At 48.2% G+C, this 71,468-nt stretch overlaps 1 protein-coding gene and 1 long non-coding RNA gene across 2 annotated transcripts; one reads left to right on the forward strand and one right to left on the reverse strand.

Moving 5' to 3' along the window:
• Positions 1–11,417: 11,417 nt before the first annotated feature.
• TMEM260 (transmembrane protein 260) lies at positions 11,418–47,581 on the reverse strand. The gene is made up of 16 exons (XM_076345837.1): positions 47,440–47,581; positions 41,531–41,562; positions 40,641–40,792; positions 26,988–27,165; positions 24,483–24,596; positions 21,921–22,100; positions 19,230–19,270; positions 18,782–18,865; positions 18,238–18,355; positions 17,895–18,067; positions 16,556–16,727; positions 15,394–15,542; positions 14,333–14,509; positions 13,713–13,766; positions 13,201–13,291; positions 11,418–12,106 (listed from the first exon to the last, which is right to left on the reverse strand). Exons 1-16 carry the CDS (start codon positions 47,579–47,581, stop codon positions 11,834–11,836), a joined length of 2,130 nt encoding a protein of 709 aa, XP_076201952.1. The 3' UTR covers positions 11,418–11,833.
• A 3,602-nt stretch (positions 47,582–51,183) lies between these two features.
• Positions 51,184–60,187, forward strand: LOC143163809 (uncharacterized). Its single transcript, XR_012995969.1, has 5 exons — positions 51,184–51,411; positions 52,219–52,410; positions 56,202–56,303; positions 56,611–56,749; positions 57,443–60,187. It is a non-coding gene; the product is annotated as an uncharacterized LOC143163809 (long non-coding RNA).
• Positions 60,188–71,468: the final 11,281 nt, after the last annotated feature.

A 71,468-nucleotide genomic window follows, 5' to 3' on the forward strand; every position in this document is an offset into this window, starting at 1 on the left:
ACAGAAACACTGAAGAGGCCAGGGAGACTCTCACCAGGAGCACTGCCTGCAGCGAGTGAGACCAGCAGCGGGAGCGTGCTGTATGGGCGGCTGCACGAGCAACCCGCGGGCAAGGATGCCCACCTGCACAAGGGCAAAGACAGACCTCCCAGCATGGGTCCTGGTGCAGCTTATCCTTGCGTGGCTTTTGCCACCCGTGGGTGACACCCACTGCATGGGTATCGCTCACAGGCACAAAGCTCTGCTCCACTCCTGCGTCCTTGGACATCCCTTCCCATCTGCAGGGATAGCTGATGAATTTTCTCCAGGCTAATGCTACGGCAACGTGCCTCAGTGGAAAGCAACATGCGATTTTGGAAAATGTTTCCTGTCACCTGGTGAAACCTGAGCTCTGGAGGAGAGCAGAGGAGCATTTACCCACCCACCCCTGGCTTTCTCCTCTGTTTCTCAGCCTCCAGGATGAACCAGGGCACACCACTCTCTTCTCCCAGGTATTCAGAGCTGGGTTGTGCGGCTGCCTGCTCTGCGCACACCTTCACCATAACCATGGGCAGCTCTCAGCACACCAAGCCTTCCTCAGAGGGACCGGGAGGCAGTCGTGTGGGACAGGAGGGACTCACAAAAATTGCCTTTGCCTCATCACTGACCACAGATCACTTACCTGTCTTGTGCACTGGCTAAGACTTTCCCTCCCTGGACCCTCTGTGCATTTCTCCCTCCCGCTCAATCTCTGCTCTGGCCACTTGTCGCAGTGCTCAGGGCAGGCCCCCTCCTCTTTCATCTACTCTTGCCACCATCTTGCACCGGAAAAGGTAGTTTCTTGGTGCCACCAAAACAAAATAACAGAGAGGAAGATTCTTTTTTTGCCCTGCGTAGCAGCTAAGCCCATGCAAAGTTAGTACAAGGCTTTGCCATGGCACAGAGCAGTGGAGAATAAGGCCAAAGAAATCAGCAATTGTGCTTATTTTCTCCTCTTAAAAACAGCTCAGTTGGTCCATTGCAACTTATTCCTGCTGTCTCTATTCATATCTTTTCCTCTAGGCAGCTGCCAATTGATGCTGCACGTTTGCTTTGAGTGGAATATACCAGCAGGCCTGAGCTCTAAAATGTTGTTTCAGTCATATTTCAATATTTAGCTTACACGCAGGTCTGTATAAGGCCTGGTTTTTCACAACCTTGTATGCCAAGAGAGCTAAACAGTGTTATTTGCTTGCGGTCAGAAAATGCAAATTGCAGCTGCAGAAGGGTTTGCCACCTTGTGTGGGATTTCCTACACTGCAGATGCCCGCGCCTGAGCTGGCAACCTGGGCTCCCTCCAGCACTGACCGAGAGAAGGCGACCCCCGACCACGCGATCCCCCCGATCTCCCTGGTATCGCTGCGTTGGGATGGGATGAATCACCCCATGCTGTGCCGGCTGGGGTGCAGCCTGGTCCCCTTCCAGGAGAGGCTCCCCTGGGCTGCTGGGGAGAAAGAAGGCTGAGCTGCAAAGGGGAGCTTGCAAGGGGAGATTTGGAAAGGTGCCTTCATACCCCACTGCTCCCACCCTGGAGACCCAGTCAGGAGGCAGGTCAGGATGTGTCCCATTTTCCATGAGACATCAGTAAAGCTGAGGAAACAGAGGCAACCGTAGGAAATTCAAGGAAAACCTGCAGAGATGTGAAGTTACTATTGCAGGGATGTGCTGACCTTCCAGAGTCACCTTCCAACCCGAGCTGGACATGACTGGGAACCACGGAAGGGTTTCCATCCCGTACCTCAGGGTCAGGGCAGGAGTGGGAGAGCAGCGACGTGGGGGGGTCCCAGCAGACAGGAGCGGTAAGGCAGTTTGGGGGAGTGTGGGCCAGCCACGACAGCTCGGAGACAAGCCGTGTCAGCAAAATCCTTATCCTCTCCACCACCTCCCAGCATGATGCTTGTGACCCTGGAGAAGACCATAAGGCAAGTAAACTAATGTTTATTCTGCTTATATTTTTGTATTTTTCTGCTCTGGTAATAGAGGACTGGGAAATATATCCACCTGCCCCAACAAGGACGTCAAATCTTGTTTGCAGTGGTAGGTAAAGGTACGTAAGACATTTTGAATAGCCACTAGCTAGATCAAAAATAGTCCTAGGACACTAAAACCATTGCTGTATTCAGGTTGATTTCAGGACATCTCAGCCACAAGAAATGCATCAGAAATGTAAAAAAAAAGCACAAGCCAACATGTAATTATTATGATTTTATATTTTCAGAATTTAGGTCTGAAAATTCAGGGGTGTTTTGTTTTTTTTTTTAACAAAATGTATGACTTCTCATTTTGAACATGGACAGTTTCCATTTTAAAATGGACCTATAAGGAAGAAGGCTGTGAAACCAAAAGGCTCAAATAATCCTCCAAATGAGGCAAACCATTTCACTGCTGGCTGAACGGAGCATCACAAGGAAATGTTTCAACAACAGAAAAGATGACCTAGTCTAATCTAAACTGACTGCCCTCCAAAACCAATAATTGCCATAATTCCTAGTGGGAATTCTGTGTTGTCATTGCCATGTAAATGGCAGAAATACTCACTACCATCAACCTAACCTGGATACCTCGGTGGGAGATGGACAGCCCTGGACACGAGGACGTTCACCTTGGCTAATGCTGGAAGAAGAGCTGCAGAGGGAAGGTCTCCGATGGAGGATGCGGACAAGCTAATGAGAGCGCTTTGCCAGAGCATGGGCCCCAGTGCCATGAGCTTGTGGAGGGCAAACAGCCTCTTCTTACCAAGGGAAGGGGACATAAAACCTCCTTGTAATGGGTTCAGTCAATCTCCACGGCTTTTGTTCCCTCTAAGGAGAAAAGGAATTACCTGCCAGCAGGCTTACAGGGAAGGCACTGCTGCAAATTTCCAACATATTGGATGAAACTCCACCAAAGGGAAGGGCAAGAGCAGCCTTCCCTCCTCCTCGGACCCTGGACCTCCAATTTTGGGGGTCTCAGGTCGGTCACAACAGAATAGCAGCACCCGTTGCTTTCCTGCCTCATTAGAGCTGTGGGTTTCCACTTCTCGCCAGTCTCAAGCTTGGTAGAAGACGTGGGAGGCATTTGGGATCTGAGGGACAACCTTGCCAACCCAACAATGATTGCACAATGGCTTGGGATTGCGAGAGCTCTTGGCTGTGTTCTCCTTGTAGAGATCTCCAAGTAGATCTTGGACCCCAGCCTAGATTGGGGGACTCGGTGATCTCTGTCCCTAAAAACAGAGTCAACAGAGGTCCAGGAGAACTTGCTCCTGCAGGCCTTGTAGGCACTACCACCAGTTATGTGATTAAACAGCAGCACCGAGTTCGCAAAGCTGTCAATCCCATACCTTTCATCAGCACTTAATTCACAAAAAAAAAAAAAAGCCATACCAGCCCTTAAAAGCCTTGGAGCTGCATTTCTCATGGCTGCAATAATACTTACTTACAATATGGACTCTAGCTGCTTTTTATGTAACTGCTGCTCTTAATCAGCTCAGTATTAGCATCTCTAACCTGCTCTTGCTTGATTTATTTTATTTTATTTCTAAAACAAACATAGATTTACAATCTCACTGATTTCCCAGCTTTCATGCCACTCCACTGAGGCACTTTAAACATCTCATTTATCTCCCATACGTTGGGAAATTACAACCCCCTCCTCTCCAAAACAAACAAGCAAGCAAAAAAACCTCCAGCTAAAATCTACACAGTTGGAAAGTGTTGATTTAAACAATAACCCTGAAACAAGATAGGGAGCGACTAGAACATGAAAACAGACTGGTTTTTTTTCCTTGCACAAATTGAGCTCTGGGGTTGTTTGCATCAAATGTTGACTTGTTCCAAGGCAGCATCTCTTTATGTTGTGAAACTGGAAGGAAGCAGCGTGAAATATATTTTTCAGTCGTTTGAGAAAGACTGCGCTCTTGCATTTGTTCTAGCGCACGTTTCCCTCTCCTTCTCGTCCTGCCCACTTCATCTGTACTTGTGCAAAGGGGGCTGGAAGCAGTGGGAATAATTTGAAGTATCGGGCTTTCCGAATGAGGTTTGGGTGGGAAGCACACGTTAACAATTTTTCTGATCTGCATCATTTCTGAAAAAAATTCTTCCCTAATCAGACAGATGATGTAAGGGTTATGCTTGTCCCTGGTTGATGTGTTTGCTGAATACAAAGGACCGTACTTAAGAAGAATAGCTACCCATTTTGCACTAGCGAAAGCAATGCTGGGCACCAACATCCCGGTCCGTTTTGCTAACTGCGTAATTCATTGAATGCAAATAATAGCGGGGGTTTTTAAATTTTTTGTTGTTTTAGACTTCTCTTACATCTTTTCCCCATCTCTCTCCTGCCTAATGCAATCACAGATTCTTTATGCTATAGTATGTGAAACTAACGGGAAACTTTCTCTTCCCAATGACTAATTTGTTATATATAAACAAGCAACTCACATTTTTCCATAAATAAAATGGACTATATTCCCTTCCTTATAACTATCTTCAACCTTATTTTTTTTCACTCTGTAACGACATTTTTATTTACCCACAGAAAGCCATGTAAAAATACTGCTGGAAGAACATGATACTACAAGATGCATCACCTCCCTATTAGCAGTCAAATTTTTAATTCAAGATAACATCCAAACGCTGAAGCAGTTCACTGTACTTTAACGAGCAAACCCCGCAATTTAACAAAACATAAAGCGGGCAAAACATGAAAGTCTCCTATGTATTGATGGGGGGGGAGGAATAGTTATAAATCTAAACCCTCCATTCCAGGCCACATCCCCGAATGTAAATAAGCACACAAGCATGTTGCTACATATTTTTACAGAAATAATTACAAACAGCCTTATCAGCGGCGGCGAATTCGGCAACGCACACATCATTTATCCGTTGTGCCCTCTGCTGGATAGAGCACACAAGGCAAGCAATATTATTTCCAATTAATTTTTGGCATCATCACTTGGCATCTGCTTTAGGAATGCAAAGCGTGAAATTTGTAGTAGCAGGTTTAATATTTGATCCAGCCAAAAATATTTTTGCTACAAGGACTTACCTTTGGTAGTGTTTTCCTCCCCGCTCCCCCCTCCTCTGCTCCGTGTTGTTTCGTTGCCACCGAGCCTTGTTTACGGTCCAAATGAAAAAATCTGCCACCGAACGCCATACGTGGCAGGAATAATTTCATGCTGTGCAAAATTTGTTTCATTTCACATCCTGTAAGAATAATTACTTAGCATAATGCCACTTAAGCTGCATTTCTAGCTGCAAACATTAAGGAAATAGTAAAAAGCTAGATCCCATTTGGGAGAAAAAAGGGTATTTAGGGGTCACTGGGGTTTCTTAAAACCAGTCGCTTTTAACACCAGGGACAACAAGAAAAATGAAAATGTTATAAATTATGTCACTGAATTTAAAAACGCAATAAATCCCAATATTTTCAATGATATTCGAGGTCACCCATGTGCTGGGGCACATGGATAGGACACTGCCTTCAGAAATACAGGACAAAACACCTGGCCCATATTGCCCACGTTTCTCATGTTTCCCATGTTTTTTGTAACTAAGTTTATTTGAAGGTGACAATTACCCAAATAGTTCTAAATAAAACAGCAACTGAAGAAGCTGGATCCTCCTCATGTCATGTTGTTGACTCTAATTTTTATGTGATGGAAAATAGGACTCAGTAGGTTTGGAGGAGAGTCGATGCGATGGATGAGCAGGGTGTATTGACCAAATATCAGCATAAGTTGTGCAAAAAATACCTTAGCACTTCGGGGCAGTGTGATACACCGTGCCAAAGGAGGCTCCGACCTCCCTCCTGGGCCCCACAAGAGAGAAAAATCCTCTTTCATATGTAGTCTGAATTAGTCACGGTTCGCTCTTACCTTCTAGAAAACCAAACTGCAGTCTTCAATCAAATGCAAGACTGGCACGGCCTAATTGAATTAGTTCAATTAAGTTTAAGGATCAAAATTATGATTGTGGATTTTCTAAAGAATCTGGTTTTCTCGATGCCAAACCACAGTTTGCAATCCAGTATCAAATTCTTACTTTTTCTTTCCCAAGTGTTGGCAAGAAATGAGCACTTACAGAGAACTTCTCTTGAGAAGTACCTTATCCCCCTCATTTTTTTACCAGCAATGACAACGCTTGCGTACACCAAGTATCCAGGCTGACCTTCATCTTCCTCGAGGCCATTGTGTCTCTTCCTCGCTCACCAGCAAAACCCACTTTTGCTGTAGTTTGACCAACAAGGATTTACTGATAAAATTCACTGATAACCAGTATGATTGTGTTGGGTTTGTTCAACCTGACAAAAGGCAAAATCTCAGATTTGTTGGAAGCAGGCTGTGAAGGATCACTGGATGGATGGAGGCTGTCAATCACAGCGCACCATCTCCAACCAGCCCTCCGCCGGCACAAATTCCCCCAGCTCCGCTCATCTGAATAAAGTTATTCCAATTTATACTCATTCCTTGTTTTCACTCTGGTTTGAACAAGCCTTTATTGAAATGTCAAGTGTGAATATAACAGGGGTGTCAAGAGGCAGCAAGGGAGAAATAATAAATTTTAGGAAAAAAATAGCAATGGTTTGGGCACGCAAGTCCTTATTTTGGCCTGAAACAGGCAGCAGATCCTCCCTGGGGAGGCTTTATGAGCAGCAGAGTTTTTCGGGTGCCATTTTTTCACGTGGTTTCACTGCTAAATCAAAGGCCATGACAAAAAATGCCCCTAAATCCATCCAAAACCATGCTCCCCTTATGTTTTTTTTCCCCAAAGTTCAGCAAGCTGCTGCTGTATCTGACCGGCAGCGGTGTTACCACTCTAAAATACCCGAGAGTGCTCAAACGCTCCTGCAGAAGGGACAACGTGTGGAGGACGCGATGCCACCAGCGCCCTCCATCCTCCCTGCGTGGTCCTTCGTGGCCACGGAGCCAGGCAGTGTCTCGCAGCCGCCTGGCAGCGGCAACGCCGCAAACGCTCGCTCCGTCTTTGTCGGGCAGATCCAAACCAAACAGCCTTTCGGAGGGTACTGAAAATGACGTCTTCATTCCCTACCGCGAGCAGTGCTGGAGCTTTAGCGGCCTGTTTGCTCACGTAGCGCCGTGCCAAGCTCCCCAGAAAGGTGGCTCCGGCTCTGGCATGGGTGGGCTTCGCCGGGGTACACACATTGGCATCCCAGGGGAAGATGCCATCCTTAATGTGGGCACCTTGTTTCACGAGTCCCCCCCAAATGCAGAGGCTGGGGAACACATCAATAGGATTTTGCGCTCTAAAATCCCCAGCTCGACGTCTTCCAGGCAGAGGCAGCCCACAATGTCGTCACTTATGTACTCACAAACGGGCAAAAGTTTCATTCTTTATTTAAAATATGCAGTGGCGGACACGGGGAGAGAGAGCAAAAGGTATGTTCAAATTAATGCAGCGTTTACCAAAATCAACATTAAAAAACAATTCACATGAGAACATCCAAGTGCCTCCACGCTGAAATATTTCCCGTCTATAAATCCCATCACCAAAGCCAGGGATGACTCGAGGGCAGCCAGAATCATCCCTGGGCATATGCAAACCTCAGCACCGCTCCGCTCGACCTTCGAGCAGTTGCAAACTGTCAAGAACGATGGTGACACCTTACAAATCATCTCCCAGGCTGCTTGCAGGAAGCCTGGCCCGTGAGCAGGGTTTGGTCACGCACGCGTACACATGTAAGACACGTGGATTTCAACTGCGTTTCAGGATGGATCGCCCCGCGCGGCGTCTGGCTCCATGACTCTCTTTTACAGAGCAAATATAAGTTGCCAACATCCTCATGAAGGACAAGCCCAACAATTTAGCAGTTGCCTTTTTTTTAAAAAAAAAAATTTTTTTAAACACCGCATTGAATCCCAATGGGATTTTGGGGTTTTGTTTTAATGGCGAGGCAAGAATTTGCTGATCCTCCCCGTGGCGAAGTTACTTTCAAGTCAGTGAAAGTTCTTGGCCCGCGATGAAAAGTCTTTGCCAATTAGCGCTCAACAACTTCAATTCATCCCTCCTGGTTCAAGATGAGTAGGAACCTAATAAGGCTGCGATAAAAGGGCAAAAGGCACCGAGTACCCAAAGGGGATTAATGGGCTCTTCCATTTATTTGTCTTCCTAACAGCTGAACTGTTACAAGTATTGACGGTCTTCAAACGACCCGGGCGCTGGGGTCTCCAATGGCCATCTCCAGCTCCCCGGCCCCGAGGGGCGAGGGCTTCCCCCTGGGCGATGCCAAAACCAACAAAGCCCCGGGGATCAGGTAATGAAACTTCGGCTTTTTCCCCCTCCCCTCTTTGAGATTTATTTACTGGCAGCTGACAAGGGGCAAATTCAGCTGGAATTGTGTAGTCAAGGCCCTGTCAAGCCTTCAGAGGCACCCTTATGTCGAATCACCTTCCTGACTGGCATGTCGCTGAAAAGCCCTCGGCGCTGGTCCTTAACAGCTCCCGACAGCACAAAGGACACTCCAGACAGATGCCTACATGGCATCCTGCAGCATTTTAAAAGAGAATTAGTGGTTTTAATTATGGTCGTCGTATGAAAGGAAACCATGCAAGCTCGGCAGGAGACCTTTGATCAAACCCTTTTGCTAGCACAATGCCGCGGAACTGTGACTATTCCTAGCAAGGGGCCTTTTCTCGCTGAATGACTCACCAGTGATCTTTGAATGCAGACAAGTTCCTCGCCCTCCCTCTTCATTAGCGAGCATTTCTATACAGGCCCTATATAGTGCGCGGAGTCTCGGAGCTATACAATGCGGGGGAAAAAAGAATCCCTACAGATTCTGGCCTCTACTTAGGAAGTGCTAAAGGACTCTGAGTGACTTTATTCATTAAAACAGGTTGCTATTAATTAACTGTCATAATAAAATAAAGAACTATTATTTGCATTTCTTAGTGCGCTCCCTTTAGTAATATGTATAAAAGATGCTTGTAACAAAAATGAATTTATAAGGGAGAAAAAACCCTCAGAAGTCTTTTTTTCCTCCCCCCCCCCCTTTTGTTTTTTAAGGTCTAGGCAGCGGGACCCTGACTAATTATTAGGACCAGTTTTGCAAGAGAACAAATAGAGGTAAAACACAAATATGAAAGTAATTAGGAAAATGCAAAATCCTGTTTACTTGGCAACCAGTTCATGCAACTGAGACTAACGAAGAGCAAATCAGCTTTGCTTGTTTGATAAACTTAAGGGTGCCACCTAAGAGGAGCTGATAAAAATTAAACTTCTGCCAGCATCCCTCAGCACTACCTTTTAGCGAACATCCACGCAGCTGCTTCGCTTACAAGCACCAGCAAATCTCATTTGAACAGATTCAGGGGGAGGAATTTTGTATCTTCCGTCTCTGTTAAATATTTTCACCTTCGCGATAGGCCATTGGTGATATCTTGGAGCTGAACACCCAGCAACGGACACCCCGTATCGCACGTGCACCCGATTTATACGGACACGGCGGGCGTGAACGGCGCAGTTGCAACCAGTTCTGCTTTGCTCCCTAAAAAAGCCTCACGCTTCCACTGCTCTTCGCACCTGGGAAGGCTTTTGCCAGTGGGAAAGTTCTCCTTGGTAGTTTGCATCACTGCTTATTACAATATATGACGATACGTTACTCGACGCGGGCTGCCGGCTGGGATACCTTTGTCCAGCCCCTCTTTTCTCCCGAGTAGATAGTGGAATCCACAAAAGCTTCCAATTATTTCAAGACTATGCAGATAAGGAGGGGCATCTAATCAAGATAAAGAAAACCCTCAGCTCAGTATATTTGCTTGAATGGATTTTCAATAATGCAGGTAACAAAAGCATTCAAAAATTGGATTCCTAATGCTTTTCTGCTAGGCTGAAGGACTGATTTTTGAGAAGGGAGAAGAAAGCCAGCCCTGAGAAAGCTGCACGGAGGAATGTATGATATCCCCCGGCTCTGTACAAACACTTCGGGGACTGAGAAGAAGGAAGATATTTAAGTGAGGCACGGTCGACCTGAAATATAGTCAATTACAACACAAAGAGTTAAAATGACACCCCTGAACCGCTCCTCTTCCTTCTCTCCCCTGTTTTGTGGCTTTGCAACCCAGAAGCCGTAGTTTTATTTCTTTTTATTGCTCATTTCTCATCTGCTGTTTGTAGAGGAATCGTTCATAGAAGTAACAGGGGGAATTGCTATGGAAATCATACTATGAAAATAAATCAGAATGAGAGGGAGAAAAATAAAGGATGTTGTTTTGCAACCGGAGTTAGAGATTCCTAGACGGCAGCTTGATTTTTATACAGGCAGCATTCAATGAAAGTCCATCTGGGAAAATCAGCACTTGGAGAGAACAACAAAAGTAGTCGACTTTTAAAAGGACCTATTGGGATTAGCAGCCACGCGAGCCTAAACCTGCACCTACCCGCACCTCAAACTACAGACCAACAGAGCATCCACATGCAACACCCCTCGCTCCTGCAGACATCCTGATCTGCTCCTCCAAGCCTCTGGGAAGCTCGATAGCATGGTCTTTACCGAAGTACTTCTTTCTTCTCTGGAAATTTTACTAGTCCAAATGAAATCCTGGCCTGGCAGCAATTCGTCTCCTATAAAACACTGGGCTGGAGATCTCACAGAACAAAGTAGGAAAGTTTAGATGAACACAACTTCCCAGTAACAATACCAGAGTTTTGGGTCTGTTTTAAGCATTTGAAGTACATGTTAATTGACAACATTTTGAAAAACATGCTATTTTATGACTTTTTTTTGAAAACAAGTAGCTGAGCTCTTGTCAACCAAGTTGCTTGGCTTTTGGGGTAGCTTGAAAAGCAGGATGGATTCACACGCTATTCTTTTGGTTAAAGCTCCCGACATCTCTAAAACTACAGTTCTGGCATCCCCAGGACCTGCGAGGACGTGGCAGAGTAGACGAGCGTTACGGGCTTGCACAGAAGGAGCCCACAGCACAGATGTCATGAGCCACGGGGAGAGCAGTGTCCCAGGGGAGCTGCTCTCGTGTCCCCAGTGCGGGATCTCAGCACCGCGGTCCCTCTACCCCAGGTGGAGGCAGCGCAGGAGATGCCACGCTGCTGCCTACGGTTGCGCTGCTCTGCGAGGGAAAATACACAAGTTGCTTGCTCGCTATTGGAAAACTAGAGCAATAAAGTCTATCCCAACATAAAATCCCAGTGTAGTGAAAGTAACCATCCCTGCAAAGCAAGGGAGGCAGAAAGAGCTGGGTTGGTCTCTGCCCACCATCCCATGCCAGGGGAACATCGTGTCTGCAGCACCACTGGGCACAGGCACAGCCAGGGGACAGAGCACATCCGAAACAGCGAACGATCACGGTCCCGTGAAGGGCACCGTCCCACATGCTTGTCCTGATGGAAACCTACCTAACCACGCTGCCCTGTGACCGCAAAAACACACAGACACAGCACAGCTAAAGAAAAATCTCTGTAGAAAACTTCTTGGCTCAGTAACAGAAGAAACATTTCAAGGCTAAATACATTTTTTGCATCTATAAAGGATGCTGCATTCATAACCAAAATTAAAAGATCTTCACGGTACTACAGATCCACAGGTTTCCTTTAAAAGACAATTCTCCTTTTTGAAACCCAGCATTTTATTTAGTGATGAGCTTTTTTCCCCACACAAACAATACAAACAGTTCATTTGCCAACAGCAATCAAAGACCAAACAACAGTACGTTCCCGCGGAGGCAATCACGCTTGACTTCTTCTCCGCTGCCATTTCTGTCGTCTTTTAAAACCGTTCTCACGTTGTCAAGGGCTAATTCAGATTTTAAGTCCTGACTTCAAAATTTCAGCACTCCAGCAGGCGGGTGGAGGACCGGGCGCTACCCAGCTCGCCGCCTCAGGTCTTCTTTCATTTTCCTCAGCCCCTGCAGCTCTTTCTTCAGGTGCTTCACAGCCTGCAGAATACCCTGCCGCTGGGGATCGTCCTCCGCTTTCTCGGTGTACAGAAGGAAATGTTTCACAGTTTCGGAGAGCAACACTTCGGGATCCACATCCACCCGACGGAGACGCAACATCCTCTCGCAGGCAATGGCGTAGTTTTTGTGCCAGTTCACCGGGTGATTTGGATGAGAGTTGACAATTTCTTTGTACGACTGTTAAAGGGACAAAAAAAAACAAAGGGGGGGAGGAGGGGGACAAATTAATTGAATGAAGGGGACCAAGAGCTCTTAACAGTCCTTCAAAACTGCCCGTGAAGGAACAGATGCTATTTAGACATCCAAGTCCAGAGTCGGAGCGTTTCTGTACCTCACCCCGTGTTTGCCATGCGATGCGCAATAGCGCGGATCAGAAATCCAAGGGGGGCTGAAATGTTTCCCTTCCTACAGCAGCTGTTTGTTTAGAAACGTTACAGATGATCGTGATAACCCCACCGCACATTATGCGCTTCCCCAAGAGAGGTGTTACACCAGGCCGGGGGAAAAAAGAGATTTAACTGCTGCGCCTGGGAAGACATTTACTCAGTACTTCAGGAGATCAGGACATCTTCCACAGGACTTAAGCAGTCTGTTGACTTGAGTGGGAATATTCATAAGCTCAACAGCAGGCACGCGCCCAAGAACTCTGCAGAACAGCAAAAATCACAGCAAAACGGGCAAGAGTTGAAACGAAACTATTTGTTGACTCTTTGCTGGGGTGTGAAACACTCCTCCTCTCTGCTGACACACACCGATCGTTTTGTGCATCCGTTGGCATCTCGGGCAGTCCAGTATTTCCAGAGATACCTACACCAGCTTACGGGTGTTATTCTTTGGTGTGAAATGCAGCAGAATTAATTTGCAGCGAGAAGACTGTCGGATTTTACACTTGCTGGCTCAGATGCACGACTGTGTAATGACAGAGGGGACAAGTGCATAGAGGGGACTTCAGGACAAGCGATCTCTTGGCATGGGTTTGGAGCCCAGCACAGACAACGTAATTATAGCAAAAGCAGGGTGTCGACTGGTTAGCTTTCGGCATCCTCCGTGACCGAGGGGGCAAGCAGGAATGGATAAATCCCTGAACAAATCTCTCTGAATCTGCTATGCTCCCGGTTTGGATGAACAAGGGAGAATGCAGATTACAGGACCTATATGGAAACACTGTATTTCTATGGAGTCCAGAAATTTAAAAAAAAAAAAGGGAAAAAAAAAGGAAAAAAAAGGATGGAGACTGCAGGGAGCGTTCATAACCACAACATATGACTTACGGTGTACGCAAATGTGTAAAGTTGTGACTTCATTTCTGCAGTCACGCTGGCAGTTTCTGCAAGGTCGAATATAAAGAAAGCTGTTTTCATCCTAGGAAAACAAGAAAAACTTCCATATAATAACTGCTTAACATAACCAGCTCACATCACACGGTTATACACGTCTTCAACATGCCCACGTATGGGACAGTACACCAGCATCTCTATTTAAGTCCTCAGTGATACAAATTTCTCTCCTTGACGTATTTCCTCACCCTATGTCCCAACTACCCTCCGCTCCTTCGAGATACTTTGAGCAGAACCTTTCGGTGAACGAAACGACTGCTTTCCTGAAGGATTTGCCGGAGGCCATGCACGCTTCACCTCATCCTGCCAACCTTTTCCTTCTACAGCTTGGCTCATTTAGATCCAATACGGCCATGCACCATCAAGCTGCCCTCTTTGGTGTGTATTTCCACGCCAGTGAGTTGGCATTGCCCACCGGCTGTTGGAAGGGAGCAAAGGAGCATCACCTGGCTTGCCACATCTCCTCGTTGGCGACAGCTTCCCAGGAAGAGGGCTTGAAACTAAACGGGAATGAGAATAAAATTCAGCCATCAGATCCGTGCCACCGTGTTTCACCCACCACGCAAATCAACCCTTCTAACTCAAGCAGACAGAGACCTTCCAGGCAGAAGAAAACCCGTCATGAAGCCTACGGCTCTGACAGCAGGGAATTCAGCTGATCCTCAGTCATTCATAAAACTTTATTCCTCTCTCTCCATAGAAGGAGCCTCCGGTATATCAGGTGTTTCACAGCATCCTAGCTATCCTCAAAGTGAGAGATGCTTTTTACCATCCATCACGGTTCAGTCTATGACATTTAAATCTTTGGATGTCCCAAGTCCTCAATGTTTTTTGGCTCCTGATCAAGTTTTAAGATCGGAATTGGACCTGGTATTTGACTAGAAACATCCTCTCTAATTTTAATACTAATAAAAATACCACATGCGGATTTATTATATATTCCAAACCACAAACTATTATGATTACGGCTCATGTTTAATTTCTCTAACACTGCAATGGATGTGGTTATGCTGCTGGCAGAAGAATGATGAGCAGGAAGGAGCAGAGTCCTGCCTCTGCCTCGTACCTGCCGTAGTCTTCAGTCCAGTTATACAGATTTCTTGTAAGATGAATCCACTCTCCTGGGTCAAAGACAACATCGGAAGGAACCAGCTTTTCACACGTACCCCACGGCCAGAGCAAATAGCTCCTTCTCCAGGTTGAGTCCCCTTCATGAAGACCTATGCAGACAAACACTTCCTTGCTGCCAAAAAAACCCCAGAGAGAGCAATCGTGAAGCCATGCCAGAGACCGCGGGCCACCCCGCGTGCTTGAGCAAACCCCGCGCCCCGCGCCAGGGGACAGGTCTTAAGCAGCACAACATCTTCTGCGGCACGGATACCTGTCCAGACCATTTCGCGTCGGAAGGGACAATGTCTCCGGGTCAGCCCGCAGAACAGCTCTCCCACTGCAAGCGAATACCCCACCTGGCATTGCACATCTTGTGCAGCCAGCACAGGAGACAGATCCTCTCCCCTATGTTGGTCTTCACAAACGTGCCAGAAGCTGTAGGAGAAGCCCCTTTCTTCCCGACGGCACCTGGCAATGCTCTTCTGCCTACCCACGCTCGCAAGGCTCACCCTGGCTAGTCTAAATGCAGATGCTATTTGTATTCATGTGAGTATATAATCCTTTCTCCACTCTTACTAAGCTATTTTTATACGATGATTATTCCCGGAATACATTCATTCTATGCTAATCAGTTGGCCACAATGTTCACGAAGGAGAAGCAGCGGCAATCTCCTCTCCAACCGTCGTCATTTTGAGTACACGGGAATGTTCCTTTTTTGGTGATGAATTGTATCAACAACAACAACAAAAATGATCAGTAAATACTCTGTGCCGATCACCTTACTTTTCCTTCCTGAAAACCAAACCAACCTCAAACCAACAAGCAACATTATATCCAGATGGAGTTACTTCTGCATAGATATTTGCTTTAATTGCAAAAATAATCTCACCACCGGGGAGGAAGTCAGTGGAGAAAATTGGTCTTTTGGATGCAGTACCAAGCTGTTCCGTAAACAATTTCAAGAAAAAAAGGTTGAAGATTTTAGGAAAGCTGTTACATATGAAAGAAATACTTACTGTTTATTTACTTTGAGGAAACGGTGGAGATTAAAAGCAAGTGTCCCATCGGGTAATACTCCTTCCACAGGATTCCACCGGTTCCCAGGAAAATAAACGCCAGGTAAATGCTTTGCCAGCTTGGGTAAATACCATTCATAAGTCATCATCTATCACCGAAAATATAAGCAAAATTAAAACAAGAAACAAAGTTTTCATTCATTTTACATCCAGAAGCTGCAGAAAATGGTTTCTGCAGGAGGAATGACTCTATTTGCTCGGCAAGGTCACCTCCTGTTTCAGCAATTGCCTGGGACCACACCATCAGACCAGGTCACCAGTGGTTTCTGATCAGAGGCACGCGGTCCTCCCTGTCGAGGGGGCAAAGGAAACACAAAATAACTACTGCTGGTAAGAGACACAACAAGGTTTTGGTTTGGTTAAATATAAGGCGTTGGGTTTTGGGTTTCTCAGCAAGTCACAAACCCTTGCTGCAAAGCCAAGCGCAAGGACTGATGTGGCAGTGGCAGTGTCGGTGTCCCCTTCTGTAAGGGGGATTTTTCTTCTCCCATTTCTCAGGAAAAAAGGAAGGAGTGCAAACACCACCCAGGGACACGCAGCACCTCCGTTTTAATGTAAAAAACCAGAGGCAGAAACCTGCAAAACCACCCTTGGGTTGGGTTGGGTCAAGATAACACAGGGGATGCAGGGAATGAGCCTCAGCATGGTAAAGTCCTTGGGAGAAACCCCAAAGCGGCATTGCCCACGGGGCAACTGCTGACCTGCTGCCCTCCAGGCTGCTCCCAGAAGCCTTCTGCAGCCCCAACATCTGTATTTCGGGGCAGCCGCAGAAAACAGCAGGGACAAAGCTTCCTCAGCAAGGCAAACATCAGCCCTGTGCCCCATCTGGATCTCTGCCGCGATGAACAACTTGGGCTTCCCCTTCTCTCTACCCGCTATTGCCTCCCTGTTGGCTTTCTGGGCTTGAATGGGGCTTGCGCACCATGCTCCATCCCAGAGCCACCCGCAACCCTTTAAAAAAAAAAAAATCAATTTTATTTCCGCATCGTGAGTTTTATTTGAACAAAGAGACCCCCTCGAGAAGAGAAAGGAACAACTAAACTTTTGCTTCCTATTTTTAAATCTGCCTGTTGCCTCTTTTAATATTACTTTCTGAACCTACCTCCTGGTCCACTAAGGTGATATCTGGCCTCATCCCTTCGCAATAATGAACATAACGAAGAGCATTCCCGGGTAAGTCTCCTCTTAGCAAGATCACTGCACCCGTCGGCATAGAGGACAGCAGATTCCTTGCAAACTTATCAACAACATAGTTGTTGCTCTGATCACAAGCCCTTAAGAGAACAGGTAAAGAACAGTATCTGAAAAACGGGTATTTGCATGGCTTTGCATATCTTCAGAACAATTTTATGCAATACGCATCGACAGGTGAAGTCCTTCACCCTGGTTAGATCTTGCTGAAAAGCATCATCTCCGTTTACAGAGAAACCAAGATACAGAAATGAAGCATTTAGACTACAGTCCCCCAGAAACCAGCACCAGAGACACGAGCCACTACAGTTTTGCAAAAATACACACTCATTGCATGCCTTCACCTTAATTCTGACTTTTTCTTGAGCTAAACCTCAAGACTTACTAGTTGGAGCTCTAAGTGCCAGTACAATGATGGTTCTGTAAAACATTTGAAATCTTCCCCAACCTTTTAATGCTTTCAATTATGCACTAAAAAGCCAATTTTTTGTAGCATCAGGCAGAAGTAGACTTACATTACCCGAGATTAGATCCTTTTTGTTACGCAATCGTGTGTTGCACGTCCGGGTATGGACGCAAGAAGAGGACACTCCATGACATGGCTCAGGACATGAGCTATGACTGGCTCACCTACGGACCAGCCTTTGGGAAAAGAAGTGTGCAAAGGAAGGATCCCCGAGTATGAAGTTCTGCATGTTCTACACTTCACCAGTTGGTCAACCTCTACCTGAGCATCCCTACTACTACACTGATTCCTACCCAAGCCGCTGTAGAGTCTTTGGTGTGGTTATGGGAGAAGGAAGCCCTACACTACAGATGTAACTCTTCAAAAAGGAAAAAAAATAAGAAAAACCAGAAGCACAAGGTTTCCTGAAGCAAAGCAAGGGAAGGAGGTGACTGTTCAGGTCAAATGAATTCTGCAAACCTTCTTAGGAAATAAAGCACAGATTTATGAGTTCCTTTCGTGAGAAGTTTACGTATCTACACAGGTTTCTTCCTTCAACCTACACGACACCCCCATTTACAGCCTGCAGTTGGTGCTTGGTGATTTTTAGGGAGATCAAACAAGGGAGTCCCGCAGGCTGTGGCCACACAAGCTTAGGTGGGACGTGAAAAGTGCCTTTCCCACTTCAAGACAAGGACAGAAACCCCAGGAGCAGGGATGGGGTGTTTACCGCAGCACCCCAACCGCACGGCACCCCACAGCCCTGCGAGTCTGCAGCAAGACACGTGCCCGGGGGATTCGTTACCTGTAATTTGCCCAAACTTGAGAAGCGACAAGAGCGAGAGCAGAAAGCCACTCCAGCCACGGCAGCGCCCGGCTGCCCTCCAGCACGGTGCTTCCCACCGAGGGGAGCGCGGCCAGCCCCAGCCCCGCCAGCACAGCCACCGCCGCGTTGCTCTGCAGCCAGAATCGCTCCACCTAGGAAACAAGATCCCAGAGACCCTACTTCTGTTTCCCCGGCTATAAGGAAACAGAGTAAGTAGCTGTATTTTAGGCAGCTTCAAGACAACCACCTGCTCCTGGTTAGGTGGTTTTAGGGCTTCTTCCAAAAGTTAACAACCCAGAGCAATTTTTGGAGTGCAACTTACCACGCCCAGAAACAGAGGTTTTGTAATATCCAAATTTGCTCTCCAAGCGAAGAAAAGTGAATAAACACAGAGCATTCCAGCAAAGACCCAGATCACGGGTGATTTCTGCTGCTTTGTCCTATAAAAAAAATAACGTAGCACTCTAGTTGCATGATGAAAAAGGAGACAAAAGTTATACGAGCACAAAACCAACTATCTCTCTGCATACCTAAATGCATTTAATACAAGGAGCTGACGACCAATAAAAGGAGCTGATGAGCCTTTCTTTACCTTTGCAATTTATAAAGCTTACATTTTCAAAGCACAAAACCATCAGGATTTCAGCATTTTTAAGGATTTCAAGATTTTTAAGTCAGCCGCCGACAAAGTCATAGGGTTACCAGGAGCAGGGATATTTTGCTCTTAATTAATACATGACCACAGCCAATTACTGAAATTTTTGCACTGGGAAGCAGAATAGCTCCCCGTGGCACAAGGCAAAGAAAGCTGCCCGTGCAGCCAGTCAGGGAATTCACGTCGGAGCAAATATTCTCCTCCAACTTACGGCAGTGCTGTGCTCACACAGGCCATGAGCGCCAGGGCGAGGACGGGAAGGGAGAGCTCCGACTTCATCTGTGCCAGCTGAAAACTGCGGAGAAATTAGTGCGTCATCCCCAAATCGCCGCCTGCACTCAATTAAAGTGTCAAGAGAAGCAGGGAATAAGCACAACGTAACATATTCCCATTCCGGTGTGATTAAGTCTACCAGAAATGGGAACAAGCTCGGTTTACATGCCAGGACTTTGAATGAAAAATCACTGGGGAGGGGGATCCAGCATTTTTCCTTCAACGGGGAAGACAGACGGACATGCATGCTGTTCCCGTGCAGGGGACACACGGCCCCAGCTCTGGACCAAGCCGAGGAAAGGCAGGACAGGAGCCACCTTGGCTAAAACGACAGCGGCAGCAACAGGTTTCTCTCCACTAAAAGGCACAGTCGAGATTTTACTCACACCAGTATCTCTCTCATACTGGATCCTGTCTCGGACTTGGCCTAGATTAAAAAGAAAGAAAACCCATGAGAAACCCACACGCTGATTGCCGTATCACTGGGGCAAGGAAAAGTCTTTTCATTTTCTGGTTGCAGAGCCCTGAGCGCACAGGGGTCCTCAAAACCCCCTCAGGTGGTACCCCAAAGGGGTCACAGGGAACAGGAATTGCTTCAACAACAAGACAGCAAACTCTACTCAAACCTTCATTGCAAGATTTACTTTCAGGTTCTTGTTTTACACTACGCAACTGTGCAGTGTTTACCACCCAGATAAGCATTTTTCAAGGTGCTACCGACCCATCACCCCGTGACTCGAGCACATCGCATGGTTTAGAATCATAGAATCATAGAATCATTGAGGTTGGAAAAGACCTCTAAGATCATCGAGTCCAACCGTTGACCCAACACCACCATTTCCACTAAACCATGTCCCTAAGTGCCTCATCTACACGTCTTTTAAATACCTCCAGGGATGGGGACTCAACCACTGCCCTGGGCAGCCTGTTCCAATGTTTAACCACTCTTCCAGTAAAGAAGTTTTTCCTCACATCCAATCTAAACCTCCCCTGGCACAACTTGAGGCCATTTCCTCTCGTCCTATCGCTTGTTACTTGGGAGAAGAGACCGACCCCCACCTCGCTACAACCTCCTTTCAGGTAGTTGTAGAGAGCGATGAGGTCTCCCCTCAGCCTCCTCTTCTCCAGGCTAAACAACCCCAGTTCCCTCAGCCGCTCCTCAGAAGACTTGTGCTCCAGACCCCTCACCAGCCTCGTTGCCCTTCTCTGGACAAGCTCCAGCACCTCAATGTCCTTCTTGTAGTGAGGGGCCCGACCTCCGCTCTATCTGCACGGTGCGATTATTTTCTGGGCCATCTCCCCACAGTCTGAGACAAGCACATGGGCCTCAATTCCTGCTTGTTTACCAGACTCGCCCCTGTCCCCTCTGCCCTGACGGAGGCAGTGCTGTATGGATATCTGAAATTTTTTACTGCGGAGACTTGCAATCCACGGCACGAGCCTGGGAAACAAGACATGCTCGGTGGAGGTGAGGAATTACCTTCACAGGTGCTTGTTGGGGAAGTGGTGGCTACCAGATAAAAGATAAGGTAAACGGATCCGGGAGGTCTGGAAGGAATATTTAATCTGAATAAAAATGGAATAGTTAATTGCATTCAAGATTTAATTAAAAACTGAAAGTGTTAGAGGACGGAGAGCCAGCCCACAGCTCCTGATGCACCACTGCTACCTCTCTGCTTCTTGCAAAGCCCCACCTTGCTGGCAGCCGACGGCTTCTGGCCCCAGACACATCCCTCGCAGGAGATGACATTTCTGACCCTTGGCTTATAGGTGGAACCCTCTCCCGAGTCTTTTCTCTCTGTTTTTTTGGACCCTGCCCGCCCTTAAAAGCGGAGCCGTGGGATGCAAGGGCTGTCTGTCCATCCAGGCAGGGCTCTGGCATTAGCCCAGCTGGCGTCGGGACCAAACGCTTGGGTCTTGCTGCATTTATTGCTCCTGCTTCAGACAAGTTCGTCGTAAATGTGATTTGTGGTGTAGGATTACATACAGTCCATCCCTAAGCCTCCTGAACGTCAGCTTGAATTCCTCACGTTTGATGGAGAAAGGAGGTAAGGGATTTGCATGCCTTGGTATTGCTCTGCCCAATGGAGTCTCATTCTCAGGAGACGGCTGGGAATAGGACAACAGGGGAAATCTCAGAAGTCCTTCAGAGGGTGGATCTTATCTCTGTAGGAGTTTTGGAAAGATTAAATGGCAGCAGCAGGAATTATCAAGTCTTTTGTCTCACATCCTACAGAAGAAGGCTGTAATGCAACGGCGACGGTGCTCGCCGCGTCACGCCGGCTGGATGCGGCTGCTGCACGCACGGGGCTTAATTTATGAGGACGTGGGGCTTCAGGACCCCAAGGAGTGACACAGTATGTAAACCATCCCTTTTTCTTTTTTCCCCTCCCCGGTGGTGCGATTTCCCAGCCCTCTGCACTGAAATCTCTGCAGCAGGAAGGGCAGAAGGGGTGCTGGGCACTTGCTTTCCTTGGGTGGCCAGAGCCAAACATCTATGTCAGGGCTGGAGGAGAGAGATGCAAACCCTACGCCATACCTCCCTCCCTTGGCAAGAGCACAGACCAGTCAATAACTCAGATCAGAGGATTCTGAGACCCCCCAAACCTACCATTCATTTCAATTCAATATTAGTATTGAGTTATTCCTCAATATTAAGTTGGAGGAATTTCTTTTAAAGCTAAAGCAATGCGACCTCTTTAAATAGCTGAGTTTAAAATAAAAAAAGAAGAGAGAATTATTTGTCTTAAAACAAGAAAAACACAAAATTGATGCCACCATCTCCCTGTAGCACAGTTTGCTCTTTGGGCATTTATAAACACGAGACACCTGTACAGCTCCCAGTAAATAATACGGCTCACCCTGTAAAGGCAAAGAGAATTATTTCTTTGCTTTCCCAGCCACGTGATCCATTCCCAGAAAACCTGACAGATCAGAAGGTCAAAATCAGAAATAAATTTTTAAAAAAGGAAACATTTTCAATTTCTTCCCCTGCAAGCCATTAATCGTCACAAATAGAAAGGTTCTGCTATTGCATAAGTTAAAAGAAAGTCATTTAGAAAATGACCCTTATTTACCAGATTGAATGTCCCATATTCTTCCCTGAGAAAGTGGGTCAAAAACCCTTGAAAAGTCGTCTGGTCTCCCCATGTCCAACGGGCTCGATTGAGGTAGGACGAAGCCGGCAGATAGAGATAAGGCAGCAAACCAGCCAAGAAGCATAAACCCAACTTCAGCAAATGGCCTAGGGACAATTCCTGCACCAAAACATGTCATATTGCATAACAATGTTTATTTTAGTTTAATCACGCTGGAACTTCAAGAACAGATAAAGAAAAAACATCAAATATATTTACACAGAGCTGATCTCTCAATTTATAGTAAGTCCCTACAAAATGCTATGTTAAACCTTACGATTTTGTGGATTACTAGGAAACTGCATCATACTGATCTCCTTTGCATGGCAGGGTGAAATTTAAGTGAAGCAAATAATATTAGCTAGGACTCATGAGTATCATACTCATTGCATCTTTCACATTTAAATCATGGCATGACATGCATAGATGGCTGAAGCACTGCAAGGCTGAGATAACCCACTTTGCAGCGATTAAGAGTTGGCTGGTATTCCATCTGGCAAAAAAAAAAAAAACGACTATGCTGCTCTAGTACAACTACGCACATCACCACCATCATCAGGAGTCAGTTTTGCCATTTACTTTATCGTGATTACACTGGCTAAATTGGATAGGCCAACTTTTGGGGTGGGATTTTCAAGACTGCCTAAGGGGTCAGGAAGACAAGACTTTCAAAGGGACTTCTGTGCCTAACTCCTTTAAGTGCTTTGGAAAATCCCACCCTAGAATATTGCACGCTTGCTTTATCGTTAGTCGCTGCCCTGTCAATCAAAGCACTTCTTCAGCAGTTGGGGTTATGGGGAAGAGGCACCATTCAGAGTCATGATCTACAGAGCAGAAAAAGTAGCTTGATAACAGTGGTGGCCAGAGCTCCTTCAGAAGAAAGCTGGCTCTTTTTTACTTAAAAAGGCACTGTTTTCCACCACTTATCCTTCTTATTAGGTGTTTTTCAGCAGCAGGCACTACTGGGCTGCCTAAAGTATTTCCCGGGAATATTGTATTGGCACAGGATTGTCCTTGCTGGAAATCAGAGGTCTCTCTGGACCTCCCCTGTTAAAAAAAAAAAAAAAAGCTCTGTTTAAAGAACACAAATATATCGCAGAAGTGAGTCTTCACTGTGTTAAAGGAAATACACAGTCAGAAAGGGGTTTGCTGGAGACGCTGAACAGATTTTGGATCAAGCGTGCCTGAGTTGCATCTTATCTCTTGCAGCCGGCATGCTTCACTCCAAGCTTAGTTATACCTTGTGCCATTACTTAGAACCACGCCTGATTTATCAGGTCGAGGGTGGAAAAATACAGGCAGGACTGGCCCAGCAGAAACCTGCCCCACTGTCACCTTCACAGGAGCAAAAGTCGGGGGGGGGGGAGTAGGTGGAGGTTTCTCAGGGCCATTTGCAAAGCGATCAGAGCATCTGCGTCGCTGAGATGTGCAGCCGTTTTCAGGGCAAAGTAGAGTTTCTACAACACGTCTGCATCCAACCTGATGCATTGACTCACAGGAGATCACCTACAGAAGACTAGAGCATTGCAGGGCCCCTGAACGTCACCCGGGAGCCTCATCCAGACAGACGTGTATCGCCTTCATAAGCCAGGCATGCAAAAATGTGTTTTCACCTTCTTACACAATGAGCAAGTTTAATAAAGAGGTGTAAAAGGAGGGACATCTTCACAATGGGATCTCTCTGGTAGGAGATGAAAGGGACATATTTGACCGGATCAGAGGCTTGCTGTTTCGCAGAAGGTCAGCCTTCCTTTAGCCTTCTCCAGCTGGCACGAGCCAGGCGCTCTTCACCTGAGAGCTGATCTCTTCTAGGACTCTCCAGTCCTGGCTGCATCAGAGCTGGAGGCCACCGAGCCTGGCACATCCCAAGGAGATGCTGAAGAGGACTTCCCCCTAGAGACAAGCCTCTGCACTCTTCTTGCCGTGCTGCTCGTTCCGGCTGCACCTTCAACTACCAACAGCAGTCGCAAGATGCTCTGCAACGGGTGGACGTGACTTTTGTTCCGTCACCGGGGAATCAACATACAGAAACTCATCTCCAGACGAGTTGATGGCATGAGAAAGCCAGTGCCATCAGCCAGAAGAAGCAGTGCCCAGACTGCACGTGCCTGTGACTTCTCACCAACAGATATTTATCTGCTTTCCTGTTTGGTAGGTCATTGAACAAGCTCTTATTTCCTACACACTGAGCAGTTTTTAGCTCCGAGTATCGGTCTCGTGGCTGCGTACGGGGTACTTGCAAGCAGCTGGGGCAGAGCGCTCCTGTGCCAGGAGACACGGGCGGGTCGCAGGTTGCTGGTGTGAGCAAAGCCCCTAAATCGTGATCGGTGGCTCCGGTGTCAGACCGATGGACTGTAACTTCAGTGGGTTATGACCGACTAGTTTAGACAGAGCATTGACTGTCCCTGTTTGTACCTCAACATAAAAGTGGCACAAGCGCTTGGAAAGAAGAATTACTCACTGCCTTACAAAAATAGAGGTATGGGTCAGCAAAATACGTACCGTCTTTCTGAAAAGCCGGGAGAGAACCCAAGGCACGATACAAGCGATATAAAGCACTATCGTGTGCTGATTGCACAAACTGAGCCCGCAGCAAAAGGCACCAAGTTTAGAGATCTGAAAGGGAAAAAAAAACCCACATTCACAATTACTCTTTACAGTTTGCAAAAACATCCAGAGACCAAAAGAGCTTCGGTGCAGACCCCAGCACGCTTACAGGAGAAAGGCAAATACATCGGCCAGCACCGGTCAATTGTAACACAGATAACACAGGCTATTTTTGATTATTTACAGGGAGATTTCATTTGTTTAACAGAAAACATTATTGACGAAGTGTCCAGCGCAACGGCTATGTCTCCATGTATACAGAGATCATCTGTAGCACCATCGTGTCGTAACGATGCGACGGGGTCCAATTCCTGAACCTCTGCTGCACAGGGGAGACTGCCCAGCAGTTAACTCCGAATGATGCAAAGTTTTCAGCAGCCATAGCCTAAAATAATGCCATTATGTACAGAGACCTCATTTTATATAACAGGAATGATTTTTTTCCTCTTCTTCAGGCACAGAGGGCTAAAGTCAGGGCTACACAAACTTCCTAAGCAAAGGGAATTATCTGCGATATCCCTCATTAGTCTAAAAGCTCATTTTCAAGCACCTTTGAAAGAGTTTTCTGATAAAACGGGTAACGTATCCAGACTATGCAGCACGGCGCAGGGTATTTCTGGTACTCATCGAGGATCATTCACAGGCTCGTTACTGGTACCACGGCCATCCCTGGCTGATGCTAAGGAAAGCCTCTCTCTGCCCCATGCTGCCATATGCTCTGCTCTGTCCCAACACCGTCAGACCAGTGCCGAGTCCTCTTCGTTCAGTGGGGGAGGATGAGGCTACGAGAGCAACTCCATGTAGAAACCTTGGGTCAGTGCCACGTACGCCACTGGCCACGCTGCTCCTCCTCTGAATTTGCCTCCTTCTCCACCATCACTGCCCACTTGGGCCATGTTACAACCTGAAGCCAAGCCCCAGGGCAGCTCCTCGGTGGGCAAAAAGCCACCAGAGTCCCACAGACGCTGTTGGACAGGAGCTGACAACCCATCCTCACCTCCTCAGCCATCCCCAAGGCGGGCAGCACTTCCATCTATTGTAAGAGCATTGTCCCTGCTTATTTCAGTCACTGGTGAGGATGGCGTGTGAGATGCAAACACTTGCCTCGGGGTGGTGATGCGATCACCTGGTAATTTTTAATTGACTGCCCAGCATTCAACGCTGAACGCTGCCTTGCCATGGAAACACCTGCCATAACTTCTGAAAAATATCTGTGGGCTTCAGAGCTGCCCTGCGGGACTCAGAACAACCTCAGTAATTTTTCAAGTATATCGATGAACTCCAAGCACACCCCTGAAGAAGTTTGCACGACCAGCTTCATTTATGAAAAGTGCTGGGAGCTTGCTGTTGGCAGCCTGGCTTCTTCAAGGCATAGGATGCCAGACACCCAAAAAACATTGAAACAAGCTCCTTAACTGCTTCTGAAAATCTCATCTGAAAATCCCATTGGAAATTGGGCACGTGAAACGTGGAAGCAGGTTGGAAAACGCCCAACTCCATCTTCGTGGAGTTCAGGTTGTAGGGATCTTGGGATGGTACTCATCAGAAAAGAAAAAAAAAAAAATCCCATGGTGAAACAAGGTCTCTATAACCACTGATAAAACGTGTTATTTGAGAACTTGCGAAGCTGAGTAAACTACCACTGCCGGCTCCTGAAATTCTAGCCTAGCCCGACAAAAATCCTTTTATGCACACAATTTACAGGAGTCACAGCGGGCAAGTCTGTGAGAGGAGACGAGATCAGATGTTCAGGCAAATAGAAGTAGAAAGAACAAGACTGCTGAGTAAAAATATCATTTGGCTGCCTAGTCTGTTTATAAAGTAGAGAATATAGCATGAAATTTAAAGTCTCTGTATTTAACAATGCCATTATTTTAGGGGCACATTTAATTTCAAAAGAAGAACTGATTGAAAATTTGGTCGTTTCTGTTTTTCGGTAGAAACCTGGGTTTCTGACTAGCTGAAGTTTTCTGTGAAATATATCTATTTACCCCAAGGAAAAACATCAGTTCTGAAAACCAAAACTTGAACACCCACAGCCTAGTTTGAGTCTTTGATGCGGGAAACCAAACTTTGCACTAAAACATTGAGATGAAAATGATTTTGCTGTTCCTGTTTCCACCCTGTGTGTATTAAACCAAGCCCAAACCCATCCAAGAGGTCCCAACTCAACCCTTAAGCAAAGCAGACAGGGTTTTGCAATGTTTGGCACTTTCGAACACCCAGGTAGGGCAGGGATCGACACCACCCCAGCACAGGTGCTGAACCCAGTCCCAAAATTTGGCCGTCTTTATTTAAACAAAACTAAATCAACACTAAACGAATAGGAAATTCAACAGGCGTGGGATAACTAATTGGAAAAAAAATAAAGAACTATTCACTTTGCTTGAGATGTTTTACCTTTGATCTCTCCTTTGCAGTGGATGCCTCCTCAAAATGCGCGGTGAGAGCCATCAGCAGCCCCACAAACAGATTGTTTAAGCTAAAAACCTCCGCCGCGATGGACCACTGCCATGTTAGACGAGAAAATGAAAACACCCCCGCAGCAAGGATTCCTCCCGCATATGAGCCAGAAAGCCTGCAAACACAGATAACATGAAATCTTCTTTTCCAACAAAAAAGCCTACTTTATTGTCCTCCTTTTTTTAGGTTTTTTTTTTTTTTTCTAAACATACAGCAGAAATGGTGACTGCCACCCAGCACCCTGCCAAAACATTATATGGTTAATATCTTCCTAATAATTTCTTTGCACTGAATTGCAATTAGGAAGAGCAGGCGTTAGCCAGCCTGTCTATTTGCAAGCCACCCAACACCAAAGAGTCGGCTTCTTCTCGCAAGCGCCATGAAAACTTCCAGCGTTGAATTTGGTTCGGAAACCCCGATGAGCGATGGCCCAGCAGGTCATGGTACGCCGAGCCAGGGAGTCACGCCTCTAATGGGATACTCTCCGCTGGAGGAGATGCCAGCAAGGGTGCAGCCTTAAATTCATCAAGGCGCTCAATAGAGTGGATTAGAGCTTATTCATGATGGACAGCATTAGCAGAGCTTTCCTTGGGGGGGGTTGTTTAGTGTCTCGGGGGTGGGTGAGGATTGTGGCGCCCATGGTCCCAGCAGGGAGAGGCACCCGCCGGGGTCAGGAGTGGGGGAAAATGGGGCTCAGCTCCAGCAAGGGGGAGAGAGCGGAGGAAGCAGGTGAAGCACCCGCCATTGGGATGGCTGTGAGCCCGAAAGCCGGGCACCTCTGCGACTCCCAGATGGGATTACGGCACACGCTCCCCACGGAGCCGCCTGCCCAACTCGGCTGGATGCCGCAGCCGGCGTGGCGAGCCCACGAGGTGGGATTTAGCCCCGGAAACCTATTACGCCCGTTCTGCAATCGCGGCTCTTCCCACCCAGTCGCATCGTGGGCAGCTCCGGCTCTGCCTGTTTGGAAGGTCTCCCCTTCGGGAAGTCACCCTGAAAAGACGCCATGTAGGGCACCACAACCAGCTCAATTATGCCTTATCCAAAGACATAAACAGCTGCGGTTATAGTCAAAGCTCCTCTCCAGAAATTCATCATCCTGCTGTGAGACTAAGCCAGGTTCTACCACAAACTGGGTATTTTTCTAGTCCCACCCCAGGTGCACACACTTCCATTTAGTCCTAACGTTTCCAGCAGGTTTAAAGCAAAATTATTATAAGAAAGCCAATTTCCTCATCAAGCTACCCGTGTAACTTGCTCCTAAACACTGGCCATATCCTCTAGCACAGCCAAAGTCCCCAGGTGGTTTGTTCTGCCCATCAGGGATCAGAGAATGGACATCCATGTAGGACTTGCTTATGGGGTTCCTCACGTAACTCTGAGATAAATAGAGACCAAGTAAACAAAACCTACAGCCTCTATGAACAGAGATGAGGGAGCTGCTGGCGCAGCACTCCCTAGCCGGGGCTCCTCTCCTTGGTTATGCTTTCTTTCCACCTTCCCGAAATGACCTCAGTAGACTGAAAAGCCAACCTATTTCTGTAGACGTCAAAGAAGGACTTGTGCAGTCAGAACGGGAATTTTTAATCCATTAAAAATGGGAAGCAGGGTTCACGGGGAGGAGAGGACTGGGACGAGGGCTTGGGAAGACCAGGTCTCTATTCCTCCTCCTGCCACCGACACTGGACATGCTGGGTGGTCTGGGACAAGCCACTCTGCTGCTGCTGCCCCAGGTATCTGCAAAATAGGACTAACAATTTTTATCTCCTTTGTAAAGTGTTTTCAGATCTGCAGCTGCAGGAGGGCGAGAAGGAGGGCAGTTCAGTTAACACCGGGGAAAAAAGAAACCAACTCTCAGGTGTCTGAGGCCAGAGCGAGACAAGCTCAGGGTGACACAGAGCTTCAGCATCAAGGCTGTGGGAGGGGGTCTTGAAAAATCAATGGAAGGGGAAAAAATTGAAAATCCCCAACTGGCAGCAGGTGGGACTGTTTCAGACCAAATCTGTGTCTGCAAAGCTCCCTATAAGAAGAAAGGTGAACGTGGGGCCTCTTCTGTAGGAAGTCAGGCAAACTTTGAAGCATCTACTGTTGCCAGCTGAAAAGCCCAGGCGCGCTGGGCTTGCCCATCCCTGACCCTGCCATACAGGTCGCTCCAATCCAGTCCTTCTACACAAAAATTGTATCATAGGATTATTTTTTCGTGGTGAACACTAACACATCTACAAAATGAGTTGTTACATCCACAGGGTGGCGAGGCCTCGTTCAAACGTGAAGCTCCCAGCCTGCAAAGTCATCGGTGGAAGAACTGCAACGTGGATTTCCACATCTCACCCCCTCTGCCCACTCTCACTCCAGCCTGCTCAAGCCACCATGGCTGCAAGATCAGCAGGGGGCCCATCAATCAGCATTCACCAAATTCACCCATGCTGAAGGGCCCTGAAGACCACCCGTGTTTTCAGTAGCATCAAGACAGATTTGAGGCTGAATCTGATGGCGCTGAGTGACTCCGATGCAGCCCTGGTGATTTGGTTCACACAAGTGTATCTGTCTGCCCCATCATAACGGGAAGTCCAAGGACTTGTTCATAGTCATTAAAGCGACTAATGATGAACCCCACGCCTCCCACATCTCTCTTGTGCTCACGAATGCATCACCACCATGCTGGACTCTTCCAACGTCTAAACTTCACTGCCGTTCAACACAGGTCTGGGTATTCGGCATGAAATTCTCCAAGGCAAGACCTGTCACTCACTGCATTAATATAACGTTTCAAAATCACACAATCGCATACAGAAAAGGCGTTCACAAGCATGAACGCTGCTCCGTCCGTTTTGCTACCAAGCCAGCCCAGCAGCCCTGAGTCCACCTCCTCCAAGGGAGAGGTGGGACACACATGACCTGTCTGGCAAGGTTTTCGGTCTCAAGGGCTCTGGTTGTGCTCTCCTCCTCCCTGTTACTAGAAAGATGTGGCACCCGAATAGAAAAGGGAAAGATGCAATGGAGTTTACAGGAATCAAGTCAGGAGTGGTTTCTGCTCTTCAAGAAAAATACCGGGAAAGGGCAGCAGGACCATGTGTATTTAAAAACTGAGAGATCCCCCAGTACACAAACCCCACTACACAACAGCCCTAAGTTTTGACTAAACCCTTTAAACAGCACAAACTTTTAGTTATAAAGAAACAACTTTGTAAATCCCTTTGAAATTCTTGCAGGGAAATAAGATAAAAAAAGGTAAAACAACCTTCCCAAAAACTTGGGATGAAAAGCAGCATTTTAGGCAAACATCCCAATCATCTACCCATTCTCCTTGTCTTTCCCAGAAAAGACTCGAGCGTATTAGAGTTCAAATGAGATGAAAGAAACCCCGCCCTCTTGATAAAAAGTCTCAAACCTGCGATTCAAGTTTTATGAAATAAGGCTTTAGCAAAAGCTACTCAACCCAAAGCTTAAAGCCTTATCCCAGCTATGCGGGGCAGGGGACATCTCTGCTCACTGTCCAGCGCAGGGTCAGGATCCAGCACTGAGCACGGTCCCCAGATCTGTTTGTCAGCAGAGCCAGCGTTGCCTTTAGTTTCCTGCGAAACTCGTGGGAACACCAGGCTGCTAAGCTTACTTTGTAAAAGCACGTTGCGTGCATGGAGCACTAACCTCCTACAAGTATACTAGACGCTAAAAAACCAAATGGAAATGTGTTGCGTTCTTGAAGAACATCGAGACAGAAGCTTTGGGAAATGCAAGCTGGAGACCAAGAGTTTTTTGCAGGTTCTGTTACCAGCAATGGAAATGATGGATTTACGAGTCTGCTGATTTAGAAGGAAACGCTCTTGGAAGTGGAAACGATCAGAGCAGGTATCTCCAGATAAGGATGAAGACCACCTGACAGAAAAAAACCCAACACACCCAGCAGGTCTACCCAACGCAAGAGTTCATGATGCAAAGTAGCACCAGCAGGACAAGCAGAAATGAATCCCATGCGACTATGTCAGCACGATGCTGGGGCCAAATTAAACCAATCCTGCCTTACGGCTGGACTAACATGGTTATACTGCTCATTTTGATCGACACGAGGATCTCCACGCGCCACTGCACTCTGCCATCTGGCAGCCTCTTGGACTTCTCCAGCATGGAGTGACACTGTGCTGTGTCTCTCCTGCCTTAGTGCCAAGACAGCCCCAAACCCACACAGTTGGGTTTTTTTCTGAAAACACCTTTTAGTTGCTTAACACTGTCTCTCCTTTTGACAGCACATCAGGGCTCCAGAGCAGAGAGCAGCAGAGATTTATCCTCACTTGACTTCTACTCGTGCTTCTGTCTTCAAACACAACATTTTTCAAACACAGTTGGGGTGCTCCAAAAACACGGCAAAGACCCATGACAGCTGGATCCTCGATTGGCCTCATGTAAAAGCAACATCTAGGAAGGCTTTATCCCATTGCTTCTGGGGAGCAAGGAGGGTACCTTCCCAAAGCCAGCAATTCCCCCCCCCCCTCTTTGGAACTGGTATGAGAAAGAACAGATGACTGGAGCAAGAGGACCAATGGGTTGCCAACAACGAAGCCATGGCAATCGTAATAACCATCCGGTGTTCATCTGTCAACACAGCGTAGGCATAAAGCTACCTCGCAGCGACTCCCTCAAGAAGAGAAGGCTTTACAAAGAGCAAAAGGTGGGCAAAACCCCGCTACAAGGCTCTGTCCAGTGGAGGGGAGCTCCTGAGCTTGGGCTAGGTAGGGACTATCTCTTGGAGAAGGCGGCTGAGTCACCTAGACGAAAGCATTCAGAGTAGTAGTACCCTGCCGTTGGAACGGCCTCAGCACACAGAAGTCGGCTCGTGAAAGAAGGAAAGATTTACAGCCAACGCAACAGTGGGAAAGTCTTCACAACTTCTCCCAGGGGTATTACAGCTCTACCACAGCCAGGCCCACTTCGAGAAGGATTGAAGCACCGAGCTTGAATAAAAGCTGCCTTCTAGGCTTGTTTATCGTACGTGGAGGAAAAGCCAAGGGAACAGCTTGTATTTTTGATTTTGCAAAATAACTCGTTTGGGGCAAGACCTGCTCAAAGCACATGGAGCGCTTTATCAAAACAAAACAAGTGGGAAGAAGGTCCCTTCCTATCGGTCAACCAACTGTAACCTTCTGAACATCGGCAGAAATCCCCATCATCTGAAAACGCACTCAGAAGGGGCAGAAGCAGCCAGCAAAGGAGAGGTCACAGTCCTTTGTGAGAAATATTTTCCCATGGCGTCCCGAAACATAAAAGGAAAAGACTTAAAAAAAAAAAATAGTATTTTGTTTGCCTTTTCAGGCACCAAAGTGAAAGAATGTGCGGCTGGGCCTCAGCTCCAAGGACGCGGGCAGTAGAAACTTGCTTTAACCAGGCATATTTTAGCTGCAGGTTTTTATTAAGAGTTTGCAGGAACAAATCGGGAAAACTGAAATTAGGTATTTTAGGCTGTTTTTGCAATTACAGTTTTTAGCTTCTCATTTGTTGGCAATTGCTAAAACATGTCAGTTTGCCATTTAAAACTTAGCCTCTCCTCTAAGTTTGGTAGAACTTTTTGTTAGCCAAAAGCACAGGTTACACCTATATGCCTTTAACAAAGAACTCGATCAGCGTTTTTACTTTTTATTTAGAAAATAATGGCAGACGTTTTGTATTTAACAATTTGTAAAAACTTATTAAACGATTGGTATAAAGCTATATATGGACGGGAATTGGAATTTAATGGAAATGTTTTCCTTACATGCAACCTTCAGTGCGCTGGATTCATAAAGAAGTAAGATAATCGGAACGTTTTATATTTGAAGTTGATGTATTAAACACTGGAAACACCTATCTGTACCTAGGGAAATAAGCTGATTATTTCTGCCTTCTGTTCCCTCCAAAACTTTACAGGTAGCAGATCTCACTCTCGCATCTTTTTTTTTTTTTAAACCCAGTGGAATAAGGCAAAACTCTCCCGCTTTCTAAAATCTCCACTAATAAACTAATTAATGGATTTTTTTTTTTTTCTTTCCAATTTCAGTCTCTCCCTGCACCTGCAGGTGACGGCCCTGATGTCAGCGGTTCCCTCTACACCTGCACAGGCTCCAGGTACATCACCAGCAACTTCTGCCTCTGCAATGCTGCGACTTCGCTGCGCAGTAGCAAAGATATATCCCTTCAATGCATTTTTATTTCATGGTATAACAGACTAGTGCATTAAAGGTTTAACATTTCAAATTCAACTTAAGGGGTTTCACTTGTTTGATTTATAAAAAATGCTTTTTTTTTTTGGATGTAGGCTAAAAAAGAATGGGAGTTAGAAGACTGAACAACCAAGCTTGCCACAGATACATTTTAGGTGAGTACGTGCATTGGTGCTGAAACAGAAGAACTATTTAAAAATAAAACACAAATAAAAATCCGAACATGAGTTTAGGACCTAAGTAGTAATAATTATCCCAAAAACCCCCAATCCCTCTGGGTTTGCCTGCCTCTTCGTCACAAACACTCAATGGACAAAAGGCGGTTTCTCTTGCTCTCAGCGCTGAAGAGCCAGCGCAGGTACTACAGGGAATAGCAAACTAGGTTTTATTCTTCCTCAAGGACCTGGAGCTGAATAGCCACTTAAGCCCTGCCCGCAGCCTCCGCTCCCGGCGCTGGAGGAGGAGGTAGGAGAGCGCGGCTTGGCTCGCCGATCCCGGTTGAGTCTTCATGGCCACAAGGAGAGAATAGAAACCAAGCAAATGGGCAGGACCACCATAAAAAAAGATACCAAAAAGCAAAGCTGGTTATAACTGACTGCTGTCCTTTGCGTCAAAGGGGACTTTAGCATCATGCGACTTCAGCGTTCCCACGGACCCGCAATGTCTCGGGGTGGGGGCGAGCAGGCAGCATCCTCACCACCCTCCACATGCATTCAGTGCCACGTCTGCTCGACGCACCCTCACATCCAGCTAGGGACTGCCACCACTTACTCACCCTGTTTTTAAATTCTTTTATCGAAACACCACAAGTTGAAGACTTGAAACACCACTGCCCCATCCCTGGAAACATTCAGGGCCAGGTTGGACGGAGCTCTGAGCAACCTGATCTAGTTGACGATGTCCCTGCCCACAGCAGGGGGGTTGGACTAGATGGCCTTGAGAGGTCCCTTCCAACCCAAACCATCCTATGATCCTATGATTCTATGAAGAGGAGAGGCTCCAGCCTGGATAAGGAGTATTGAGCTAGTGAGGATTTTGGCTAAGGGGAGCTGGTCCTCACACCCTCTTGCATACGTCCTCCTGGACTGGATGTGTCCAGTAAGGACACTACCATGGACGTGTCCAGTAAGGACACCACCTCTGTAGGATAATACTGAGTCCCTGCCTGTCCCCTTGGTAAATACGGGCCCGTGAACATCACCAGCACGTGCAAGAGGCATTTTACATGCCACCCCTCGGGTGCCAGGGCCGTGCCACCTCAGCTCCTTTCACCGAGGGGACCAAGCCGTGGTGAGGTGCCGCAGGATGGTGGCAGTGGACACCGGTGGGTCTGGACACCGGGGACGGGAAAAGTCCCTGCGAGGGTTTGGCAGGGGAGCGAGGAACGGGACTTCCCGACCTCAAACCTCGCACGCTCCCAGGCACCTGGCACCACACCAGAGCGGAGCCTGCCTGCAGCCGCCCCTTCCCAAGAAAGTTTGGTAATTAAATTCAACGCCTCCACGCCAAGCTACCCCAGAGCAGTTCAACGAGTAGCACAATTCACGACAGATCGATAAAATGGACGTACAGCTGCGCTACTTAATAAATACCGCCCCGTACTCACACCTTTCTAATAGCGAGTTGTAAAAACTGTGCTTCCAGCCATTAAAAATGAGAATTTCTCTCCCAGTGTCTTTGCAAGCAGAAAGGGTATATTAGTTAGAGCCATTATTTGATTCACAATCCTTAGAAAATAGGTGCGCCTTTATCCCGGGTGCCTGTAATAACCGGTGCCTACTTCCAGCAGCCAAAAACCCCAACCCTCGGTAGGAACCGACTTTAGCTATTTAAATGTTTTATAAGTTGGTTTTTTTTTTTTGGTAATTGCAGAAACTTTTCCTAATCTGACATTTGTTAAAACCCCTTATTAGAAATTATGCAGCCGCGGAGGGGGGAAAGAAAAAAAAAAAAAAAAGAAAAAAAAAAGAATAAAATATAAAATAAAATAAAAATGAGCTGGCTTCACAATTACCAAGTCAGCCCATGCAGCCCTTCGCTATTGTACGGAGTGGCATAAACCCCCCGGCGGCCTATCAGCTCCCTGGCAGGCAGGGGGCTGCGCTATTCAAAGCGAGAGATACAAGCTGCAGGGCAAAAACCTGGCAGCTCCCATCTGACCCCCCAATCCCCGGCTGGTGACAGCTCCAAGCTCCATGGCAAATTAGCCCTTCTCACATTACAATTGCAGGAGACAGATTCCATTAGCGGTATCTGAAATTGAGTGGAGAGCTGCTCCGTTATCAGACTTGACTCATAAGCGCCGCTATTAATCAGAGCTATGATAGCATTTATATATTTCAAGCTATCTGCCGCCGCTGTGATATTCTGCTACAAAGGGTTGATGGGACTTAGGGAAGGGAACAATGGAGCTTTCTGGGAAAAGCAGAGTAAATCAAGAAAGTCTGTGACTTCCGCACATTCTGAAGGGATTGCGGTTTACATAAATTTTCTCCCAATTGGAGATTGAGCTCTTCCTCATCTTACACATGGGATTTAGTTGTCACTCAATGGTAACAGCTGTGAAAAGGTGAAGCGGCCCACCGCTCAGAATATTGCCTCCGCTTTTAAAGCAATTAACCCATGAACAGGAGGATACCTGGTGATATCAAAGGGATTAAGCCAGGCAGTGCATTATTAACATTTCCTTGAACTAATTCTAACTCTGACTAGCTGTCAGAAAAGACTCTTCAGTCTTTAAAAAAAAAAAAAAAGGGGGAAAAAAAAGAGAGAGAGAGTTTTTTTGCCCTGCTTTCCCCCCCTCCCCGTTCAAAACGAAGCAGAGTTATTGCAGCCTAATGTGCCTACTTTAGAGCAAAATGCAAATGAACAGATTTGGTAATGCCTTCAAACAGACTGAACTCGGTGCCGGTTTATTATGGGGACAAGGGGGGGGGGGGGAAATAATATATATATATATATATATATGTGATCAATTAGCCAGAGGTCACGGTAGATATTCTTCTAAAAGCAAATTAATACTCGAGTACCTTCTTTCTTCTCTCCCTCCTAAAACTTCGTAAGTGCTTGTTACTAAGCACAGCTGCTGTTGAAACGGCCAAGATCTTCGCGCTGTGCTACAACGGCGATAATCTACGCTAATCTGTAATCTGGAAAAATCCACATACGCCCTGTAAGGAGATTCCTCCTTCCCCAAAGCCCAATTATTTTAATTTCCCACGATGGTCGAGGGGGCACCGGCACGCCAGGCGGGAGCGCTCCTCTCTCATCCCTCCGTCTTTCCCAAACCATGCCCCCCCAAAAAAAGGAGTCAAACTGTTTGGGGACGACTCCTGCTCCAGCAAACCCGCGTACCCCAGGGACACGGAGTATTTCCCCACCCGTCGCAGGCAGCAGACAACTTTTCCCAGCACCGGTTAGTTTTAAGGGAGCGTCAGCCTTGAGGTCCCTCTGGGGCTGGCCATGAAGGTGACCCATCCTCCTGGTGCTCCCAACACGCCTGGTCCTTCTCAGGGACCTTCCCACGAGAGCTCCAGGACACACATCACCGGAGCGAGAAACCTCAGAGCCGTCAGGATGGTCAAGAGCCACTTCCAAAACATTTTGATGATTTCATTATACAACATGACTACCGCTCCTTTTTGTTGGCGGTGGGAGAAGAGTTGGTCCCAGTTTTCATATACATCCACAGTGTGTTGCTGGGAAGGCTTGGGGGGCAGGCAATATATATATATATATTTATACATATATATATCTCTCTCTCAAAGTCCAAAACTTAACATGATACCCAGAACAGCAAACCAGAGAGACGTGAACTGCTCAATTTAATGCAACATTTTCCCCCTTTTCAAAAACCCGTGTGCAACTCAGCCAGAATAAAGCTGGCAAAAACTTACTAGAAGTACGTGGGCAATGACACCTTCCACTCTGCTACTGCCCCTGCAAGAAATTACCTTTGTCTATTTAGGTACAGCAAAGCAGCCAAGCTATCAAAGGTATACACGGGAAAAAAAAATGCACTTAAAGGAGGGGAAAGCATCCTATTTCTCTTTGCAACAGAGAACGCAAAGAATGCATCATCTGTGCAGAAAATGACACTTTGGCAATCATATTATAAGAAGATAATTGGTTTACTTTGTCAACTTGCTATGCTTTGCCTCCCACAGTAAAACAAATAAATAGTTGTTTAAGGAAACAATCCTATAGCCGCACTCGCTGCGTCCTAAAAACATAAAGCAGCTCCCCCCTCTTTCAAAGCAAAGATGAATTATTTGCCTCAGCTACAAGCAGTCCGAGAAAACTCTTTGTAAATGCCATTTTACGATAATTACAAGCAATTTATTAGGACTGTGCAGACGGGGAAAAAACCATATTCGAGAACTAATTCAAAGGAGTAAACCGCTCGTTCGGCGATAGTCTGGAATTACTGACAAAAGGGCTTTTTGCATCAGCGCGGTTTGACATAAGTTTGTTTTAAGAAGCACAATCCGGGCTTAAAAATAAATAATATAAAGAAATTAATAATATAATGAAACTAATAATGTAATGGAATTAATAATATAATGTAATAAAATTAATAAACAAAGAAGACGCCGGGGTTGCTTCCTATCGACCCCAGCGGTGCCTGCACGGAGCATCCCGCCAGCCATCACCTGGCAGAGGAGAAATCTCTTTAAGGAATAAATTCGATCCTAACCCCGCACGCGCCGTAACACCCCGAACGCCACCCAGCCGCGGAGGGAACAGCGACTCTTTCCTTAAGCAGTAAAAGAAATTGTCCCGACCTGCCGAGGAATAAACTCGGGAAACGCCTCTTAAACGAAAAAGAGTCACTGGGGGGGGGGGGGGAAAGGGAGAGATTCACCGTACGGGGATGCTGGGAGGCACAGAAAAACCCGGCGAGGGTAAACAGCAACCCTGCCCGGCTGGCGGGGAGAAAAGAAAGGTTTTAGAGGTTAAGTTCAGGTCAGACGACAAATGAAATTGTAACAACCCAACTGACATTGTATAATGTCTTCTTCCACTCGATCAATAGGGCAGCGTCAGCCCCATTACCATAGAGATGGCTTCCTCCCCGCTGAAGGGTGGCTATTGTTTGAGGAGAGAGGTTTGCCACTTGAACCGCGTTGCTCCCCAAGGATGTGTACTTCATCAATTATTTGTATTCCTAACATCTACATATTTTCATATTAACATCCACATTTCGTGCGGCAAGAGGAGCAGGTGCTTATTTTTCCTCTGGTACCTCGCGGGGGTCACCCCGTCAGCTACATTTTAATTAAAACACAAAAATGCGGGGGGATTTGACAGACCGGTTTAGATCCTTTGTGAGTACGGACAAGCCCGGTTAAAACCAAAACACGTCGCCTTCAGATAGTTACGGCTTTCACGCAGACGGTGCCAGTGGACACTTTCTGAAAGACATTTTTTTTTTTTAAAAGGAGATGGCAATAGAAAGAAAAAACTTCTCTTGCTAAATGAATGTCGTAAAAAATAAATCAATTTTAAGTTGCTTAAAAGGAAAAATGTAACATTGCAATTTGGAAAGAAAACTGACCCACAATACCTTACAATTCGTTTCCAAAAAAATCAATCGCTGCTAGGCTGAATAATTGATTCTGTCAGTGCCTTGTGTCTATGAAATAATTTTCTGTAAGTCCTAATAGTTTCTAGCAGCTCTCCGTTCCAGGTTTTCCGTTCTTTCGTGCAAGTTTTGAATTTGACAGAAGCAACATCTTCCAAATCCAATTAAACGACAACAACAACAACAAAATTAAACCTCTAGAAGTGTAAAAACAATTCCCAAATTTAGCCTGTCATTTCTCTCCCGTATTCTTATTTCTCTAAAGCGACGATCGCATCATTTCATATCCACGGAACGGGCACATAAGGAACGGTCACATTGGAGTTAAAACTAAAAAGCGGGGCAGATCTTCACAGTAACTGTAATAACGGGAATAACCTCCATTAAAAAAAAAAAAAAATAAAAAATCAGAACCCAATATTCAAAACCTCTAGCAACTCCTTGCAGGAGTTTTTAATATAATCAAAACGAGTTGTGCTCTGACGCTGCGCCTGGCACTGTGCACGGGAGGGCAGCGCCGCTTCCACCTCCCCAAATACGCTGTAAAATACAGGATATTAAATTAAATAACGCCGACTTAATTACATGTATTACCCAACAGTAAAAGCGATCGCTTTAAATGCCTACAGATGTATTTAGGAATTACTCGAGCGATTCCAGTAGTGTGCTTTGGAGCTGATGCACTGCTACGTGAAAGGTGATGTGCAAAAAGCAACCCCTCTTCAGCAGAGGAAGATGCACCCGGACAGACGGACCCCGTGGACCCAAGCTTAAGCGAGCTCAGGGCTCTTGGGCTGTGCAGGATCTGTCGTGGCTGTGTGTGTGTGTGTCCCCCCGATTTATTCCTGCTTTTATTTCCAGGTTGCTCTCGCTCTCTGGGAAGGTTTCCCCGAGGGGCGACGCAGCTCTGGAAACGGGTGGGAGAAAAGGGCTTTTGTCAAAATAATCTCGGTAAGGAAGCGCCCCCGTCTCATCCTGAAGCACCCCGATATCGTTTCAGATTTCACTGCTTGCAGCCCAGAAACGTGCCCTATTTTCCCCTGCAAAAGAACATCAGAAATTGTTTGTACGGGTTGCGATAATCCTCTCAAATATGGGTCAGGCCGAGGTTAAGAGCAGCCAGAACTCGCACATCAAAGACGAGGGGGGTTAACAAAATCCCCGACCACGTGCGCGTCCCGATTGTTCCCTTTTCTCCCGACGTTAGAGGTCCGGAGAAAACGGATGGGCCGGGTGGGCTCCGGCCGCCCCCCCCGCCACCCGCCGCAGACGGCGGCACCTACGCCGGGCGGGAAGGCGGCCGGCGCCGACGCTCACCCTGGTCCTTGGGTACCGCCGGCAGGCGACTGCCCGCCCGCCTCCGCCGGGAGCTGCAATTAAACCAAGTTCACGGTTTCCCGATAGGTGAAGCTCATCCTGTTAATTTAAACAGACCATCTGCATCTTTCGAGAACGACAAACTTCATTAGTTCTGCTTAGTTAAACCGAGCGGTGATTTGTGATAATGAGCCCGAACAACCTGTCACGTCTGTGTAAGGGAAAGGGCGCACTTTTTATTATTACTATTATTATTTAACAGGAGGAAAGGAAAGAAAAAAGAAAAAGAGGGGCCTTTTGTGCAGGAAAGAAGGTCAAATTCAGATTAAACCGCTGTTAGGTTAATCAGAGGAACTAATTACAGCTGGAAAGGGAGGGGGGAAACGCTAGTCCGAAGGCCAGAGGGGAGGAGAGGGAGCCTTCGGAAACATCCCGAGCCGACGGGGGACGCGCCCTGCCAGCATCACGCCAAGGAGAAAACACCCCCAATGACTTTACCTGAAAACCGTGTAAAAAAGCAAAGAGGCGGCAGCTGCTCCCAACAAGCCGCAGAGGAGATTGACTCGGTAGGCGGGGGAGCCGAGGGGCACCAGCCCCGTCGCCAGTTTGGCCAGCAGCGTGAACAGGGGGTAGCCGGGCGGGTGGGCGACCTACGGACAGATCGATACGGGCTTAAAAAGGGGTGAAATTCTACGAAATCAAAAGGAGGGCGGCACGCCGGGGTCCAGCGGCAGGAGCCGGGGGGATCTCCGAGCGGCGCCTCTCCCCGACCCGTCCTTCCGTACCAATTTTAACTCCGCAAATATTCTTCCTTAGTGGATTTGGCTCCGCGCCTCGCCCATAATAATGAGGCGGCGAGAAAAGGAGGTGCCACGTTTCATTAGCGTGCCTTAAAGGGCTCCTTGTTTGGGTTCACAGTATATTAGGGTCATTCAAAAGGCTGTTTTTTTTTTTTTTTTTTTAAAAAAAAAAAAGCAGCTTCTCAACTATTTTATTGGTTAGCAAGTTGAAAGACCACACTGCTATCGGATTACCACCGCGCTGACAGTCCTAAGGTCTTGCCTAAAGGGATCATGCACCATAATAAAGTTTATTAAATAATAAAACTTATTAAAATTGTTAACCCGATTTATTTTATTCTCCCCAGCTTATACAAAATTTGGGTTGATAATAAGCCAGCTACTGTATATACAGTAAAGCCTTTGCTTTATAATTTAGTTTAATTGGATTTAAAACTTGAAGTAAATTGTCGCGTGCTGTACTTATAAGTTAGTAAAAACTGTGGTTTGAAAATAAATTAATCTACTTTACTCCATGCTTAATTAAACTTCCTTAATTCCTAAAACTGTTAATGAGAGCATTGATTAAACAATAAAACTAATACTTACTCCAAGCTCATATGCGGCTGTGATCAGCTCCCCTGTGAAAAAATAATGTAAAACCAATAATTACTATTAGGAAATGACACTCCTCCAAAGTTTTCAAAATCCAAATGCTTGCATTGGGGTTTTGCATTAATTTGACTGGATAAAACTGTAAATCTGTAGAGATTTAACAGCATGAAATTTTCTAAGAATATTTTCTCCCTCTGATGTCATTGCACAAAATATCTTTTGTATGTTTTCGCGAGACTTTTGCGAACAGATAAGTGAAAGTATAGGTAGGCTGGGGTAAAGAACGGCCCGAGATATTCAAAATGCAGACATTTGCGCGCGTGTGTATTTTTAATTTAAAACCAATTGACTCAATAACTCTCAAGCACTACAGACTGCAACGCTTAAGCTGCATTGTCTCTTAAGCAACCCGGTTGTTTCTCATTGAAAAAAAAAAAAACCCCACGGCTTTATAGTTTTAAAGAGGGAAAATATAATCATTGATCGTGCAAATCGGCATCCACCTATCTGGGGACGCTGCGCTCCCTCGACGCTCAAGCAATTCTTGCAGCATCCGCTTCGCAAGTAACTCTCGTACCTGTCAGGGGATGCTGCATCCAGCAGCCGCTCCCGTTAGAAACACCGTTTAGATTTTGCATTTCATTTGTATTTTACGCCAGGACAAGTAACCGCCACAAAAAGATCCACGATAGCGTAATAGTTAATAATACTTGGCATTTTTAGAGCACTCGACGCTGAAGAATTTTGCAATGCTCCCGAACGGCGTATATTAAATATATTCAATAGGCGCAACACACGCAGGGATGAAGGGCACGACCGAGGGGGGACAAAATTAAAAATTACGGCTGGTTTTCCTTCTCTCCTTCAAATTCCGTGATCCAATTTTGCGGAGCCTGGTCTTACTGATCCTGCTAATTTTGCACGTGGCAAGGTCACGGTAGCTTTGTCCCATCGTTAGATGGTAAAGATGCAAAACGAAGGGCGCTGTTGGCTTTAAACGCTGAATTAACAGTATTTTAAATTTCTGCACACGATTACTTCCTTACCATCCAACGCAAAGTTTGAGGATTGTACAAACGGCACCTTTAAATCTTGACATTACAGCAAACAACGTATTTTAAAAGGAAAACGCAAGTCAACCCACTATCGACGTTCGTCACTGCTGTAAAATTACAGCTATCGCCCCACGCCAGCCCGGGGACAGCCCGCGGCTTTCTGCACAAAAGCCTCTCAGATGTGGATTTTACCGCGCTTGCAAACACCGGCTATTTTTATTGCTACTCTATTTTAGGAAAGTTTCAACCTACTGCAAGACAGCCCCCCAAAAAAAAAAATCGGATGCAACGGGAAAACCATCCATCCCGAGCCGAGCCCTTTGGTGTTCAGCAGCCCCGATGTTCCCAGGGCATGGCGAGGCTGGGAAGCGATCGATTCCCCCTGCACGCAGCAAAAGACGATGCTAATAAAGGAAACCCTAAATTTGGCGTCGCGGGGGGTTCCCCAGCGTGCCGGCACGTGCTGCTCTGCGCAGCGGCTGACGGTGGCTGCCCATCGCCCGTCGTATCGCGGGGATGCTGCTCCCGAGCCAGGCACGGCTTCACCTTCGTCCTTCTGGGATACAGCAGCATGTGCATCTAAAACGGCTAAAGATTTAAGATTAAGTTCATGCACGTTGCTACGGTATTGGTTCCTATCACGGGCAAGAATAACCCCAACGCAATACAGACACAAACCAACCAGAAAGCTGCAAAGAAACAAAACCAAACCAAACCAACCCAAAAAACCTGGTGGATGCCATTGCCAAGCTTTGAAAGCCAACAGCACAACTTTGCCTCGTAAGAATTAAGGAGAAAAAAGAAAAGTAAGAAAACCTGCAAAAATAAGCTCCCAGGCTGCAGGCCTGCTGAATTCCACTGGGAAAACCAAAAGGCGCACGTAACACCCACCACTTCAGATAAGGTTAATTCTCCACCTCCCACCCACGTACCCGGGCATCGCTCACAGCCTCTGCGGGCTTTGTAAGCGAAGGTACGGACTGTGTTAGTGCAGACCACGATTATTAAATGACAGAACACACAGAGGAGGACTACAGCATCCACAAACTTGATTTCGATATATTTCTCGTGAGAGAAAACGACCTGCGGCATCTTCAGACGCCGGCTCCAACTGAAGAGTTTATTCCTGCGTCGTCTTGGTGTAAACACGTTTCTGACTGTCTGGCTTCATTCCCCAGTAAAGGCGTTCAGGCAACGGGCCCAACGCTGCCTGAAAACCGGTTTATCCCCAGCAAGGTTGGGAGCTGATGTCTGAAACATCAGAGGGAAGGTTTGGGTTGGGTTGTTTTTTTTTTTTTTTCCTTTTAACCTGAGTTTATTTGATCCCTTTTTAAGCTGTTTTAACCTCTGTGGATGTTTCCGAATTAGCTCTAAAATTCATTCTCTCATTTCTTTATTATAACACTAAGTAACACGAGAAAGCTGCCAGTGAAAATACCTATTGCCTTTTACGTTTTAGGATTACCGCAAACTTCAGGAACAATTAAAAATATACTTAGCTTAAAAAAAAAAAAAAAAAATATATATATATAATAATAGGCTCTCTGCCTGAAAGCAGATACAGCAAATCCTTAAGCACCTCTTTACTCACACAAGTAGCTTCAGTGCTTTTGATGGCGTAAGTTTGAGCCCCGTGCTCAGGCGCGGGCAGGTTAATCGCCTTGAGCGGGGCGGTGCAGAGACCTTCCAGGGGACTCCGGCCGGGCGGCAGCGCTGAAGCATCCCGTGGGCTGCTCGGGCCACGAGAAACCGGGGGAATAACCCAAAAAAGTCTTAACGCAAGGCTGGGCGGCTGCTGGCGGGGACAGGCGCAAGAGGACGGCGGGGACGAGGCCGTCTCCGTTCAGCTCCAGTAAACACACACAACTCAGGCAGCGGGATTTAGAAGAAAACGCAAAAAAAAAAAAAACCCTAAGTAACGAGAGACAGGGAGCGAGGGCATGGGCCCAGCCAGGGGACACCGTGCCGAGAGACTTCCTCTAATATAATCCCCGATAATGTGGGTTGCTGGAAGCCTGTTAAAGCACCCAGTCCCCCAGTCCGGCCACTCCCGGGACATCCCTCTGCGGCGCCCCTGTTCGCAGCACGCACCTAATTAGCGTCCTTGATACCTCCCACAAAAGTTATTAGCAGAGGGGCGATGCACGCTGCACGTACATACGTGCATTCCTATACAGGCAGCTGCTGTGCTAGGAAGAACCAGGATGCCTTCGGAAATTAGGGAAAGAGCAATCCCCCTCCTGCCTCCAAAATGGGATAAAATAACCACGATAACCCAGGGAAAGTGGGGCGAACCCATGCCTGTGCTGCTTGGCCGCTCGCTGTATCTACTGGGATAGTCCCCAACAAGCGAGGAACGGATCCCAGCATCGATTCCATCGCCGAATCAGGAGAACCTGCACCCCACTTTGTAAAGGGCGCTAATGGTTATTCGCATCCCGCAGGCAAAACCCAAGCTCAAGTACAATTAAAAACCAGGTTCCCGAGGCTTCGCGCAGCATGAACAGCTCGGAGCACGGGCACCCTGCGCATTCATAGACGCGCGTTTCCCGTCAGGGAGTACCTTAAAAGGCAAGATGGTAATAACTGTAAATATATCGATCATCCCGCGTTAGCTGACGCGGCCAGAGGGAGCAAAGCCAGCCCTTTTACAAACTTGGGAGCAGAAGCAAAAGCCACCGGGGTGCAGACTGGCCAGCCTAGCCAGGGCACGCTTGCACGCCTCGTCCGGAGCGCGGGATGCAAGCTGTACGGAGAAGGGATTTTAAACGAAATTCTTTTACTACAGCTCTGACAACGGGGTCCCTCTGACCCAAACACGGGAACGGGGAAAATGGACGACACAAGGTTGCACCAGCATCCACCTACACGCCAAAATCCCTGCTCTGAGAGCCAGCTAGCCAGGACGAGCTTGGTGTGCTGAAAAGCTCCGTCATGTTACCTTTAAATCAAATACCCCTCACTTCAATCACTGCTCAACTTTACATTTCTGTGCGAAGAGCTACGCTGAATACACACTGCCTTAAACCCGGCTAGACAAAACCATCCTGCTTTTACCAAGTAGCGCCGTCTTCCACGTAACTAAACAAAAACTAACAGCAAATTTTAAAGCGTTGTAGTTAAAACATGTCTCTCTCTCTCCAGACATACTGAAGCTGTAAAATATATGCGTCCCTTAAAAGCCCATTTATTTATAAGGAATTTTATGCACTGCTTGGATCCGAGACCAGCGATGGCCAAGAGGCACGGAGTTAAACAGACCCACTCAACGCTCTTCTGGGATACGAAAGAAGGAAAGTACGCTGGGTATCTACTCCACTGAAAAAAAAAAATAAATCAAAGCATCACCTAGAAAATCCAAGCCCTCCTATCCCCAAATCACAGCTGCACGCGTGCTACAGAAGGAAGGCGGTTTTTAAGCAAGACCAGATTAAACCAGCAAAACCAGTGAAGGACCGAATGGGAGAATTTTGTCCTGCCTGGTGGGATCGGCAGCACGAAACACAAAACATCCGATAGTTTGTCACTGTCGGCAAGTCGCAATTCCAGACAGGCAGACCCAGAGATTTCACTGCTGCGTTGGCTGCGGCTGCACAGGCCAGAGAAAGCGACGGCCCGAGCAGTGATACCACATCTGGCAGGACGGCACATCTGCCTTCGGACACCACCAGCCGTCCCCAAGGCTCCCGACTAAATCCTTTGCCGAAAGGCTCACATAGAGGCAAACTATTTGCTGCGAAGTAAACAGGCGGGGTGGGGGGGAGAGGATCAGGTCAACACGGGGTGGCCAGAGGGCTCCAGCCCCAAGGGGTGACCATGCCGCACCGACCCCAAGGGGATGAGCCCCCCGAGGTGTGACTGCGATGCACCAAGCTCGGTGGGGCAAGCACCCCATGGGGGGGGATGGCAATGCCCCAGCCCCGAGGGGTGTGCGCTCCGATATAGGGGGCCTGTGATGCACCAGCCTGTGGGGCAAGTGCCCCTATGGGGAGGTTCAAGCGTGCCAACCCCAATGGGGTGAGCACCCCACAGAGTGACTGCCATGCACCAGTGCCTATGGGGGGGCACAACCTTATGGGATGAGCAACCCTACGGGCTGACAGCAACGCACCAGCCCCTGTGGGGGAGAAACCCTGTGGGGTGACAGCAACCCTGTGGGGTGACAGCAACACACCAGCCCCTGTGGGGGAGAAACCCTGTGGGGTGACAGCAACCCTGTGGGGTGACAGCAACCCTGTGGGGTGACAGCAACGCACCAGCCCCTATGGGGGAGAAACCCTGTGGGGTGACAGCAACCCTGTGGGGTGAGAGCAATGCACCAGCCCCCGTGGGGGAGAAACACTATGGGGGAGAAACACTATGGGGTGACAGCAACCCTGTGGGGTGACAGCAACACACCAGCCCCTACGGGGGAGAAACACTATGGGGTAACAGCAACCCTGTGGGGTGACAGCAACGCACGAGCTCCTATGGGGGAGAAACACTCTGGGGTGTCAGCAAGCCTGTGGGGTGACAGCAACACACCAGCCTCTATGGGGGAGAAACCCTGTGGGATGACAGCAACCCTGTGGGGTGAGAGCAATGCACCAGCCCCTATGGAGTGAGCAACCCTATGGGGTGACAGTGATGCACCAGCCCCTATAGGATGAGCATCCCTATATGGTGACTGCGATGCACCAGCCCCTAAGGGCTCAGCCCCGCCCCCCCCACCCCCCGAAGGGTGACCGCGATGCACCAGGTCCCTGTGGTGCCACCTCCCCGGTGGGGTGACCCCACGCCCCGGCCCCACGGGGCGCCCCGCCGCCCCTCCCCCGCTCGCGGGCGGGCTGGCGGCGCTGGGTACGTTACCCGCATCCCCGCCGGGCAGGGCGGGCGGCAGCGTGGCCGTGTAGAGAGCCGCCACGGCAGCGCCCAGCGCCCCGGCGGCACCGCCCGCCCCGGCCCCGGCCCCGGCCCCGGTCCCGCTCCCAGCCCCGGCCCCCGCGCCCATGTGCGCCGCCGCGCCCGCGCCTTCCGGGTTCGGCCGCGCGGGGCGGGCGGACCGCGCCACTCCACCGCCCCGCGGGGGGAGCAGCCCCGCCCCTCCGGCCTCCCCGCTCCCCCCGGGCCGCCTCCCGGGAGCTCCCGTCATCAACGACGCTCGGATAGGGAACAGGTAGGGCCGCCGGTCCGGTGGGGCGAATCAGCCCGGCCTCCCGCCCTCTTCCCCACTCCCTCCCCCCGCGGAGAGGAGTTGGTACAGCCGGAGAGGGCGGGGCGGAGGAGCGCGCCCCTCGGTGAGGGCGGCCGTGCGGCAGGGCGGGACCACCGCGCGGGGGGGGGGGGTGGAGCGGGGCGAAACCACCGCGGAACGGCGGGGGCGGCGGGGGGGAGAACCGGGCCGCGGCCTGTCCCCGCCTGCCCGGGGTCGTCCCCTCAGCGGGACCTGCCCCGGCGGCCTCCCGATACCCGGGGGTGTTCGTGGCCGAGCAGGACACCGGCCCTCTCCCGGGGCGGGGGCGCCGAGGAGCGGGCACGGCGGGGTGTGGCGCGAAGGGAGGTTGAGGGTGCTCTGGTCCCCACGGGCCGTGGGCTGGGCCCGGGCCTGGGCTGGGCCCGAGGCCTCCCGAAACACCAACTTTTAAACCTATTTTAAACACCCCGCTCCCGGCCCGGCTCAGGGCCTTCTGCCCGCTCTCGGCCACCGCGGGCCCAGGCTCCTCGCCCAGCGGGGCGGGTGCTTGGGTGGGGGTGCGAGGCCCAGCCCGAGGGCGCAGGCCGCGGCCCGCCCCGCCGGGCTCCAGCTGCCTCAGGGCTCCGCGCACGAGTGTGGCAGTACGCAGTGGTAAAGGTTTATGCCCTGAACGGGGTGACGCGAGATGCTGGCGGAGAAAAGGACTGAAGGTGTCGGCGGATGGAATGTTGAAAGCAGCGATTCCCGCTGCGGGAGTGGTTACGGAAGGCAAACAGCATCCCGAGACCTGTCGACAGAAGACTCGTACAATCCCGTAACGATTTCCATGGATGTGTTCTAAAGAGTGGCGAGGCCATACCTGGAGAATTGAGACGGATTAAAGAGAGGCATTTCGATACGAATGAAGAAGGTATAGAAGAGGGTAACTAGGATGATAAACAGCCTTACGGATTGGATCTAAGTGGGGACGTTAGAAAATTAGGCTTGCATTTATTAAAAAAAAGAGCAGGGTTGAGGGTTGACACGACTGAAAAACCGCGCATCGTGTTCTGGGGACTGGAGAAGCTGGTGCCGAAGGACCCTTTTGAAACGGCCAGCACAAAAACCCCGAAAGGGCACGAGCCGAAACCGAGAAAGGTGTTAAGGGAATTTAGGGAAGGTCTTTTTACACACTCCAGCCGGTATGTACAGAGACGGCAGAAGGAGCTGAAGTTGTGACCCGCTCGGAAGTTAATCGGGTTGCTTGAAGGAACTGGTATTTGAGGGTATAAACACCGGCCGAATAACGGCTGGGCCCACGTGGCTGCCTTCCACCCAGAAGGCAACCGCTTGGCTCTGTGGTGACCAAGTGAGCTTCAATATACTCAACTCGTTGGCAGGCTTCTGCCGTTATTGGCTGAGGTTCATCGGGGAGAAGAAAAAGATACGTTGCAATCACATATGTCACTATGGTAATGAGAGGGGTCATTGTTCCCGCACCCGTTGGGGCTGCTCAAATGTAATTTTAGCAGCAAAGCGCGCAGTCTGTGTGTGAAAGCAGGCTGGTGGCGAGGCTCTTTATCCGAAGCGTGGCTTTTTTCTTTGCGGTATTTTTCTTTCTTTGTATTTGACTTGGAAAAGGCATCCAAAGACAAATGTTAACCGTGACTGATTACAATTATATTGATGGGGGAGGTAGCAATTTAAAGGCGAATATCGAAATGTGGAAGAATGGCTGGTAATAACATGGTAAGGACAAACTATTCTTTAGTTGTCCTGCAAGTTGTTTTATATCTTTGTCACACAGAAACTGGAACTTTTAGGGTGCCAGTGAGAAAGTACTTTGCTGTAATATGGTAGGGCAGGCTCACAACAGCCTTTATCTTATTGAATAACTACCACCGTTTCAAAGGCCAGGATTACAGACACACTTTATGCCGGCACAAACGCTTTGGAGAGTGCGTTTACAGTTTTCTTCTGTAAGCAGAAATCTTACTAATTCATGAGATTTGACCCCCCCCTTCTTTGCCAGGCGTGACCCAGGGGTCCGGCCAAGACCCTCTTTTTTTGGTTTTGTCAGAGCCAGGCAGATGTTTTTTAACCGCACGTTTTCGTTCGTGCTCTGGAAGTTGAGACTTGTCCAAACCCAAGTTAGATTCACCTTGGCGCAGAGCAACGCACAGCGACCCTCCGGGCTTTCTCAAAGCCTTGAGGATGGCCTCGACGGCAATAAAACCAAAATACTGCTTAGAAAAAAAACTGCACTAGGGCAAGTGGAAAGCATTTGAAAGATGGCCCTGTGCTATATTGATTTATTCAAAAAAATTCCCTGGAACTTGTAGCACGAGAGCATACTCTAGTGGCAACTGGGCAAAGAAAGTGCTCATGGTTTGTGCAGTGTCTTGGTGGTGAGACGCCTCCCACCTTTCCACGGGAGGCTTATTCTCACCTATCCCCTCTTGCTTCGGGCTCTGGGCTCAGCCCGACAGGACATACCCAAGGCAGGCAGAGAGAATAAACAAGAACTTCTAAAGGAATTGAAAAACACGGCTTGAGAATATATCTCCCCAAAATGGCTGTGTACTTAGAGAGTTGTCTTTTCACCAGGCTCTGTTGCAGATTTTCTCCTGAGAGACACAGTTTAGAGGAGGCAGGAGATAGGAAAAGGGAGAATAATACTTAAAGCAAATTCTGTTCACCCATGGCAGTGTCATTACAAACTTGAATGAGCACAGTTATTGCAAATAAATAAAAACAATAGACCAGAACCAGTTTTACATAAGAAAATACTGAAATACTGTTCAATTAGTCCTAAGCTTTAGTTAAACCTTTTCTTTTGCCCATCAGGTGATAAGGTTAATACAGAAAGCACTCAACTGCTGTACTTGTGTAACAACAGTCAGCATCCATTTAATGAACTTATGTGTATACACATTTAGCAAAGCTTCGATATTGTCAGCGCTGGGCTGGCGCAGAATTTTAATGGCAAAGTAGCCAGCCCGGTCTTCATCGTAAACAATATCCCCGTGTAAGGAAAGCGTGTCCTCGTGGGGACCATCAACAATACAAATAAGCACAGCTTCTATATTTAAACAAGAAGTTTGGCAGTGTTTCCACTGACGATATATGCCTGCCTGTGAAGCACGAAAAGGAAGATTACGCTACTTTTATTTGTTCTTAATGGCTTGAATAAGCTGCATTTTATGACTTCTTGGGGTTTTTTTTCGGGGGGGGGGGGAGGGGGGAAGACCAGGCTCATATCCCACGTTAACAGCAACGTGACTGCAGTAGCTAGACACGGTGCAAAAGGAACTTCCAAGTAGAATAAAGTGGAATAAAAGCAGACTTGGTCCAGCGAGCATCCCTCTGGCCCTGAGCGTGGGGCTTTCACTGCCCCATCCTGTAAGTGCACACGTTTGGTATGGCTGAAGTGAGCGGCCTCCGGCTGCACCCAATTGGGCTGTGAGCGTGGCCCGGGATGGGCCACCAAGGACAGGTTTGGATGTGGCTGGTCATCCAAAACACGTGGGGACCTGTGCGCCTGGATACGCCACGGAGGTGGCTCCTTGTGTTCCCCCCGGGCCATCTGAGGGACCGAGCTTCAGGCGATTGCACTGTCCGTCCACCGTGATACCCCCAGTGCCTTGTGAACCCACCAAAAGTCAAAGGTAAAGGTCTCCCAGATGTTATTGTGGTCACAGCCATTTCTTGCAAAGCTGTGCAGAGGGGAGGTACCCAAATCAGTGCGTGCGGTGGGAGGAAGGAGGAACGCGGCTGTAGCCGGGGCTGCTGGCCGGGCTATCCGCACAGCCTGGCCGCTAGCATCGTGCTGGCTGTCGTCTGGCGTGGGGAAGAGGACCCAGGGTGGTTGTGGTCAGAGGGCTGGGAGAATCTGGGGGCTCAGATCCATGGGAAAACAGACTTGGTTCCACCACTTGCAGGACAGCTTGTTTATTACTTCAAAAATCAGTTTCATTTTCTTCCCCAAACAAAAAAATAGACTGAACTGATTTCCCTGTGCAGACCTTGTTTCCCACAATTTTGCAACTTTGTAAGGCAGGCTTTATTGTCTTGCAGAAGACCTCCAGTCCTTGCCTCCACTGGTCTTGGTGGCCTTCCAACTGATTTTCTGACACACTGAGCAGTCACAGATCCCCTTTCTCTCAGCTGGTTTTCCTAGAACTCTGACAATCATCAGCTCTTTGTTTTCACACCTGATTTCCTTAAACTAATGTTATTTATTTATCCGCATGCCTTACTGGCAGACTCAGATCTGGCACCTGATCTGCACAGTGACTCCACAAACGTGGTAGAGACCATCTTCTCACGAGTGCGGCTGATGCACCACATGAGGGCCCTGTTCCCTTCATCCCCTGGACCGCTGAATTACTCTGTGATTGGTATTTGCAAGAAGGGAACACTTTTTACCACCGCAAAACACATTTAAATGCTTTTCATCCTTCTTTTAATTACAGGTGTGGGACATCAACTGCCATTTTGCGCCTTGGTGGCCAAACTCACAGCCTGGCCCGAGAAATGCCCAAACACAGCATGTAGCTGAAGACCTGCAACAGCAGATGGTGCTTCAGGGGTCTCCAGTGGTTTAAACTCTCCTTTCTTCACCTACGTTCGCAGTTCCAGTAAAACTCATCACATAACTCATTTAGGTAAGAATTTTTCACGTTACATCCAGTCCTCTCCGTTTCATTCCCATTTACTAAGCTGCGATCAGATTGTATCAGCTGAGGGTCATGCTCAGGGAATTTGCACAAAGGGTGAGTGTCAAGCAGGACGCACCCTCCAAAATCACTCTCCTTACCTGGGTTTACCGCTGTCTTCCTACCTGGCCCTGCCATATCTTCATTGTGCTCTTGCATTGAACAAATCCCTGGTGCTGCTGCTGGTGGTTAAGCTACCACAGGTTGTCTTTTATTCTAGTTGGAAACTGATGGAGCTCCAGAGTCAGTTCAAAAATCTGTGTTCTCCCATAAGGTTGTTGTATTAGTCTCATTATGGTAAGGTTATAGTAGGAACCTTTTCTCCTCCAAGCTGTTCTGCGGAGATGAGGTTACTGGCCAGGACTGTGATGTGTTGATATATGGCCAAAATTAACTTGTGAAGATGCTGAACAACAGCAGGTAGTGTAGAACAGCTGTGATGTTCTACAAGGTGATGTAAGATGCACTTCAGTCAAGGTCTTACAGAATCATAGAATCACAGAATGGTTTGGGTTGGAAGGGACCTCTCAAGGCCATCTAGTCCAACCCCCCTGCCGTGGGCAGGGACATCTTCAACTAGATCAGGGTGCTCAGAGCCCCGTCCAACCTGACCTTGAACGTTTCCAGGGATGGGGCATCCACCACCTCTCTGGGCAACCTGGGCCAGTGCTTCACCACCTTTATCATAAACAATTTCTTCCTTATATCTAGTCTAAATCTACCCCCCTTTAGATTAAAGCCATTCCCCCTTGTCCTGTCGCAACAGGCCCTGCTAAAAAGTTTGCCCCCATCTTTTTTATACGCCCCCTTTAAGTACTGAAAGGCTGCAGTAAGGTCTCCCCGAAGCCTTCTCTTCTCCAGGCTGAACAACCCCAACTCTCTCAGCCTTTCTTCATAGCAGAGCTGTTCCATCCCCCTGATCATTTTCGTGGCCCTCTTCTGGACCCGCTCCAACAGGTCCGTGTCTTTCTTATGCTGAGCGCTCCAGAGCTGGACGCAGTGCTCCAGGTGGGGTCTCATCGGAGCAGAGCAGAGGGGCAGAATCCCCTCCCTCAACCTGCTGGCCACGCTGCTTGTGATGCAGCCCAGGAGACGATTGGCCTTCTGGGCTGCGAGCGCACATTGCTGGCTCATGTCCAGCTTTTCATCCACCAGTATCCCCAAGTCCTTCTCGGCAGGGCTGCTCTCCATCCCTTCATCCCCCAGCCTGTACTGATACCGGGGGTTGCCCCAACCCAGGGGCAGGACCTTGCACTTGGCCTTGTTAAACCTCATGAGGTTCACATGGGCCCACTTCTCAAGCTTGTCCAGGGCCCTCTGGATGGCATCCTGTCCCTCTGGCGTGTCGACCGCACCACTCAGCTTGGTGTCATCTGCAACCTTGCTGAGGGTGCACTCGATCCCACTGTCTATGTCATTGATGAAGATATTAAACAGTACCGGTCCCAATACGGACCCCTGCGGGACGCCACTCGTCACCAATCTCCATCTGGACATTGAGCCGTTGACCACTACCCCCTGGATGCGACCTTCTAACCAATTCCTCACCCACCGGACAGTCCACCCATCAAATCCACACCTCTCCAGTTTAGAGAGAAGGATGTTGTGGGGGACCGTGTCAAAGGCCTTACAGAGGTCCAGATAGACGACATCTGTAGCCCTTCCCATGTCCCCTGATGTAGTCACTCCATCACAGAAGGCCACTAGGTTAGTCAGGCAGGACTTGCCCTTGGTGAAGCTGTGCTGGCTGTCTCGAACCACCTCCCTGTCCTCCATGTGCCGCAGCATAGCTTCCAGGAGGATCTGTTCCATGATCTTCCCAGGCACAGAGGTGAGACTGACTGGCCTGTAGTTCCCCAGGTCTTCCTTTTTTCCCTTTTTAAAGGGAAAGACTCTCTTCTTTTCATCAATAGACTGCTCCACAAAGAAGAGGTTCATGTCCCATCGCCAGGCATGTGCCTGCTAGGAGGAAGCCAGTGAGAAGCCTTATGTATAGGCAGAGCTAGGACTGTGCTTATAACTGATCTCCGGAGACATATAGCCCTGCCTGCTCCTACAGTTGCAAGTTAGAGCTGCTGCAACTTTGAACTCTGGGGAGACAATGCTGCTAAACCTTCAAGAGAAGGGACTTGCAAGGGACTCCCATTTTCCCCATATACCAAGCAGCCCTGCTGATGTGAGGTCTGTTAGAGGTGTGTCAGCATGCAGGACATGCCATTTCTGCAAAAGTTCATGTTACCTGGAGAGCTCTAATGTAATAAATCCAAATTTTGGAGGAGAGAGGGCTGGAGGGTTAGCCCATGGGCAGGATTTTGAGTTTGTTAGGCTGAGCGGACTGGTTTGCTTTTCCTAGGCCAACTCGGGGCAGATCTCTGGCTCAGCCCTCTTAATGCTTGCTCCAGTGGGAGGCAGTCCTAGAGATGGTATTTTTATTACACAGGAGCAAAACACAGTCATTTTTCTCTTACGTTCTCAGTAATGGCTGAACCATTTAAGCATAAGTCTCCCATAAAATTCAGACTGGGACAGTGAGATTCTCCATAGCTTCAAAAAACAAGCTCTTGCCAAACCTCACCCACGTTTCCTTCGGCATGCTGGTGGCTGAGAGGAGTATGTCCGAGCTCAGCAGCTACATATCTGTGAGTGGCAGCAGGATCCCCACAGCTCGGATGGACCTCCGCCCTCTGTACGTGCTCTTCCAAGCAAAACTCCTGAACGTGCTCCATCCACTTGTTTCAAGGTCTGTACAGGTCCTGCAGTTGTTCTCCTTAGAGGTCAGGAAGCACAAAAACAGAATCAAGATATTTTGGCTCCATCTTCATTTCCTGTAGAAGGCCAGGCTACGAAACAGATTAAATGGATTACATTAAATCCAGATTAAATCCTGGCGTATACCCAGACCTGACTTGCCCATTCACATTGCCAGTTGCTCAGTGCCCATGTGGCCAGAGCATTGCGTGAGCAGTCCATGTTCAAGCTAGCTGTCTTGTGGAAGATGTTGTAGGAAGGACCCCAAATTCAATTTATGTGCTGGACTGCAGCTGTGGGACGTCACCATGAGGAGACCATGGCCCAACAGCAGAAGAACGGATGAGAGAAGCACACTCTGCCGAAGCTTTCTACATCACAAGTAAGGGCACAACCGAGCACATGTTAAAAGACAACCAGGTCTCTCCTCCTGGCGTGCCCCAAAGCTTGCTTCAAGCTTGTATCAGCTGGTAACCTTATAGGATGGCCATAAGGTGATCTGGGGTATGCGCCCAGGTTCAAAGACAACCTAGACCTCCCTCACAGGGGCTGTCAGAGCTTTTCCTGCTGAGGCTGAAGCAGAGGGATGCCCCAGTTTCTGTATGTCGAGCTCTCAAGAGTTAGAAAACACCAGCACAAAACTTCAGCATGCCCCTCTAAGGCATGAGTGTAACAACAGGACGAGAGGAAATGGCCTCAAGTTGCGCCAGGGGAGGTTTAGATTGGACATGAGGAAAAATTTCTTTACTGAAAGAGTGGTTAAACATTGGAACAGGCTGCCCAGGGCAGTGGTGGAGTCCCCATCCCTGGAGGTATTTAAAAGACGTGTAGATGCGGCGCTTAGGGACATGGTTTAGTGGGCATGGTGGTGTTGGGTTGACGGTTGGACTCGATGACCTTAGAGGTCTTTTCCAACCTTAATGATTCTATGATTCTATGAACAGCCTTTACCCAGATGCTTATGGCTGGATTTTGTTATTTTTTTTCCACAGGTCATGCCTCACTTGATGCCTAGGATGGATGGTGATTTGGAAATACATCAGGGAACATTTTCACGATCAAAAAGAGCTGATGAAGATGCTGGAGGCTCTAAGGTGGCTGAGATGAGGGGCTGCAGACTGCGCAAACGAAAGGGGGGGGCAAAGGCAGACTCCCAGTAAATTGTCACGTGAATGAGGCTTCCCAGGGCGGGAAGTGGGACAGTTGGACCAGTCCCATTAAGACAGAAAACTTCCAGTCTGGCACTGCCTAATCTCAGATTTGAGGTAGAGTGATCTTGCCCTGAGCATCTTTTTAACACCAAATAGCTGTTGACAATCACATGAAAACAACATTTAACATAAAGCAAGAGGCCAAGGTCTTTGCAGAATATAATGACGTTTCCTAAAACTGTTATTTCAGGGTGGATAAAAAGAAACGGTATGTCTTGAGACCTTCAAAACCTTCCTGTTACGTTAACTGAAGGGGAACAGCTTCTACTGCGTCTTCCTCCCCTCTCCTGCATCTAAGAGCCCAGGACAGGTGACTGCAGTGTTACATGGTCAGTAGTCACTACAAAGTCTGCTTTTATGCTAATGCACCTGATGTTGCCACTGCTTATAATTTAGAAGCCTCAGACTTCTCCTCCTCTGCTTTCTGTGGCCTGGTATTTTCAGGGTCCTCACAAGGCAGAATGAGAAAAATGCATCTCATTTTTCAAAGGCCAGAACTGCTGGTGCAGAAAATAGCCAAGTGCTAGGGACTGAGCTCTGCTTCTGCCTTCATCGGGATAAATCCAGCGGCCCTCACTGCCTTCAGCTGATTTACTCCCCATTTGGTGTAACCGAAAGCAGAATTTGCCTCTTGCTGTTTTTCAATGGCATTAAGGCCTTTAAAGAAAATCCTAAAAAAGATTTAGGTGCAAACAAAATCTCCTGCTTTCCACAAATCTGTCTGAACTTACGCTGCGAAAGGAAACGCAGAGGAACTGAAGCCTCTTGCAGAGGACGGGGGACTCTCTAGCGGGGTCAGCTGTGCATATATTTACACATGATATTAGCAGGAAAAAAGACAAAATGGGTGCATCGTGACCCAAGGTGGTCCAAATGTTCTGTGCTATCATTACTGCTGGGGTCAAAGGCGTTGCCGGTTGGTGACTTGATAAGCATGATGAGCTAACAAGCGACAGCTTAATCAGCACAGATAATTCTTCTGCAATATATGAGATAATTACACCCTTTTTTCTGATTTTTAGGAACCTTGTGGATTTTTTCACTCATAAATATGAGATAATGCCGTACAACTTGACCTTCCCAAACAAAGCTTTTGCAGAAAGGAGTGTAATATCCACCGGTTGTTCATGAATATAGCTGTCGGCTTATCTAGACTGTTTTTTGTCCACTGCAGCTGACCGACTGGAAAGAACACCAGGAAAACTGCAAAAAAAACCCTTTAAAATTTTTGTACACATGGATAAAACCCATCAGGTTCTGACTTTAGGGAGTCGCTCCTGTTACTTTCTGGGAGACACCAAGGGCAGGATGGAGGCATCTGTGGGGTCTCATCTTTCATCTTCCCAGGAAGGACCCAGCTCCGCAGCACTTCTGGGGAAAGAGGCTCTCCACTAAACACCGTAAGCCTTGCATAACCCATCCCTTCACCTGGCACTTCCTTCCCCTGTCCTGGCCAAAATCACACCTCAAGAGGCTGCTAGTAAGGCCCCCCGAAACAGCCGTTCTGCCTAGAGGCTGGAGACAAAGAGGCGCCGTTCAGACAGCCCCTCGGTGTTAAAAAAGGCCGTAGCAGAGCAGGAGGAAGGCAGGACAGTCTGCGGACTCCAGGGTGGCCGCCTTGAACCGCCACGTTAGTCCTGCACTCCAGACATGATGTGTCAGAAGTCCAGATTGGAGGGTGGGGGATATCCTGTCTCCCACCTCCTTTGGCTCGCTTGAATTTCTCCCGTCTTGGGCCGGCTGGAATTAAAGAGTCAGGACCGCGTGCTGCCAAATTCCCTCAGATGCGGTCAAATAGGAACGGCTGCCCATCTCCGCCCCTTGCTCATTTGTTTGTGCCTGTAATAACTGGATTTCCCAGCTGGTCTCCCAGCCCAGGACCTGCTTAACTCCAGTGAGCAAACACGAGTAGGGGAATTCGGTCCAAGCAGGCAGGTGCAGTGGCTGGATAGCTTGTGGATTTCCCTTCTGCTGCGAAACAACAGTTACTGCACATATGTTGCAAAGATAAGCATTGTTTGCCATCGGTAGAGAAAAAGCCAGAGGCTCGCCGCAATTTGGGAGTCTTGCTGTCAAAGAGATGAGAGAGCAAAAGGTGCATGTGAAAATAAGGGAGGATGCTCTCTCAGCAGCCGAGGAATAAAAGACGAAGCATTTTGGCTTCGGCTTCTTGCAAACAGGGAGCGCATCTGCCCCGGAGATAGCGGGTGTGGAGTTACATCTGTGTCCAGCACTGATGGGAGCATTTCTGGAGTGTTAGGCTCAGGTTAGGCTTCCCAAGGAGACTTGTTAAAACATAGGAGAGGTCTAAAAATTGCTGTAAGCACCAGTAGGGGTGCAAAAAAACCCTTCACGGTTCCATTTAGCAATCTACAGCTTAGCAGAGAGGAGGGTAGGCGGTAACTTGTCCGTGGTCTGTAAGTACCCCATGAGGAGAAGATTTCTGACACTGGAAGGCTGATTAATTGAGCGGACAAAGGCGAAGTGAGCCTGAAGTGCTAAAAGCTACAATTAGATAAACTACACCTAGAAGTAAGGTGAGTGGTCCTGAGTGAAGGGAATTAAATGCTGGAGAAATTTTCCTGGGATGGCAGGTCCTAGCTCGCTCCTCTGCGTGGTGATGGCCACACACACCACTTTCTCCTCTTGATGTTCCCTGTTTCTTTTCTAGCTCCCTTTTGCCTTTTCCAGGGGATGCAGGGGACGTTAGGGCTTGCGATGACTTAAATGTCCCTCACACCATGCGTGGAGACAGAGACAATAACAAACAGCCCAACAGAAAGTCCAGGCCAGCGGGCTTCAGTGCTTACCCGCCAGGGTACCCCAGTTCCCGGACCAGCCGGGAAGACTTGGCTTTCCACTAAAGCATTTGCTTTAGGGATGGAGACTCCAGATTTCTTCCCCTGTCCCATGCAATGTTTCTGAGGGACTAAGATAGGCAGAGGTGGTCCAGCCTCGTATGTAACAGTTGATCTGTACATACGACCGGTGCCACCAGCGGCACTGGCCTTATTCCACCCCGTAAAGCAGCATCCGCTCCTGAAGTCCACGGAGGCCAAGGCTGAATAAGACCTCCTGTTTCTAACAGCCTCTAATCCCTGCCCTCCGTAATCAGTTTTAAAATGGCCATCAGATCGTCCCTCTCTCTCTAATTGAAAAAGTGATGTCAGCAGTAATCTGCTGCCCCAATTTATCTCCGTATATTCGGGCAGTTTGGGCTAATGCATTGTTTCATAAACATATGCTTTAACACGGCCCTGCGTGCACACACACAAAGAGAAAGCTCTGAATGCGCTGCACTAGTTACGGAGGCTAATGCCTTAAATATTACTTTTAATACTAATGTCAGATTATTAAAAACATAATCCATTCTCCTGATTGGACCTAATGTAAGCAGGAGGATAAGAGGGCTTCTATCCATGCATTAACACATTTCATGGAGTATAAAGCCACTTTTTTCCTCTTAAAACATAAGGTCAGGAACTAATAGAATCTGTACTTCAAGTGGGTTTTTTAAAAACGTATTACATAGAAAGTTTAGTGAAAGTTAATCTGTCAATAAGTGTTGGCTGGAGCTGTGTGGGTAAACAAGAAATAAATGTAATTCACATGCAATTTTTTCCTGTTAAAAACCTGTCTGTGCACTTTAAAACATTTATGTTTAAATAGAACAGAGACCAGCACTAAGAAGCACTCAGCCCAAAGCAGCTTTATGTAAATGTGCCCTAAGGGACTAAAATAAAGTAAGCTACCCAAATCTCCCAAAGATAAAGGGAGAAGGGCTCTGACCCTGTGTGAATTCTCCCCTCATCCCGACCACGTGCCATTCCTGGGCTTCATTCCCTTTCCCCCTTCTCATGCACCTCTCCGTGGCAGTGTTCCCCGTCTCCCTCCGGGCTCCCCCACACATCTGCTCCGTGCCCGGCCAGCGCTGGGGCTTGGGGATGGTTTGGCAGTGGCGGGGCAGCATTCTTGGCACCCCGGTCCCGACCAGCGGGCCTGTCACCTCTCCATCACACTCAGCCTCTGCCAGCCTCCTCCTTGCCAACCACAGGACCTCCTCAGCCACACATTCCCACTGCGGCGGGCTGGGTTGTTTCCAAAACCAGCCCCCTTCTCCCATTTCCTTTGCCCAACCTCTGGAGAGCAATTTGGAAAGCCCAAACCGGGCGCCAAAGCAAAGACAATATCCACAGGGCCTGATTATTGCACAGGACCCGCAAATTTGGCGAAGCCATCATTTTTAAGCAGCCTCAGCTCTCCGGCATTGGCGGAGGCCAGGCGGCTGACCCTGCTGCAACTCATTTAATTGCTTATCTGGGGGTTTGGGGTGGCTGGCAGGCAATTCAGAAAGCAGGCTTTGGAGCGCAGAGCTGGGGTGGCGGTCCTCCCCAGGGGAAGGCACGCAGCCAGCTGCCCAGCTCTACCTCCTCCTTGCTCCAACAGCGCATCTTCTGGGCTGCTCCACCACCACCCTGTTTAAAACAGGAACCATTTGGTTCCCCTAAAATGGAACTAAGAGTTGCTGGGGGGGGGGTGCCGGCTGCCAAGGGAGGGAGGCGAGAGGGCAGCGGGAGAAGCAGGAGGTGAAAGCTTGCGCTGGCAGGCACCGGGACTTGGTCCCCGTGCTCTCAGCCACATGCCAGAGACTTAAGCTTCATAAACAGGCTCCAGCCACCAGAAAGAGATTGGTGACATATGGATTTCATACATTCAGCAAATGAAAGAAAAGCTCTCTACAGCTGCATGGGATTAGCAGAATTTATGTGCTGTTCCTTATAGCAAGAGTCCTGGAGGAGGGCTGCATCGCTGAGACGATGGCGAGGGCGTGCATTCAAGTCTTTGCACCATCACTACAAGTCACTTAGGGTCATACTTATCTCGATGGCATTGGAGAGGGCTGACACCCTCCGAGAGCCGGGCAGGAGGCGTAGGGAGGGCGTTGCATGGCTGGGGCCACCCGTAGGAAATCAATAGGGATGGGGACCTGGAGGGAATTCAGCTCCAAGTGGGTGGTCCAGACCCTCCCTATAATGGAGTCAAGCAATTCCTCTCCTTGTCTGTCTTTCCAGTGGCACACGTTCCGACCGGTCTTTCAGGCAGGTGCCCAAAGGTACCTGGCGTGTGGCACAGGACCCTGACTGCAGCGCAGGGATACTGGCAGCATGGGGGCTACGTGGTGCTACGTTCATGGCCAATGTGGCCTCTTCTCAGTTGCCAAAATGAAGGTGGTGCCCTGTGAGGAAAGGCAAAGTGTCTGCTCGTGTGGCTGCAAGCTGTGCTGGGACTCGGGGGATTCGGGGGGGGGGTCTCCCTGGCTCTCTCTTTTTTAGGGTCCTGCTGTCCCATCTCTACACAGCATCACGCAAAAGCACAAGGAGGTGGCTCTCCACGTACGGGGACGGGGCCAGAAGCTGTGTGGCTGCAGCAAAGGGGATGAAGGTCCACCCAGGCTGGCACAGCCTGCTTCATTCAGGCCTAAATACGCCGCATAGAGCCTAGAGAAGAAATAGCAGTGCAGAGTATTGGAGGAAGGGACAGAGAGATAAGAATAAGAGTGAAAATTTTGGCTTTTGTCCAGTTCCAGGGAAATGTGGAACAAAGTGATTTGGCATTTCCCACCCTGTCATACAATTTAGGCAGCACTTGCCGGTATGGCAATAAGTTGCTGATGCTGCTTTCAACCCAGCAACCTCGGGCTGCTACAAGTCCTTTGGCCAACTAGTCTAGTACCACCAAAATCAAACAGCAGGACCTTTCACTCGAGAGGTTCAGTTTCCAGAAAAAAAACCCTTTTACCTTCAGATATCCTCAGGACACAACTGTTAACCCTGACAAACGTCATGCACCAGTTCATGAGCAAAGTCACTAAAGAAGGAAGAAAAAAAAAGAAAAGAAAAAGCTAGGATGCTGGATAGTGAGCCCCAGCCATCGCGTGGCCATGTTATTTTGGTAAAACAGTAAGACAATGCTTTGAAACAAATGAAAATTGGTTTGTGAGTCTGATGGTGGTACAGAGCAGGAGGGAGCTGCTATCTAAACCCCTTACGTGGCTTGTGTCCTTAGCAGAAGCTGAGCGTGCCTCGGGGGACCAAAAATCCCTACAAATGGGAATTCCTTGGCCATCTATAAGGCTATGATTTTGTCATGGCAGCCACAGGAGCCACGAATTTGAATTAACTCCATGAAATCTTACAAATGGATGGAGAAATACCTCTCATTTGGCAGCTACTTTCTGTCATTTCCAAAAGATGGTGTCGTGCCATGAGCTGACGGCAATTCAAATCAGAGGAGATATCACTCAGCAGGGAATCAGCTCTTGTAGCTGTGCCTGCGTCCAAGACATGCAGCTGAGTGGGGATGTGGAAGGAGTGGGGGAACGCGACCAACGTCAGAACGAGATGTGGAAAATTTGAGCAAGAGCTCGCCTTGGGTAGAGCAACATTTCGGCATTACAGTTCAGTGACGGTGCTGGCTCTTAGCACCAATTAAAGAGAAAACAGAAATCGGAGCTCACGAAGGGGCGGTGGCTGGTCTGGCATTGCCAGCTGGGCAACGTCACTGGTCACACCGCTGTGTGCTTTTCCGTATTTGAAAACTTACCACCTTTGGCCAAATTCAGAGACTTCATGGGCGCAATTTCCAATTAAATACTTGACACCCTCTTGAACCTTGGTGCCACTGAAGCGATGGCATTCCCACTGTGGCCGCTGCCCTCCGAGACATCGGTCGGTAACCATCAGCAGTGCTCTGGTGAGACGGTGGGGGGTATGAACTTACAGATGGCAGCTCCAGCTCAGGGTCACACCTCCACCAGCTTCTCTGCGGAGTAAATTAGCACCTCCTCGCGCTGTTAGTGAAAGATGCAGCTGTCTGTCTGTGCGTATGTGGCTCAGGCAGGTGTTCATGACAGATATTTTACCATTTAAAAGCACCTTTAAGCCAAGTGCCTCATTTGGTATCATTCCAGGGACTTTCCCCCCTCCTCTTGTCTCCTCCATGACATAAGCTAAAATTTACTGCTCTGAACCTGCAAGTCACATCATCTGCTGGAAACTCCCTTCTTTACATTTAAGTGTCTCTTAAGCAGCATCACCAGTGTGGCAAGCAACTCTGGGTTTCATTTTCAGCTTGCCTCTCTTTTGGGATTCCCGGCATCAGAGACAACGTCACAACCTCTATGTCCCCCTGATCCTCCAGCAAGATCTCCCCTATTTCCCACACAGCCCAAATGGAGTGAAGATTTCCCTTAGGAGAGCAGGATAAGGGCAAATGACAGCTTTATGTCTCATATTTATTTCAACAAGAACTTCACAGCAAAGGCATGAAGCGGGGGCATGGTGGGACTTGTCATCCTCTCAAAAGAGCATCCCATCCCCAGGTGGGCAGAGTGGGCCTAGGCTGGTGGTGAGATGCCCCGAGGGAAGATAGTGCCCATCTGAAGGGAAAGTAAGGGGTTAAATAACGACGGATAAAAGCATGCCTGGCTCCTGAGCAGCCAAGGGCACAGGAGTGGGGGTGCAGAAGCGAAAACTCAGCATTTGGCCCTTCTGGGAAGACCAGCAACAGCTTGATCATGTTTGAGCCCTTTAATCCACGCCATTTTAATTTACAGGCCACAGAGAGGAACCGATTAAAATATGTTTTCATTGCAATGTAGGTAAGGGCATCGAAATATTACCCTCTTACTCAAGGACCAGCTCTTGAATTCCTCGTTTAGTTTGTGTTTAGCCTTTCTTTGCTTGCCGCCGGTTTGGCTTCCTGGCTGTTGCGTCGATTAATGTGTATAATCCTGCAAAGACTTGGCTAAAGCATTAATCAGAGTAGCCTGGTGGAAACCATGACAGATAGATGAATGACCTACAGGAGGCCAAGGTGGTGGCACAGGACAAACTGCCCCACAAATGGCCAAGAGGGGTAGGGAGGAAGGGAGATCCCTCTGCTGAGGGCAGCGTGACCCCATGCCCTGTGCAAGGAGGTGGGGGTAAGATAATACGTCTTTGTTTTGACCTCCATATAAAAGGAGAGGCAGGAACCGTGTAAGCCTTGTACTGACCTAGCAGGGTCTGCATGTCCTTGTGCAGGAGCAGACGTGTTAACACCTTGTCCCGTGGATCAGTAGCTTGTCAGGACCAGGTCCTGTAAACAGGGAGGCTGGCTACGTTGCTGCCATCCTGCCGAGCCTGCGGACGGTATTTAGGAGGCAAGACTTGCATTGGGCTCTCCGGACAGTACATTCACCAGCCTGGATGTCTCTGAGGTGGCACCACTGGGACCTACCACAGAGGCAGCTCCGTGGCTGCTGTGGGGCAGTGGCCCCAAACGCTGCGTGTCGTGGTTTAACCCCAGCCAGCAACTAAGCCCCACCCAGCCGCTCGCTCACTCCCCCGTGGTGGGATGGGGGAGAGAATTGGAAGAGTAAAAGTGAGAAAACTCGTGGGTTGAGATAAAGACAGTTTAATAGGTAAAGCAAAAGCTGCACACGCAAGCAAAGCAAAACAAGGAATTCATTCACTGCTTCCCATCGGCAGGCAGGTGTTCAGCCATCTCCAGGAAAGCAGGGCTCCATCACGCGTAACGGTGACTTGGGAAGACAAACACCATCACTCCAAACGTCCCCCCCTTCCTTCTTCTTCCCCCAGTTTATGTACTGAGCATGACGTCCCATGGTATGGAATGTCCCTTTGGCCAGTTGGGGTCAGCTGTCCTGGCTGTGCCCCCTCCCAGCTTCTTGTGCCCCTCCAGCCTGCTCAGTCGGTAGAGCACGGGCAGCTGAAAAGTCCTTGACTAGTGTAAACACTACCTAGCAACAACTAAAACATCGGTGTGTTATCAACATTGTTCTCACCCTAAATCCAAAACACAGCACTGTACCAGCTACTAGGAAGGAAATTAACTCTATCCCTGCCGAAACCAGGACACTGCGTTGTCCCCAGCGCCAATTCACCCTTCGCTTGTGGTCCTTCAGAAGCGTCCTCACCATGTTGCTCTCCTTCCATGACCATGGCCTCCTCCAGCAGACAACTAGATCCTACCAGCTTTCATGACCCAACTCCCTAATTTATCTTTCCTGCTTGGAAGGTCTTCCCCATCTGCCCCTACCATGGTAGGAGTGAAAAGAAGAGAAGCAAAGACACTACCCATGAGAGGAGGCAATTTTGGAAGGCTGTCAGGTGGGGCAGAAGGTGGACATTGCATTAAGAAGTGGTCTGTGTGACCATTACACAACTAAATTATGGCAACTCGTTTGCACATGGCAGAGGGAAGGAGGCAGCTTGTTTATCAAGCATGGGAGCAGCATGCTGGAAAATACGAGAAGAGGCTAAAAATCACCTGAAAACACAGGCAGCTGAAGTTTAAAACATTAACAAATTTGGCAGTGTCTCCTGTTTAGCAGATCAGTGAGTATTGAAACAAAATGGGGCCAGAAGCTAATTATGTGGAAATATTTCTATTTGCACATTTCACTGGAAGGCAAAGCGAGAGTATAACTAATATATCTCCACAACTGACAGGAATATTAAGTTTTCTGTCGTTTTGCTACCACGGCTACCTTTCTCAGCATGCATTCTGTCCTAGTTCCTATTAAGGTGAGAGCAGAATCAAACTCATTAATTGTCTGCATTTTAGATATGATAAGAATTTAGTGGTTGGTGTTAATTAAACTACAAAACAACTCCTCTTGCTGCGGTGTGCATTCCAAGTTGGAGCAATTAATTCACTCACTTAAACTGATCAAGATTTAATTACCATCACTCTGTGCAATTACTCCATAATTAAAGTAATTTGGTTCATTCCACTTGCTGACAGTGTCATTGAACAGCCATTCGTAGTACCAAAAGAAGTGATAATTAACTTAAAGAACAGCTCAAGGCAGTTTTACACAGACTTCTAGTTATTCCTAAATATACCTATATGGGAGAAAGAAGCCTGTCACATAATATAGGTGCTTCCCTAGTAAAGGGTTTCAGATATTTTGTGTTCATTTTTTTTTTAGCCAGCACACTGTAGCAGACCCAATTTTGGGTAAGGCTTTGTAGTTGTCACCAGACAACATGCCATTTCATACAGGCAAGCACAGTAAAACCTGGATCCCTCCAGCAGTGGAGACGTTTCCTGCCTGTTCCTGGAGACTCCTCATTAGGAAAGAAACAAAATCCTCAATAAAACCTCCCTCCACCCAGATAACGCTGCCAGCTCTTAGATCTTATCAAGTATCTCGTGACAGAGCAAGTCCCCGATCGCTGGGACCAAGCGAAAGCAAAGGAGTCTCAGGGGTTTTAATGATCAGTGTTCGTAGTCCCCAGGTTTGTTGACAATAGCTTGAAAGCTTGAAGTAAATGTACTCCAAAACCTGAGACAAGTGAAGACAAGTTAAAAAAACCCCATGTGACTGAAGCTAACCTCATGTTTGGAGAGTGGTGGAATCTGGCTCAAGAGGGTTTTTTTGACCTGGAGGGTTGGAGACACTACAGATAAAACCTGATGGCCTTAGAGCTCACCAAGAGCATCTCCATGAAACCTGACGTACCGCCGTTACCATCTATCATCAGCCCACCTGCTTCCCCCTTTGACCTGTGCAGCATCTTCACCTCCCATGGGGTGGCGATACCTACAGCAGCTACAAGCACACAGGCTATCGGGGTGCTTCACCGGCTGCCCTTGGTCCCGTCGTGGGAACATTGCTGATGGCCACAAGGGCTAAATCAGTTACTCAACATATCTTCAATTACCGTAGACACCTGCTTTACCTTGTGTAAGGCACTGAACTTAGAACAAATGCTAGGCTAGAGCACTCAGGAGTATTTTTGTATATACAAATGTCACATTTAAAATAATGTTAAATATCTGGTCTTGGTGTTCATGGCAGATCTATTCAGAACTCAATTTTGTGCTTATTTTATTCTAGGAAACAATTTTGCTGGTAGAATTATTCCTCAAGAATTGGAAGTGAATATTGCTGCTGTTTTCAGAAAAGGGTGTTTGTACTCACAAGTACAAAGCTGGTACCAGAAACCTCTGTGCTGAGCCACCTTCTAAGAGGTCGGACTTATTAGACCAGTCTAATCTTTCCCCAGCAACCTTGTAAAATGCCCATGCCAAGCTCTCTGCAGGACGGGCTGAGATCTGCATCTGTCCGTCCTTTTGAAGGATGCTGATGCTGGGGTGGTAAAGAAGACCTTCAACAGATTGTCCACCCATTTTGAAGCTAAGCCTTCTCAACCCACACACAGAAATTCAAAATATGACCTGTCACAACCATTTGGACATGAAGTATGCAATATTTGTGCTGAATTTTTTTTCCTCACCACAAAAGTGATGTTAATCTAGAGGATCATCTCAAACAAGTGGAAGAAGCACGCTAGCTATCCAGGGAGCCGTTCATGAGTATCAAATCAATTGCTGGTATCAGCCTTTGCCAGGATCTCTGCTGTCTCCATCCAGGCAGACACACAGGATAGATGTCACTTCATCTGAGCTATCTGAAAATTAGTGGTCCAGTTGTTGTTAAAAGCACAGATCCCCTCTTCTGGAAAGAGAGAAACAGCTCTGGAGAGCAACTGCTGCCGTTCTGAGAGGGGCTTAAGGTGGCTGGGATGTGTCGTCTCCTCAAAGAGCCCATCTTTCCTCACCAGCATCATGGGGAAGCCAAGCCAGCTTGAGCTGACCGAGATGAATCCACCCCATGCTTTGACAGGGCTATCTGTCCATGCTCAGCCTCATCCTACAGCAAACAACATCCTCAGTTTTCTCCTCACACGCACATCTCATGGGTGCCCTTCACTGGGTGCAGAGACGGATGTTGAGGTGAACGGTGGTGGTGGCACTACGAGATGTACGATCTTCCCTCGTAGCCTGCACACATCCTCCTGGAGCACCCTTTCCCTTGCAGGGGACCGCAAGTGTGTGTATAACCCGCTCCAAGAGCACAAGGCACAGGGAGCAGCATCAAGTTTGGAGATCTTTCTTGTGAGAGGAGATGAAAGGAGATGGACTTACACAGACCAGGAAAAAAAAACCATCAGGGGTCTACGATTGCATCTAAACCCAGGTAAACATTAGGTGTCCTTGATCTGATGGACAGCGTGGACCCCAAACACACCAGATTCAGCTGATCATGAATCAGTCTGGAAAAATGAAGTTTTGTAATCGTCAGAGCTGGCTGGTTCTGATCAGAGCAGTGGGAGGAAAACAAGGTGGTTTAAGCAGAAGATGAGCAGCTAATAAAGGGGATTACGGTCCCTGGCTCCATGTGGCAGCAGGTCCTGCATGGTCCTGCAGCCCTGCGACCCACTTTGAAGGTGGTGGGGGCCCTGCAGCTCCTCTCTTGGTGCTTTTCCATCAGCCGTTAAAGCTGCAATTCTCAGCAATGCGAGACCTCCTCAGAAAGCTGAGCTGTGCCATGCATTATTCCTACACCTGCACCGTCCATAAAGCAGAGCCTTTTGGTTGGGCTCCCAAACGCTTGTTAGCCTTCTGTGACTCAGCAGTGGCTAAGTTAATGTCAGCTCTACCCAGGGGAAAATCTTCAATATTTCTTTCTACTTAAAAAGAAAGAAAAAAATCCCAAACATTATTTTTAAGCTCCTAAAAAGAGCATTACAAAAGAATGAAGAGGAAGAAAAAAGAGACTATGTAAAGATTGCTTGCCAGAGTCCTTTTACAACAGTCAGCCACACAACAGAAATAGGTGGACATTAATTCATGCTAACCTTGCACACCTAAATACCATTAATTCATCAAAACTAATAACATTAATTCCTTCAAAAATGAGATTAAAGACAGGCACCCCTTGCAGTCATAATCTGTGGCTGATGACACTAAAATGAAACCTCCAGTATACAAAGCTACCAGCAGAGCTTGCAGAATCTCATAAATTGCAGCTGGCAATACATAAATCCTCGAGACAATATACATTATTTTCCAGGGAGTGGGCGTTTGCACGCCAAATGCCAGGCAAAATGGAAAGCAAAGCCGTATAACTTCTCTCCCAACACAGGAGCTGTTGTCAGAGAAGCATGATGCCGCTCAGACCAACGCTTACCTAAATCTGTCAGGTCAGAGCAGGATTTAGGACACACATCATGGGAACCACATTTGTTTTCAATTTGCAAACCCAGCTAGCAGAAACAAAGCATAACTCGGAGCTGGAGGTGCCCTGATCTTCTGGCAGTGGGTACACTACTTTGGGTACACCACCTACCCTCGCTGGTGGATATTTGAAGAGCTGGAAAAGGTCTTCAGCAGCACCTGCTGATGCCTCTGATGGGTGCTGAGATGGCGTTAAGGTGAATAAGGTCTCAACTATACGTTGCTTTCTCCCGGGGCTGCATCCAAAGGCAGCTGCAAGTCGGCTAAAAGCTTTCCTTTTGATTTCAATGGGTTTGGGCCATTGGCCTGGCAGTGGATTGTGAAGTGGCACCCTCCAAGGGCAGGCTTGGGTGGTGATGGGTGAGAAATATTAGATAAGGTTAGCGCAACTCCTCCCTCTCAAAGCAAATGGAAATCTGAGAGGTCAGCTCCCGTACTCAGGGTCAGAGCTAGCACCGGGATTTGCATCTATCTGCTCACGTTCCATGTCTCGTCCTCTGCCTCATCCTGTCCCCAGAGGCGTGGAGGAATGAGTGTGCTCCGCAGCCAGCCGCGGTGTCCTGCCTGTCCCTTTCTCCCTCCTTTGCTTAATCCTTGGTGGAGACGTCCCTTTGTGCTTGTCGAGGGAAGTGCTGACCAGGGCTTAATGTGGACTTCAGTGATGGGAGAGCCCCTCATCTGCTCCTGAAACATCCTTTTGCCACTTTTACTACTCATATGTCAAGTGCATGTGTCTGATCCCAGTGCCTGGCTGGGCATCACCAGGGTCCTATTTAGCTTGGGGTGCCGGTGTAACCCTGCCGCTGAGGTCCGTCACACATCCTTTCTGTTCTCCCTCTTGTACCCATCGCATTTTTCTTTTCTTCCAGACTCGGGCAGAGGGTTTCACCCGCATCCAGCAGGATGGGCTACTAGACCACAGCCTTTGCCCCAGGGCTGCATTTGCCTGTGACAGCAATGGGGACCGCTGCCTGGAGGGGGACCCTGACAGTCAGCATGTGCCATGTCCAGCACACCTCCGGGTGCTGGACCCACAGCCGTGTGCTACCTACAACTGCGTCTGCACCGGTCTAGGACTTTCACTGACTCCCCTTGGAAATAGCAGAGTTGTGGGAGGCGTTCACAGACTTGCAAATTCACAAATTTCTATATATTGCACTCAGAGGTCTCCAGTCTACAGATCACGGCCAGGTTGAGAGCAAGATCGCCTACTACTGCTGGTGGCCACATAGACCCAGATGTGTTTGCAGGAGGCAGCGGGATGCTGCTTGCACCGCCGGCTGGCCTGGCAGCACTACCGAGGGCTTGTGAAGGACAGCGGCTGGTACCGTCAACCCTTTGAGGCAGCGCTGCTACATCCAAAACACCGGAGGTATTATTTCAGATTAAGCCCAGATTAAGCCCATTTAATTTTAACTCAGATTAAGCCCCTATTTAGAACCTGGCCCTGTTTCCGATGCAGCTGGGCTAACCCCCCCCCTCCCCGAGGGGCTGTGAATCACCGTGGCCTGGTGTTGGGTACCACCCAGCCTCTCCCCCCCATCCTCTTAACACAGACCAGTTAAAACATTGAGTTACTAAAATAAGGCTTGGCTTGTGAAAACTCATTTAAGGGTAGAGCCACACGTGGCTTTTGGGATGGGGTTTAATGCTTCGTGGCTTCAGGAGGGACCCCAGCACCTGCTGCAGTCCACGGGGGCTTCGGGCAGACGTGAGCACTAAGGAGCTGCGCCGGTTTAATCTCTAAATAACGATGGAAGTGCAAGTGTGTGTATTACTCCAAATGAATGTATCACCCACACATGCTACACTCTCTGCATATTTAATTACACAGCGCTTTCTCCTGCCCTGCTTTTTAAGAACTACTCCACAATCCATCAGTGGCTTTCAAAGAATAACTGATTTCAATGAAATTTAGGGAAAGAAGAGTTTTGGACCTGTTCAGACTAGCTGGAA

The sequence above is a fragment of the Aptenodytes patagonicus genome, chromosome 7 (assembly GCF_965638725.1).
Source record: "Aptenodytes patagonicus chromosome 7, bAptPat1.pri.cur, whole genome shotgun sequence".
In the NCBI taxonomy this organism is placed as follows: domain Eukaryota; kingdom Metazoa; phylum Chordata; class Aves; order Sphenisciformes; family Spheniscidae; genus Aptenodytes; species Aptenodytes patagonicus.

Excerpts from the sequence above, each read along its gene's own strand:
- TMEM260 (XM_076345837.1), bottom strand. The coding sequence starts at position 47,581 with ATGGGCGCGGGGGCCGGGGCTGGGAGCGGGACCGGGGCCGGGGCCGGG. Across the intron at positions 40,793-41,530 it reads CAGCCGCATATGAGCTTGGA|GTCGCCCACCCGCCCGGCTA; the intron begins GTAAGTATTAGT and ends ATCTGTCCGTAG. Across the intron at positions 13,767-14,332 it reads TGGACTGAAGACTACGGCAG|TTTCAAGCCCTCTTCCTGGG; the intron begins GTACGAGGCAGA and ends ATTCCCGTTTAG.